The following is a 72,089-nucleotide window of genomic DNA, read 5'->3' on the forward strand; positions in this document are numbered from 1 at the left end:
CTCTTCATAAACTTATCACATAGCAACTGAGAGAGTTAGCCACGTGATGTACAGGTCTTTTGCTTTATAACTTATAAGTTATCACACATATTGCTTATTTGATGTATATCACATCAATCCATTTTTTGTTAGTGATATTAATTTATTGAATAATGTAATAAATTAATTTTTAATTGTGCAAGTTTAGATTATAAAGCCGTCGCAATATTAGTATATTTGCAAGTTTGCTATTGGTAAACTTGGTTTTATTATTCCATGCTTAAGATTTTTTTTTTTTTAGTTAAATTATAATTTTCTATTATGAATTATGTTTTATTTATTTATACGTACTTGCTCATTATAAATGTCCACGTATGAAAAATTAAAAAAAAAAATTGAAAAGGAAATTCAATCTAAAAAAGTATGTATGGATAAATTTATTACTAATATTTAAATTTGAAAAATGCCCTATTTAAAATCATCGCCTCAGGCCATGAAAGCTGATGATCCGGCCCTAAGTGTACAGTAAAAAGTGAAGTCCTGGTTCAAGACCCTAGGTACTTGTGTAACATTTAAATAATAACAATAATAAGGTAAAAAGACAGTAAACTATCTTGAAACAAGAAATATTATCCAGCTCTCTGAATGCCACCATTAGGAGCCTACTACTAATCTACCTCGCAACATTAGGCATTAGCCATCAGATATTTATTACTAAAAACAAAACTGGTAAGCCAATATCAGACATTTTAATATTGGCCTTTCTTCTTCTTAATCAGATCTGCAAATGATGGTGTACAAAAGCCTTGGTTGAAGAAGAGATCAGAGAGGTGTAAATGCATATTTTCAGTCAAGTGGACCCCGTCAAAGTTAATATGGGTGCTGGAGTTCTTGCAATTAGAGGTGCCAAAAGCTCCACAAGGGAGTTTTGGTTGATAGTTGAATGGTCCTCCCCCAGCACCACAACATGCCTTGAAGGGTTCTTCAAACTGGTACTGTGTGTGCTTTTCCAGTATTGTTTTGAATGCATTGTAGTAATCAATATATAGGATCATAGAATCTTTGTATTGGGTTTGAATTTCAACCAACCTCTTCTGGAGAAGATTGTTGTGACCCTTTATTACCAAGTTGGCACTCGCTGAACACCCATTTTGATCACGATCATTTGAGGGAGATGTTGCTAATTGCAATGGAAGGCACCCTATTGGTGGTAGCCCTTGAACCACAAGGAACTTTGCACCCTTGTCCAATAGCCCCTATCAAAAGAAAGCAAGCTTAATATGACCATTCCAACATTAACTTCACCATAACATTCATCCTTTCTCATATATGCAATGCACCATTTTGTGAAAAGAGTCTTGATCAAATGTTTAGATTGGAAGAACTCATTGAGACGTTTTTTTTCTCCCTTCTAACAAGCTAAGGCTATATGCTACATTCTTTCTTTTTTTGTAATATTATGCTTGTTGGAATAACAGTTAAATGATTAAATTCATCAATTTTTTTAATCAATTTAAGCTTTTGATATAAATGGTAGTTTATCAATGCTTACCAATGCAAGTGTGCAGATGTGATTAACAGCTTGCTCAGTGAATTGCTTATTGGCAATAGCAAGGCCAATGGAAGAGGCAAAAAGACGAGCATAGTCATTGCCACCAATCTGACCTATCCAAAAGAGAGCATTCCCAAGCTCTGATTTGCATGCAGCCTCATCTTTTCCCTGGCATTCTCTCTCCCCAACAAAGTTATGGAACCAATCAATTTGAGTTAAGATACTCTCTGGATTTGGTTTCCACATAAGGGGATTACTGAAATTGAAATGACTGAAGAGATTACTTGAAAGAGCCGTTGATCCGGCTACTGCAAAGTTTGCACCACCTGAGAAGTTTGCGGAAGAGCCTTTATAGGCTGACAAGTGGGGTATGTTGAGAGCTTCACATAGGAAATCAATGACTAAGCGGCCATTAGATAGTCGATAACCAGATAACTTTGAATTCTCTGATGAGCAATATGGGGACCAAGCGTGAGAGAATAAAGTGCTAATGAAGGATTTGAGATCACCCAAGTTGTGAGCATTTCCAGTGTCTGTGTCTGAATCGCCGAAAGCATAAACCTTATTGAAGCAACCTTTGAAATCAACTTTTGCTTGGGAAACAGCAGGAGGTGGCGTGCTTTCATGGCTCTTGTTGTGAGCATATGAAGGAGACAAGGATAACAAGAGGATGAAGCATGCAATTTGAAGAAACAAGTACTTGGAGTTTTCCATTTTGTGACTCAACAAAGGATCTTGTTTGTTTGTTTGATTGTAGGAACTAAATGGTAGAGCAAATGAGGTATTTATACTTGGCACCTCTCCCTTGTGGGATGGTAGCTCATTGAGGCATTGTATGAACCTCCCAACCTTTAGGAGAGCAAAGATGATCTTTGTTTTACTTGGTCATTATCCAATGTCACAAAACTTACAGTTTTGAGTCTTGTGGTGTAAATTTGATTCCCTATAAGCCTAACAATGGTTGGGAACTCAGCTGAAATGTTGTTTGCGGAACCGATCTCTCCTAGCCACGTTGTTGGAGATTTAGATCCTGATTTTTAGAAATTAACCAATTTTAAACCAACAAATTAGTTAACCAAATATTTTGCGAAGTTCAATTTATGGTTAACTAGCTCGTAACCTCATACATATGCATAAGATACATTTACAAATAAGCATAATTAAATGAGTATTAAAATTTTACCAAATGTATATAATATATATATATATATATATATATGTATATAATGTTTGTATATTTGAAAATATAAAATAGCTATTAGTAAAATAATTACAATTTGGTTTGAATTAGACGTAAAAAATCATTGAAATTGTTTTCCATGAAATTCTCAACTTTAATTTGTCTAACCACTATTTAATTTGTATAATAATAATAATTAATCAACGATGGTATTTTTTATGGTTTTTTAATTTTGATTCTATGGTTTTCTCATTTGATAACTCATTTAGCACAAAAAATTAAGAAAATTAAATTAGACTTGATTTTTGTAGTGTAGTAAATAGTTGCACCAAAATTAAGAAAATTGAATGGAACACATGACATAAAATTAGACTACTATTTGAGATCTAATTAGATTTATCTTAGCATTGATAAGTACAGACCAATATTGGTAAACAAATATAAGCAAAAAGTAAAAAAAATAAGCAAAATGGTTATGGAAAGAAAAGTTCAACATGGAAAAAACTCTTTAAAGGTTTACCACCAACCTCCAAGGAAACAGATCCACTAAATAGAATCAAATTTCTATAGTAGAATCATCCTTAATTCTATAGTTCCCCCCAATATCACATACAATTTTACCACATGGAACTCAAAAGCCACATACTTGTTTCTTGTAAACTCTATATAAACGAGTGATTCATCAAGAAGGGCATAAAATTTTAGAGATTGGATGAATTGATAGACCCAAATTGGATTTCTTTTAATCCATGATTCTTGATCGAACAATAGGTATCAAGACATGCGTTGTACTTATCCCAATCAAAAGATATGTATATTGAGATTTAAAAAACTTCTTTCTTCTTGAACTATGTATTGAGATTTCAAAAACAATTTTCTTCTTGTGTTGTTCTACGCATAAGTCTTGGATTTCAAAAACTCTCTAAAAAGTAAAACACACTTAATACCAACTTTATCTCATGGTTTGCTCACCTACAATCTATTGACCTAACACATGTTTCTACTCATGTAACAACTTTCACCAAACCTTTTTTTGTGGTGATAGAATATGAGATCTTTTTTTTTTTTTTTTTCAATCAAATTATCATTAATCTATGTTTATTTCCCCTTGTTTTTTCCACACACACACACACACACACACACATATATATATATATATATATATATATATATATATCTAAAAATAGAAGAGTAGCATTTGTTGTTGCTGAACACCATTTGCACCACCTCATCATCACATTAATCCCCACCAATTATTTTTTTTCTTATTTTTTTATTCCTACTTTTATGATATATATATATATATATATATATATATAAAGATTATTGACTTTACACATTCATCATGACCGGTTTTAACATTACACTAAATTTTGCCTTTACATATTCATCTACTTTAATTTTAAAATTATTTTTTATTCTTACACATTTCATATTACACCACATGGACTACTATAAAAGATATATGTGCCTTAAAAATCAATTGATTAAACTACTGGCACAACATTCTAACTCCTAGGTAGTTAAAATTTTTTTCTCCATTTATATTCCTTCTAAAAAAAAAAACTAAAAGGAAAAAAAAAAATCTATGCTCTTCTCTCTTTGTAATTTATTTCCCTCACAACTTTGAAACTGATGCCACTTCGTTTTAGAGGAGCAGAAGGAGAAGTAGAAGAAGAAGGAAGATGAGAGGATTGTGTTAAAGACATATTTTATGTAATTGGCTAATCCTTTGTCAAAATGCACTCCATTTGTAATTAGGTAGATCTAGGATGGGTCTAGGACTTCAAGAAACATGTTGTTCAAGTCAAATGTTAAAAATATTTAGATCTGACCAAGAAAAAAGTGAAGAAAAGCCGTTCAATAAATCTCGACAGCAATCTTGACAAAAAAACTCCTATCGAGGTTTATAGTCAAAACTCGACACAAGCTGTTTCTGTTGAGACTTACGAAATCAAAACTTCCAAATCTGATTTGCGGCCTAACTTGAAATATTTGTATAGGGTTTCTTTTCTCACAACCCTGGACATATATAAGGCTTATTTTAAAAGGCCGTCGTAGATACAGAAAGTGCCCTAGTTCATTATTCTTTTTGAAGAAGCTACTGCGTCTTTACACCAAAGGTTTTGTGACCAAGTAGCTTCCTGATCTTCATCGTTATTGAACTGAAGAACTTTGCAGCCAACAACCTCTTCAAGTTACTGGAGTTAGTCATGTACTGGGATTCGTGCATCAAGGGAAAGATTGTTGCTACAATACAAGTCTAATTGGGTATTGGGGTTTTGCCTTGGTGGTTTTCTCCATTCATAAACAAATTACTTGTGTCAAATTTATTTTTTGCTACATTTAGATAATTTGGTGATTTGTTTGTGCTACCATGCTATTGCACGAAATTTGATCTAATTAATTAATTTGGGTAATTAATTAATTAATTAATTAATTGCAAGGGGTCAATTCATTTTAACCCAACAGATTGTCTGTGGTCTTCACCTCGATAGGGCACCTTTTCTTTCTCCCACTATTTTTCCCCCAATTTTAATAGGTTAATTTGATATGCTTTGTTGTTTTTAATCACTTTTTTTTCCTGTTTTTTTTTTTTTTTTTTTTTTTTTTTTTTGGAGACAGTTTTTCAAAGCATAAATGCCCTAGAACCAATGAACCATCCGTAAATGAAAATTTACAATTTGTCTTTTATTTTCTACTTCCAATTTGTTTTGTGTTAGCTTTATTTTAGACGTATATTTCTTTTCGGGTTTTTAGGAAACATAAGTCTCTTCTCACGAAAACTTGCAAGTTGAGTGTCGATAACACTTGGATGCTTTGATGTGCTTCATTAATCTGTCCTGTGTGTGTTGCCTTTGTTGATATACACTTGTGCTTTGATAGATAAATGCTAGGCTTATGGATGATATGCGATGATTGAATGCTTTAGATGCTTGTTAGAGTGTGTGTTAGTTAGAATAACATGTCAAAAGGCCCTTCAATGAGATTAAGATTTGGAACACAATGAGTGGAGGCCGACCCACAGGTTGGGTGGGGTCGTGTGCCTAACACCCTCCCATCCCCATACTTAAATTCCGGACACGTGCTTTGGTAAAGATTAGTCCACCTACAAGGGCGCTATATTTATGGTTCCTAGACCTAATATAGATGGAGACTCTATTTACACCCTCCTCCATGATCCACCATAGGCCAAGGCATACTTTCCATGGTTTTTGGGGAAACACAAAAGCTTGTCATGGGGGCTTGCGTCCACAGTCATGAATTTTTTAGGGGGGAGGGTTTGTTTATGAGATGATTGATAAAATTCCTCAATGAAGGACTGGTACTAGAATATATATATATATATATATATATATATATATGTTAAAAAGGAGATGTAGATGTAGTTTCCTTTTCTTTCCCTCCTTCCTCTTGACTCATTTGTCTATTCATGACCAAAAGGGGGAAAGTATACTAAAGTGTTTCATCATTTCTATAAGACTCATGTGCACATTCTCAGGGGGAGAAATTCTATCTCGTGCACATTTGTACGGGGGGAAAGCCATAGGGGAGATGCATATACTATGGGGGATAAGACATTTTTTTTGAGAAAACCTTGTTTTATTTGTTTTACTTTATGCTTGGTTTCTCGTTGTTTATGGTACTTTGAGTTATGTTTAGTATCTATACTTTGCTGCTCTCATGGCATCATGCTTTTGTGTTGGATATGCATACATCCTTATGCTATTGTGCTTTATTGGTTGCACGTTTGGATGATCATTTTCTTTTTCATATGATCATTGTAGTCATTTCTATGACTGTTTTATGTTTAATCAAGTTGCTCATAGTTTTCACATCATGTTTACTTGATCGATATTTACTTGTTACATTATACTTGTCATTTTATCACTTGATTTACCTTAAGGGTCTAATGTGTTTTTTCCAAGTGTTTCAGGTTACAAGTATATAGTTCTAAGTTCATCATAGCTTCTAGATTTAGGTGTGAGTGAGTTTTGTCGTTGTTCCCTGAAAGCTCGAAAATGTGTTAAAAAACACAAGAGCTGTTTAGACCCCTAATTAAAAATTACAGCTAGATTGCTTTTACTTTAACTCATTTAAGTGTGGAAGCAAGAGTAAATAAAGCTCAATCAACCGATACTATTCTAGTGCATAAACATGAACAACAAACATAAAAGTAAAGCACAAGAGTAAGGGAAGAGAGAATGCAAATACAAAATAACACGCTGATGTGTTACTGAAGAGGAAACCGAAGTACTCGGCGTAAAACCTCTCTATCGCCCTCCAAGCGGTAATCAATCCACTAGACAATTAGTTGGGATACATGAGTTAGCAAGAGACCCTCCAACCGTAATCTACCCGCACATAAGCCTTCCAAGCTCCTACTCCAACAAGGCTTTTTGGAACCGTGTCCTGTCTAGCTTTCCGGATCCCGCAATACGCCCGATTGCATCTGCCAAACCTCACCTGCTTCTTTTGGCAATTCCCCAAAGCTTCCCAAGCTCTAAAACACTTTCTACACTCTGGTTAGGTGTGGATTGTGTTTGATTACAAATCTCCTCTCAAAGTATGACAATGGGAAAGGGAAGGAGAAGAGGCTACAATGATTTCTCACTAAGGATGGGTAGCTCTTTCTTTCTAAAAGATGGGTGTGTGTATTGTAGAAAACCTATCTAGGGTTTTCTATCTAAATGACCTCCTTTACATTTGTGGGAAATGAGGGTATATATAGTATGGGTGAAGGGTAAGAAAGTCACACATAAAAATCCTCTAGGCAGAATGTTTCGCGACCACCTCGTGAGAAGGCCTTACCCATGAGACACTCGCGAAAATGACAGTTTAGCACGACTCTTCAGCTTCCGGTCATATACTCTTCACATGCCCTTTTCGCAGGAACATGTTATGTGTGCTACAAAGCATGATGGAACATGATATGGACCAAGGTGTGGCATAGACACAAGAACATATTACGTGTGCTAAAAGGTCTAAAAAGACTTAACTAGCATGCGTGAATGTAAAAACATGTCGAGTGATCAAGTGTGTGCAGCAAAGGTGCATCTAGTGTGCATGTAAGTTGCATGACTAATGCAAGAGCAAGCACTCATGGGGCAAAGTATATAAAACACACAACCAATGATCAAAACATGATAAACATGAATAATTATGGTGATCTCCAAAATATGGTACTCATTGGAATCCAAAACAACAAGAAAATGCCATTTGGGCATTTTATCAAACACTTAGAGTGCACACACTACACATGTATGTTAAACAATGCATGAAAAGATGAAAATCTTGCCTAAATACATGTTATTTTTGCCACAAGGGGCCAACATCCAAAGCAAATTGTCATTTAAAACAAAGCCCAATAAAAAAGATTGACAAAAAATAAGTTTTCCAACTCCTATTTGAGAAAATCCCAATTATGAACATAAAACCCCCCCAAAAACATAATCTAAGGATTAAAATTAATGAAAAGAGTTAAAGATTACCTTATAGATGTTAATGGGATGAAAAACACTTGAATTTAGTTGGGTTTTGATGTAGAAACATTAAACAGGGGTTTGGGAGAGGATGGGAGATGTTTAAAACAAATGACCTACGAAATGCCCTTTAAAAGCTGATCCGAAAATTTTCGCTAGTTAGCTTCCTGCAAAAATTTTGCTGGTTTTTCGCTGGTAAGCCTTACTCACGAAACAGTCGCGAAACTCTCTGTCCAAAGTTGAAAAACTTGAGAATTGGACCATTTAACTCCCAGTTGAGCCTACACATGAAATAGGTTACGAAAACACCCAGAAAACATGTTTTTCACACAAAAACCAATTTGAAAAACTTTGAAAAACATGCGTGATACAAATCACTTCCAAAAACAAACAAAATGAACAAAAATCTTTTTGGTTTGATCCACATATGGTTGAGCACACACACATCACATTTGAACATGTACAATCACACAAATGAAATAGATATTCATTGAACAATAGACTTATGTATTATGTGTGTGTATCACGTGTGGAATAGTCCTTAGTCTAGAGTGAAACTTCAATGATCAATTAAATCAAGTCATACATGATTAGTACTAAGTCAAGTGAACTATCTCAATTATAGAAATGAGCATATATAACCTCCTACAAGAAAATGATTACAAATCTTAGAAGTTTTTCATTTGTGATAAGTCAAAAACGAATTGACCCCTTGTGATAGATTAATTAATTAATTAATTAGCCAAGTTTATTAATTAATCAAATTAACATGCAAACGTGTGGTAGCATAAACAAATCACCAATTAAACTAAGCATGCAGCGGAAAATAAATTGACACGGTGATTTGTTTACGAATAAGGAAAACTAACATGGGAAAAACCCTACTGGGTGATTTTAAGATCACCACTCTCGAAATTCCACTATTATCACAACAAGTGGTTACAAGTAAAGGAAACCCAGCACCTTATACCAACCTACAGTTGAACCCTTACCCCAATACCCAATTGGACATGTTCTATAGTGAAAATTTCTCCTTTTGATGCATGGCTCCCAGTACGTGACTAACTAATTGCACGGATCCCGGTACGTAACTTCAATCGCCAACTAAATAGGGTTGTTAGTTGCAAAGTTCTTCAGTTCATCCTAACGATGAAGATCAAGAAGATACTTGGTCACAAAACCCTATGGTGCACAAACACATCAACTTTTTCACAAGAATGATGAACTAGGGCAAATTTTGTGTCTCCGGTCACAAATTGTTTGAACAAATTTTGCTCAACACTTCTGCAACTTGTGAACACTTTGACGGCCCTTAAAATAATCCTTTTATATGTCTAAGATTGCGAGAAAAGAAAGCCCAAACACATAAACATAAATTGAAGTCAAAACAAAACTAAAATTATGTTTTTCATGAACCTCGACAGATACCCTGTCTGTCGAGACGCTATCGAGCCACGAGGCTAAACAGCTCTTTTAAGCTTGATAGATGGCTAGCTGTCGAGCTTTAATGGTAGGCACTTTTCAGCTTGAATCTTGGACAGACTTGTATGGCTTCAACACTTAATCTTGAAACAAAGTTTCTTGAAGTATTAAACACATCCTAGTTCTACACAAATACAAGTAAAGTGCGTTTTGTCAAAGAATTAGCCAATTACATAAAATAGTGACATATGTTCCTAATAAGTGAATCACATATGTCCTAACAATCTCCCCCTTTAGCAATCCGTGACAAAACAACAACAAACAAATGAACATATAAGAGAAGTCATAAATCACTTAACTCATATTCACTTGGTGAATACAATAAAATCTATCTTAACACAAACTCTTGAAAAACTTTGCAAGAAGAGAGTTTATGGCAAGTAGACTTTGACAACTTATATTTCTGAAACACTTTAAACAAAGCTCATTAAGGCATCTTTGTGTGAAACAGAAATAATAGATTGCATACAAGCAATAAGAACCATGTGTATAAAGAAAGAAAAGAAACAACATATGCAAGGATAGGTAAAACAACGTACATCAATATATAAAGAATATAAGTACAATGTATGTTAATAATGGTCACAAGGCCTAAGGTACAAGAATAAATGTATCTAAACCAGAGAAAAGAAAAATATACAAGTAATCCTCACTACACCCTCAATATGCACTCTCCCCCTAACAAAAATTTCCTATGCTAACCCTCCCCCTAAGTATGGCTACTCTCATAACCAAAACTACTCCCCCTTTTTGTCACGAGTGACAAATGGTAAGAGTGTCAAGTAGACATCTCGTCATCGCTGGGTGAGCTAGCATTGCCATCATCCTCATCATCAGAATCAGCATCATCATCATCATTAGCATCATCAGCATCACTCTTATCCGCAGGGGCCACAAGAGTGGAAGGCATGGTATAACCACCCATCTTAGCCTGGCGTCGAGCAATGCGTCCAACACTAGTGTTCACCTAACACAACTCATCACTGAGAGTGTCGAGGTGAGCATCCATGTGCTGAAGTTATGTTATGATGTCCTCTAGAGTCACTCCACTCATAGAAGAGGAGGGAGTGGATGTGGATGGAGCAGAAGGAGTGGGAGGAGCTGCCATACTAGACCGCCTTGATCGAAACTATGCCTCGCTCTATTTAACGATAGCGTAGTCAATGGCACACATAACAAGGAAGTGGTTGGAAGAGGGAAAAGGAACAGAAAAATGGCATAAAATCTACGTGATAGCCAAAGGGAAAATGAGCTTATCATAGGTAGCCGTATCCCTATACACATCTATAAGAGAAATAACGAAATGTGTTGGAAAATCTATAGTAAGGTGCTCTAACAAAGAAAGCAAAAATCGAGCATGAGGCTCTGTGATAGAGTTATAGTGAGAGAGTGGGTGCAAAACAAAACTCATCACCATGTTTATGAATCTAGGACCTTTAGCAAAGGCCTTACATGGTGTAAACTGATGATCACCCTAATCAGAAGGGCACTCACAGAAAGTGGAAATCATCTCATCTTTGGACACAGTCCTCAGACGCTCACAACCGGGGTAATCAAGATGCTCTACCCTCGAAACACGGACCACCTCGGATACCAACTCTGGCGTGACAACAATGTGCGTACCTCGAATGCGAGTATGAAAGAGAGGTATTGAAGAATCAATTCCATGTATGTTGGAGTAAAATTCCTGGATCAGCACTGAAGGACATGTGATCGGAACGTCACACAGTGACTCCCAATCCCGACTGTGAATGACATTGGGTAGATCAGTGTCAACGAAGTCTGCTAAAATGACATGGCATTCCGAATGAACATCTCGTCGAGAAAAGTTCTCCGAGAAGTCCTTTCGGGCATCCTCATCATGGAATCGAATAGAAAAGGGGTAGGATAAGAAGATGAAGTGGAGGCCCCAGAACGCATAGGGTTCTAGGACAAAGCAGACTTACGTTTTGGTGCCATTGATGCACTAACGTAAACAAGAGAGAGAGGGGAAAGAAAGAGACAATTAGAAAAAGCTCCAAATAGTTCAAATATATAGAAATATATTGAATGTAAGGTATGTATGCATGAAAATGCATGAGCATGTGACGTGCAAAGTAAAAAGCATCATGGGCTTAGCCCAATCCAAACCTACCAGCACACAATCAGTTTAACATATATAACACGCATCTAAATGCATGAAAATATAGTTATAATGCATGTGTGATGCAATGCATGAGGTTAAAAGATCATTTAAACAAAAACCCATCCCAAAATTTCAATAAAAACTTAACAATTTTGAAAAACCCCAAAACCTAGGACTAAATGCATGAAATGCATGAATAATGAGAGAAAAAGAGATCATACCAAGTGATTTGAAGTAAGGAAAGGCTGAAAATCACATGGGTTGAAGGTTTTGAGAGAAAAGAGAGTGTTTGGGAGGTGAATAGGCGTAGATAGATTGAGAGAGATTGAGAAAATGAGGATCGGATCGCACCGAAACCTATTTATAGATGTTCAGTAATTATCGACAAATAGAGGTGTCGAGAGGTATCGAGACAGGTGTCGAGAAGTATCGAGACAAGTGTCGAGATAGGTGTCGAGGAAACAAGGCGTAGACAGATGAAGCTATCGAGGAGCTATCGAGGGACAATTCAACAAAAGCTAAAAAAAAGCTAGATCGATCCACCAACTGTCGAGATAGCTATCAAGATTGCGATAAGAAATAGCTTAAGATCTCAACAGATAGGCCAGGTGTTGAGGAGGTGTCGAGGTTGCTTAAAAACAACTTTTCAAGAAGCGAAAAACACAGATATGAATGCAATCAAGCATGCAACTCAACCAATGATCCAATCAACATTTTAAACTCTCAAAAACATTTCTCAACAAAAATTTTAAGCACAGAGATCCCAAAACACACATACACACTAAACAAGTCTAACCAATTTTATATTTCAAAAACAAGTTAGGACAGTTTAGTGAGCATACATAAACACATGTGAACCTTGTGATGGTCAAATCACATTGTACCTGCACATATATCAAGAGTAGCAAAGATTATTGCGTGTTGTGTGTGAAAAATATCGCAAGATTGCATAAGTGTATACATGTTATGAAGATTTGAGATATGAGAAAATCACTTTTAACTCACACAGAATCATAACTATTTGATGGGGACTATCACCTTCGAGGTACATCCTATAACTCCCACATCTCCTAGAATACACACTTGCAATCATATTTAAAGCATTTTGATTTTTTTGCTTTTTATTTTTCTTTGCATATTTTTCTTTTTAAGCAAATCATGCATGGGCATATAAGAGAGAGAAAAGAAATACCCAATGATGTTAAGCATTTGACATTCCAATTCTGCTATGCCGAAGCACACAAATGTCATTTCATGATTGGCAGGCAATAGTGGTGTGATGGCTATTTATGCCTTTCTCTTAGGATTTTCTAGTCCTTCCGTCAAAAAGAGTGATATGAGTGTTAAGTACAAGAGATCACTTAACCTTACTCAACACAAACACGAGCCACAAAGCTCACTTGCTTAGTTGTGCATAGAGATGCTTATCTAAGCTACAAAATATACAAAGTTTAGAAAACTTTGTTTCAATGGCCATCCAAGGTACATAAGTACCAATGTACACATAACACACACTGATTTTATAGTTTTCTGATTTTTCAATTTTTTATTTTTATTTATATATGAAAAAAAAAATAAACAAAATTGAAAACAAACAAAAAAATGTTAAAAAAAGCAAAGCATAAAACTAGACCGACTCAAAATTTGAAAGCAAAAACACAAGTAATGCAGACATAAAAACAAGAAGGGAGAAAGAGAAAAGTGATAGAATTAATTAATTTTTCCTGAAAAATCCTGAATTATCCAGAAAAGAGATAAAAATCATAGACTAAGGATGGAAACACGTCTAGATGCAAGGATCGGATAAAAAAACCCTAGAAGGAGAGTCCAAAACGCACTTGAACACGAAAGTGTGTTCAGCATCCAAATGCACCATTCAGCACTTTTGGAGTGCTGAATGACACTTTAAATGGGCCGAATTTCCTCCTTTTGGGCTTTGGCCCAACGGCCTTCGGCTGACGATAAGGCACACATTTTTCGATCTTTTCGCATAAGGATGAGTCACGATTCGCATTCTACACTTCGAGGCTATTTTTTAGAGTTTTCTAGCCCCCAATAAATAGATGCTGGATCTCATAACTCAACACCTTTTTTTCTACACTCTGAGAGGCATACATTTTGAGGCACTCAAATTGCGGATATTTGTTGATCCTCTCTAATATTTGTTGATCCTCTATATTTTCTCTTACGTTAAAGACGTTCTAGACGCTCTAGCATTAAGAATTTTTTTTTTTTTTTTTTTTTTTTTTTTTTTTTTTTTTTTTTTAAGTAGGGTATTTTAGGTTTCAAAGATAATTGAACAAATTTCTTTGAACCCTAAAATATTCCCTCAAGAAGAGGAGAACGTCAGTGCAAGAGGTGGTTCTTTCTTTACCTTTTTTTTCTATTTCTTTTATTTTGATGAAGCATGTGTAAATCTTCTTTTAGTTTAATTTTTAAATGCTCTTACCATGTATTGTCAATATATTTTTGTTGAAACATGTTCTTGATGTTTTTATTGTCACGATCTTCTTTTTTTTTTTTTTCAATAATCTGCTTGTCATTATATCTTTTTCAAAATCAAAAATTGGTTTGCATCTTCATTTGTTGTGAACCTGAAAAAAAAAATAAAAAAAATTGATTTGCATCTTCATTAGATGTGAATTTGAATTTTTTTTTCTAATAAAAACTTATTTGCATCTTCCTTAGATGCAAATCTAAATTTTTTCAAGATAAAAACTGATTTACATCTTCCTTAGATGTAGATATTAGTTTTTCAAAAATAAAACTTATTTGCATCTTCCTTAGATGCAGATTTGAATTTTTTCAAAACAAAAACTGATTTGCATCTTCCTTAGATGCAGACTTCCTTTTTTTATTTCAAAATCTGCTATGTTTAAAAAAGTTCAGATTTGTATCGAAGGAAGATACAAATCAATTTTAATGTAAAAAAAATTCAAATTTGCATCTAAGGAAGATGTAGATCTTAATTTTTCAAAACAAAAACTTATTTGCATCTTCCTTAGATGCAAATTTGAATTTTTTTTTTTACATTAAAACTAATTTGTATCTTCCTTAGATACAAATTTGAACTTTTTTAAACATAGTAGATTTTGAAATAAAAAAAGGAAGTCATAAGTAGTGATGTTTTGTTTGTTTGATTCATAAGTAATGTTGTTCTGATTATTTTGTTTAATGCATGTAGAGTAGATTTATTTCATGAGTGTAGTCTTCTTCTAAAAAGATTTTTATTTTTTATTTTTCAGATCTGATTTTTTAAAGGTTTTCTACAAATCCAAAATTTTTATTCCAAACATATCTGATTTTTTTTCATACAAACCAAAAACCAATTTTTTTAGTTCTCAAAAATAGATATGATATTTTTAAACCAAAAGGCTTTGTTTTATTTAATAAACTCAGATCTGACTTCTTCACCAAAAACTTTTTTTTTTACATATACATAAACAGATCTAATTTTTTTTTTTTTTTTTTTTTTTTTTTTTTTTTTTTTTTTTTTATGACAAGGCAGATCTGAATTTTCTCAAAAGAAAAGGATGCATTCATAAATAGACTTATGTGACTTAGTTTAGTTATATGTCTCATGTATGGAACATATCATTCATATCATGCATAAAGGGTTACATTGGTCATGAGAGTCTAGAAGGCTAGACTCTGTCTGGGTGGAATGGGTGTCTAACACATTCTCATTTTGTAACCTAACCTCCGAATTTAGTGTCTTTGGATAGGTAGACCTAGGCTTTATCTTTGTTTTTTGTTTTTTGTTTTTGTTTTTTTTTTTGGGTAGATTGTAACTAGGACCCAAAACCATGTAATACTCAATTTATTAAGTTTGTATTTTTATTCAATCAATGAGTATAGAACAATTCAGTCATATAATTTGTATTTAATTTTTTCTTATTTTTTTGTATAAAAAATAAGTGGCGACTCCACACCACTTACTCAAAAAGAGAGGTGTCTTGAAAAAGCACCCAAAATCTCTTTTTGAGAACACCCAAATTTCCCCGGTCTCTCACATACCCCTTGGCTTCTCCCAATCAAGAAGCGAAAGTTTATTCATAGCAAATTGGAAGATGATGGAGATAATTATTATAAGAGTAGTGCAATTGAAACACATGGCAACTTCGTTGACAGCATGTGCATGGATAACATTGAAGTACTTGATCAATGCTAGCAACAGATTTGCATGGCCCTTGGTCCATATATTTGCAAAGTTTGCACTATGGACTTCCTAACCCAGGATGATGCCCGTGCTCGCATATGTGATATACACCATGTTCGCAGCAGCAATCATCATGTGATTGAATCTATGCTTCCCATTGCCTCCGCTACTGAGAATTGCAAAAAATTAGAGTTCAATTTGAATGAATTACCTGTGGAGGAGGTTGAGTGGGATATCTAATTCTGGTGTTGTTTGATCATTCATAGTTTCCCAAAGATGATTCTTTTAGTTAGTTATTAAACATTAGTATGTAGTGCCATTCACAAGTACTCTTTTGTTAGTTTGGTAACTAACAAAAGACTTGTTAATGATAATAGTAATATTTCAGTCAATAGATTTTTGTTTTGTTGCATGATGCAGGGAGAGGAGTAATTGTTCATGTTAATGATAACAAGCCCAATTCTAATCAATGCTGAATCCTACTTGGTGTACAAGCATAGTAATCCTCATTTTACTTGTACAACATATCATGTAACCATGGTTTAATTTGTTGTATTCAAGGTTAGTCTAGATTTTATTCTCTTATAAATATCTTACATTGGTTTCATTTTAATAAAACAATTGTAATACAATATTACTTGGACGTTTGAGGTTTTTTTTTTTTTTTTTTTTTTGGGGGGGGGGGGGGGGGGGTGGGGTGGGGGGGACAAATTAATCCTAAGAATTCCCACCATCATCAAGGATTTTTCATAACAATTTCATTAAACGTACTCCCAAATTAATTTTAAGCTCTACAGATAATTACAAGAACCACTGGCCACAAAAATAATTACATGTAAATAACTTTTCCCAATAGAGATAAATGTTATCACCACTATTAGATTCAAAAGAGTGAGTCAAGTCTCCTCTAGGATGTACAACACCTAAGGATCACTATCTCAAAAGTCTAACCTCCATCAATAGTTGTCAACTATTTCTAGCAACAAAAACATGTCTAAAAATAATTGTTGCCCACTCTAAAAAAGGTTGGTAAAAGAATGGGATAAGATAGAGCTAGTAAGTCGCATAATTAATGAGTGTAAACATCCCATTTCATTTCGACCTTTTACCAAAGGTCCTTGACTCCAATGACGAGAAATTAGGTCGCTACCAACATGATTAGAGCCATGTGTGGAACTTAAGGAACCAAGCCTAAACCCAAGTGTGGCACAAAAACAAAGCCAAAAAGCCTATTTTTGGCCTAGTCTCCTCGAGGCTTACAAAATGTGTGTAGGTGGGGTTTAAGATGCGAAGTACGCACCCTATTTTTGGTGTACACATCTTCTAGATAGAAGCCTCAAATCAGTACATTTTCCTTTTTGGTGAGATCCTAGGTAAGCTTGCTTGATCAACTAGCTAACTAAACATCCCACCAAAACCTAGACCCCCGTACCCCTACAAATACACCCATTTTCATCATCCAAAGAGTCAAGAGATTTTTTTTTGCTTATTGAAACTCTGTCAAAATACCATTAGAAAATTAAGTTCTTGATTTTAATGTTAGAAGGGCAGAATTAGTGAGTTACGGTTGATCTTCTAAACATTCAATTGTTAGAAGGTAATCTCTCACTCACTAGGATTCCAACTTTCAATTGAGTCACATCTAAGTTGTTGTCTTAGCCATCTTTAGGGTTCATCCAAAACACCCTAAGTCGAGTCATTCCAAGTCTTTGATCCGCATACAAAGCTATGGTAGTTGATTTTAGTTGAGGGGCCGGTCATCAACATCACTGCAAGTGTTGTAAGGTGGAGATATGGATCTTTTCCATGATCCATATTTGCCCCCTTGATTTTGTTTATATTTATGTTGTTTCTTTTGTGTTTTAATTCATTAACATCATGATGTTTGAAGTACAATAGCATGTTGTATGATCTTTGCTTATTTTGTTTTTTGCAATTTTGTTTAGAATTTGGAATTTGTTTGAGGGTGCATACACATGAAATGATTGGCATATGCATCCTTATCCCTGTGTACGTAGGTTTTAGGTGGCTAGGGTTCTTGTTTTGGTTCTTTAGCTAGGAATCCATTTGAAGCTTAGGTGTGTGCGCTTGTAGAATGATGAGTACACATCTTTCTTACAACATATGCAAGCCTGGGCAGAACGTAGATTTTCTTTCATTTTTTTTTTTTTTGGTTTTATTTGTAATTAATGTTGCAAGTTTATTTTCTTTCCTTATTAATTTTGTCTGTTTTTAATTGCATATTGTCTTCCTTGTCTCTTATCTATCCTTTCTTTCTTCAACTCATGCAATAAAACCCAAAAAATACTTTTAAGACTTTTCTTTTCGTTCCTTTATTAATTAAGCTTTAAAATATTTATTTGCCTTTCTCATCTCTCTTTAATTCTAGAATTTAACTTCATAAGGCAATTAAAAGAGTCAAAGATAAATCATGGAAGACATCTAATCATAAATGGTAAAGAAATTTCCTAAAAGCTTCAAGTCAATAATTATTTAAAATTCAAATCTTTTTGGAAATCAATCAATTGTTCAAGATAAGGAATGTCTTCACCAAATAAAAAAGTAGAAAAAGGTATTGAAGAGCAAAAACAGTAGTTTTTGTGCAACATGCAATACGGGACATGCGATACTAAAAACCTAATACCAAGACACAAACCTCAACAGCAAGAGTTAAACATGTGAATAAAAACTCAAAACTCCAAAAAAATTTCAAACATCAAAAGTTGAACATTATGTTAGAACCTGTTGAGTATATTGTCAATGCCTCGCGGCAGTTGACCACCCTACGCGGCGATGCTCGTGCCCCTATGCCGGAGGGTTGAGCTTGGTTGCTGTGAAAGGAGGGTAAAAACCTCTAGTGTGTGACTAAATTGAGTAAATTTTAACCTATTATTACCAAAGGTAAGTGAAGTCATCACCAATTATTGGGTTTTTTCTAAGGTGTGATTGGTCACCATACTCTATTTGATTTTATTACAAATCCCAAGCTAAGAAAAATGCCATTTTTCCTAATCTAATATAGATGGATAGAAAATCTTGATTTTTGAGTTTGGAAGTCTGGTAACGTGTAGAGAAGGTGTTAGGCATTCCATAACATCTATCCTGAGACAATCCTTTATTTTGGTAAAATCTTTAGTTTTAGACATAGGCAGTTAAAAGCAGACTATTGGCCTTAGCTCTCGGAGCTTTAAAAGAATTGGGTTTTAAGGTTTGATTTTGGAAAGGGGTGTGACCTTTGTCAATGCTTTGCTAGTACATTTGGAATTGATGCCAAAATTTCATGACGAAAATCTGGCGACATTTTGCCTTAGGTGCATCATAACACACAAAACACTATTCTCTCCAAGCTTTCGCTGTGAGAGTATGGCAAGAAAGATGGCCCATTTTTACAATGAAATTTCGGCAAAGTTTCGCGTTTGGTGCGCTATGGCGCAATGGCAGGGTTTCGTACCTGTGTATACAGTTTGCATTAGTATGTTCATACTATGGCTGTAGACACCACATTTTGTACCCCTTACGACTCGCACCCCCATTCCCCAATGATGGTAAAATTCTAAAGCCCAAGGTTGGTTGAGGGCCCAATCAGACTTAAATTGACTTAAGGAAGGCTTTTATGGAAACTATAACTCTTTTTATGAGCTAAATAATCTATTTTTGGAAAATAAAGGCCATGGAAACCGTAGGGCATGTGTATGCGGACACGCGTATGCGTATGCATGCTCCAAACCTATGTATGCAAGCTTCATGCATGCGTACACATACATGAGCATGCATACGCAAGCTAAGATTCCAGAAACTATGAAAGGCAAGTTTTTCTGCATTAAAGCTGAGATTTTGAATGAATCCCACATCGTATGGGAGTCATTCCAAACCCCATTTTCTCAATATAAAAAGCTATACATGGCGACTTTTCAAAACACATAGAAAATTCTAAGGGAAAACCTAAAATTCACTAGAAATAGTGAATCAAAGAGGGACTTTTTCACAAAACATCCTCAAATCAATTTTCTTCTGATTGATACATTTTCTAGTCTTGATTTTCAAGTTTTGAAATTTATTAATCAATTTTGTTTGATTGTGAATAGATTTGACTAAGGGGAGTGGTCAAAATCATGCCAAACAGCTTTTGTTTTTGAAGCACTAAGCTTTCTTTTTCATTTCTTTGCTTTTTCTTCATTTAATCTTTTTGTTTTCCTTATTTTTCTTGTTTATTTATGTTTTAATATGTCTACTTAGCTTAGGTTTTCTTTGTTTTATCGTTTAAAGAAAGTTAGGTGATTTGTTGACAAATGGTGAAACCCTTTCGCAAGACAAAAAGCCCATCGGGTGATTTTCAGGTCACCACTTCCAAGAATCTTACCACCACCCTAGACTATCCAAAAATACCAATCTACAGTTGAACTTTTACTCCAATACCCAATTGGACTTAATCATGTAAAGACATCTTCCCTTTTTTCATGAATCCTAGTATGTGACTCACTTCTTTGCACGAATGCGACAACTTCACATAAAAACACCAATAACATCTTCAATGTTTGGTGCAAGAGATTTTGCTTGGTTACAAAACCCAAAGGCGCACAATAGACGTAACAAGATCTCCTTCTTCCATAGGAGGAGTTTGGGGTTTCTATAAGAAAACCTTATGGAGATTTCTAGGATTAAGGTTTTCTTTCTCCCTACCTCCCTATTTATATAGGAGCTTAATGGGCCTTTTAATGAGTTCTCCTATTTCTGTTAGGTTTACACAAACTTTGGGCCCCCATAATCCTATTAGGATTATACAAACCCATAAACAAATAGACTTTTAGAATAAAACGTTGCTTGCTATATCCTGAAATCCATTAGCTAGATAGATCGAGACGTATCGAGTTTCATTAAATCTCGATAGATTGACAGATATTGCAAAGGTATTGGGACCTACAAATTCAATATTTCTTGAGTAGTTCCTGAGCAATCTTTGTCTTCAATGAAACCACTTGTCACGATAATCTTGAACTCACTTAGATCTACCCAATTACAAGTAATGTGCGTTTTGTCATAGGATATGCCAATACATAAAAAAAAAAAAAAAAAAAAAAAAAAAAAAAAAAAAGACCCTAACAAATTTTATCTCTAACCATTGATATTGAACCCTTCTTTTACATAGTTATTTTTTTGTGAAATTTTAATATGTAGAACAAGCTACTTTTTTGGGGGGGGGGGGGGGGGGGGGGGGGGGGGGGGCGGCGCACATTATCCCATTAGATTATAAAATCTACCAAATTTGAAACTATCTATGATTGGTGTAGATTTTGGAGCCTAGATATGTCTTCTCCAGCTATCACTTCAACCCAAAGATGTTTGCAAAAGCTTTGCAAGAGATTCATTATGTTGTCTTGCTCTGAGTTCCCCACCCTCAGTTCGTCATCTCCTCCCTTCAATTGTAACATTCTCTGGATGCTTTTTTTTTTTTTTTAATAACATATTGGTAAGTAATCTCAGTAAGTACAAAAGAAATTACAGTCTCCTGTCTAGAACCGACTCTACCCAATTAGTATCAGATGCAATTGCCTAAGGGCCCCATATGGAACAAGTCCCCAAATTTGAACCAATAAGTATATTTTCTTCTCAATAAGAATATTAATTAAGGCCAAAAAATAAATCAATGCATCAAATTATATTTCTTATTAAAAATAAAAAATAAAAGCCTTTCGTGGGAGTAGAATTGGTTATCTCTCATATATATCAAAGAAAAAACAAGGGGAAAAAAACTCTTGGTGATTAGTGCTCTTGAAATTTCAATCTTTATGTGGGAGTTTAAGAGTGTATCACTTAAGTCTCTCATATTGCACAAACAAAAAAAATCTCTCTCTCTCAATAACTAAACAAAGCAAAACTAAAGACTAAAATAAAAAAGGCCCAAACAAATCAAACTTAAACCTTAGAGTTTTATACTCATTGCTAGAAACTTTGTCATTCTCTCCATTAAAATTCTTTGCAGTGGCTTGAAATTTGCTGTGCTTCAAATCTTTTCTCCCTTCAAGTTTAACTTTAAGCTCTCGCTCCATTTCTTTTTTCTCGTTGAGCTATTAAAATTTTGTTTTATCATGGAAGTGGAAAGAGACAAAGAAGAGACAGAGCATAACACTGCCACCCACTCACCCTTTTATTTCTAGTCTTTTATTATTATTTCTATTGTCTTCATAAACTTATCACATAGCAACTGAGAAAGTTAGCCACATGATGTACAGGTCTTTTGCTTTATAACTTATAAGTTATCACACATATTGCTAATTTGATGTATATCACATCAATCCATTTTTTGTTAGTGATATTAATTTATTGAATAATGTAATAAATTAATTTTTAATTGTGCAAGTTTAGATTATAAAGCAGTCGCAATATTAGTATATTTGCAAGTTTGCTATTGGTAAACTTGGTTTTATTATTCCATGCTTAAGATTTTTTTTTTTAGTTAAATTATAATTTTCTATTATGAATTATGTTTTATTTATTTATAAGTACTTGCTCATTATAAATGTCCACATATGAAAAATTTTTAAAAAAATTGAAAAAGAAATCCAATCTAAAAAAGTATGTATGGATAAATTTGTTACTAATATTTAGATATGAAAAATGCCCTATTTAAAATCATCGCCTCAGGCCATGAAAGCTGATGATCCGGCCCTAAGTGTACAGTAAAAAGTGAAGTTCTGGTTCAAGACTCTAGGTACTTGTGTAACATTTAAATATAACAATAATAAGGTAAAAAGACAGTAAACTATCTTGAAACAAGAAATATTATCCGGCTCTCTGAATGCCACCATTAGGAGCCTACTACTAATCTACCTCGCAACATTAGGCATCAGCCATCAGATATTTATTACTAAAAACAAAACTGGTAAGCCAATATTAGACATTTTAATATTGGCCTTTCTTCTTCTTAATTAGATCTGCAAATGATGGTGTACAAAAGCCTTGGTTGAAGAAGAGATCAGAGAGGTGTAAATGCATATTTTCAGTCAAGTGGACCCCGTCAAAGTTAATATGGGTGCTGGAGTTCTTGCAATTAGAGGTGCCAAAAGCTCCACAAGGGAGTTTTGGTTGATAGTTGAATGGTCCTCCCCCAGATCCACAACATGCCTTGAAGGGTTCGTCAAACTGGTACTGCATGTGCTTTTCCAATATTGTTTTGAATGCATTGTAGTAATCAATATATAGGATCATAGAATCTTTGTATTGGGTTTGAATTTCAACCAACCTCTTCTGGAGAAGATTGTTGTGACCCTTTATTACCAAGTTGGCACTCGCTGAACACCCATTTTGATCACGATCATTTGAGGGAGATGTTGCTAATTGCAATGGAAGGCACCCTATTGGTGGTAGCCCTTGAACCACAAGGAACTTTGCACCCTTGTCCAATAGCCCCTATCAAAAGAAAGCAAGCTCAATATGACCATTCCAACATTAACTTCACCATAACATTCATCCTTTCTCATATATGCAATGCACTATTTTGTGAAAAGAGTCTTGATCAAATGTTTAGATTGGAAGAACTCATTGAGACGTTTTTTTTTTCCCCTTCTAACAAGCTAAGGCTATATGCTACATTCTTTCTTTTTTTGTAATATTATGCTTGTTGGAATAACAGTTAAATGATTAAATTCATCAATTTTTTTAATCAATTTAAGCTTTTGATATAAATGGTAGTTTATCAATGCTTACCAATGCAAGTGTGCAGATGTGATTAACAGCTTGCTCAGTGAATTGCTTATTGGCAATAGCAAGGCCAATGGAAGAGGCAAAAAGACGAGCATAGTCATTGCCACCAATCTGACCTATCCAAAAGAGAGCATTCCCAAGCTCTGATTTGCATGTAGCCTCATCTTTTCCCTGGCATTCTCTCTCCCCAACAAAGTTATGGAACCAATCAATTTGAGTTAAGATACTCTCTGGATTTGGTTTCCACATAAGGGGATTACTGAAATTGAAATGACTGAAGAGATTACTTGAAAGAGCCGTTGATCCGGCTACTGCAAAGTTTGCACCACCTGAGAAGTTTGCGGAAGAGCCTTTATAGGCTGACAAGTGGGGTATGTTGAGAGCTTCACATAGGAAGTCAATGACTAAGCGGCCATTAGATAGTCGATAACCAGATAACTTTGAATTCTCTGATGAGCAATATGGGGACCAAGCATGAGAGAATAAAGTGCCAATGAAGGATTTGAGATCACCCAAGTTGTGAGCATTTCCAGTGTCTGTGTCTGAATCGCCGAAAGCATAAACCTTATTGAAGCAACCTTTGAAATCAACTTTTGCTTGGGAACCAGTAGGAGGTGGCGTGCTTTCATGGCTCTTGTTGTGAGCATATGAAGGAGACAAGGATAACAAGAGGATGAAGCATGCAATTTGAAGAAACAAGTACTTGGAGTTTTCCATTTTGTGACTCAACAAAGGATCTTGTTTGTTTGTTTGATTGTAGGAACTAAATGGTAGAGCAAATGAGGTATTTATACTTGGCACCTCTCCCTTGTGGGATGGTAGCTCATTGAGGCATTGTATGAACCTCCCAACCTTTAGGAGAGCAAAGATGATCTTTGTTTTACTTGGTCATTATCCAATGTCACAAAACTTACAGTTTTGAGTCTTGTGGTGTAAATTTGATTCCCTATGAGCCTAACAATGCTTGGGAACTCAGCTGAATTGTTGTTTGCGGAACCGATCTCTCCTAGCCACGTTGTTGGAGATTTAGATCCTGATTTTTAGAAATTAACCAATTTTAAACCAACAAATTAGTTAACCAAATATTTTGCGAAGTTCAATTTATGGTTAACTATCTCGTAACCTCATACATATGCATAAGATACATTTACAAATAAGCATAATTAAATGAGTATTAAAATTTTACCAAATGTATATAATATATATATATATATATGTATATAATGTTTGTATATTTGAAAATATAAAATAGCTATTAGTAAAATAATTACAATTTTGTTTGAATTAGACGTAAAAAATCATTGAAATTGTTATCCATGAAATTCTCAACTTTAATTTGTCTAACCACCATTTAATTTGTATAATAATAATAATTAATCAACGATGGTATTTTTTATGGTTTTTTAATTTTGATTCTATGGTTTTCTCATTTGATAACTCATTTAGCACAAAAAATTAAGAAAATTAAATTAGACTTGATTTTTGTAGTGTAGTAAATAGTTGCACCAAAATTAAGAAAATTGAATGGAACACATGACATAAAATTAGACTACTATTTGAGATCTAATTAGATTTATCTTAGCTTTGATAAGTACGAACCAATATTGGTAAACAAATATATGCAAAAAGTAAAAAAAAAATAAGCAAAATGGATATGGAAAGAAAAGTTCAACATGGAAAAAACTCTTTAAAGGTTTACCACCAACCTCCAAGGAAACAGATCCACTAAATAGAATCAAAGTTCTATAGTAGAGTCATCCTTAATTCTATAGTTCCCCCCAATACCACATACAATTTTACAACATGGAACTCAAAAGCCAAAGACTTGTTTCTTGTAAACTCTATATAAACGAGTGATTCATCAAGTAGGACATAAAATTTTAGAGATTGGATGAATTGATAGACCCGAATTGGATTTCTTTTTATCCATGATTCTTGATCAAACAATAGGTATCAAGACATGCATTGTACTTATCCCAATCAAAAGATATGTATATTGAGATTTAAAAAAACTTCTTTCTTCTTGAACTATGTATTGAGATTTCAAAAACAATTTTCTTCTTGTGTTGTTCTAGGCATAAGTCTTGGATTTCAAAAAATCTCTAAAAAGTAAAACACACTTAATACCAACTTTATCTCATGGTTTGCTCGCCTACAATCTATTGACCTAACACATGTTTCTACTCATGTAACAACTTTCACCAAACCTTTTTTTGTGGTGATAGAATATGAGATCTATTTTTTTTTTCCAATCAAATTATCATTAAGCTATGTTTATTTCCCCCTGTTTTTTCCACACACACACACACCCAGATATATATATATATATATCTAAAAATAGAAGAGTAGCATTTGTTGTTGCTGAACTCCATTTGCACCACCTCATCATCGCATTAATCACCACCAATTATTTATTTTCTTATTTTTTTTATTCCTACTTTTATGATATATATATATATAAAGATTATTGACTTTACACATTCATCATGGCCGGTTTTAACATTACACTAAATTTTGCCTTACATATTCATCTACTTTAATTTTAAAATTATTTTTTATTCTTAAACATTTCATATTACACCACATGGACTACTATAAAAGATATATGTGCCTTAAAAATCAATTGATTAAACTACTGGCACAATGTTCTAACTCCTAGGTAGTTGAAAATTTTTTCTCCATTTATATTCCTTCTAAAAAAAAAACTAAAAGGAAAAAAAAAAATTATGCTCTTCGTTTTATTTCCCTCACAACTTTGAAACTGATGCCACTTCGTTTTAGAGGAGTAGAAGGAGAAGTAGAAGAAGAAGGAAGATGAGAGGATTGTGTTAGAGACATATTTTATGTAATTGGCTAATCTTTTGTCAAAATGCACTCCACTTGTAATTAGGTAGATCTAGGATGGGTCTAGGACTTCAAGAAAAATGTTGTTTAAGTCAAGTGTTAAAAATATGAAGATCTGACCAAGAAAAAAGTGAAGAAAAGTCGTTCATTAAATCTTGACAGCAATCTTGGCAAAAAAACTCCTATTGAGGTTTATAGTCAAAACTCGACACAAGCTGTTACTGTCGAGACTTACGAAATCAAAACTTCTAGATCTGATTTTCGGCCTAACTTGAAGTATTTTATAGGGTTTCTTTTCTCACAACGCTAGACATATATAAGGTTTATTTTAAAAGGCCGTCGTACATACAGAAAGTGCCCTAGTTCATTATTCTTTTTGAAGAAGCTACTGCGTCTTTACACCAAAGGTTTTGTGACCAAGGAGCTTCCTGATCTTCATCGTTATTGAACTGAAGAACTTTGCAGCCAACAACCTCTTCAAGTTGCTGGAGTTAGTCATGTACTAGGATTCGTGCATCAAGGAAAAGATTGCCGCTACAATACAAGTCCAATTAGGTATTGGGGTAAAGGTTCAAATGTTGGTTGGTATTTCGAGATAGGCCAAAGGGTTTGGTAAGATTCCTTATACTTGTAACCACTTATGATTGATAATAATGGATTCTTAGGAGTGGTGACCTTAAAATCACCCAGTGGGGTTTTGCCTTGGTGGTTTTCCTCATTCATAAACAAATTACTTGTGTCAGATTTATTTTTTGCTACATTTAGATAATTTGGTGATTTGTTTGTGCTACTATGCTATTCCACAAAATTTGATCTAATTAATTAACTTAGGTAATTAATTAATTAATTAATTGCAAGGGGTCAATTCATTTTAACCCAACAGATTGTCTGTGGTCTTCACCTCGATAGGGCACCTTTTCTTTCTCCCACTATTTTTTCCCCAATTTTAATAGGTTAATTTGGTATGCTTTGTTTTTTTTAATCACTATTTTTTCCATTTTTTTTTTTTTTTTTTGGTTTTTGGAGACAGAACTTCAAAGCATAAATGCCCTAGAACCAATGAACCATCCGTAAATGAAAATCTACAATTTGTCTTTTATTTTCTACTTCCAATTTGTTTTGTGTTTGTTTTATTTTAGACATATATTTCTTTTCGGGTTTTTAGGAAACATAAGTCTCTTCTCACGAAAAATTGCAATTTGATTATCAATAACGCTTGGATGCTTTGATGTGCTTGATTAATCTGTCTTGTGTGTGTTGCCTTTGTTGATATACACTTGTGCTTTGATAGATGAATGCTAGGCTTATGGATGATATGCGATGATTGAATGCTTTAGATGCATGTTAAAGTGTGTGTTAGTTAGAATAACATGTAAGGTTGAATTTAATCAACCATGTGTTGGCTTTATTCCATGACAAATTTGTTTGTAATATAGCACTTAGAAACCTTGTATTTAGGTGGGAATCATGTAAGGGTAGTGTGTGAGAGAGTGTGAAGAAATGCTCAAGACAGTACAGTGAAGCAGAGACTCGCGGCTAGGACTCGCGGGTGGCTCGCGGCTTGCAAGCCGCCAAAAGTTGCTCACGTGCAGAGCATGCAGGGGAGCTGAACAGTCACGCCACCTGGAGCACTACACGACAAAAATCCAGACTGGCCATTAAGTTAGCTCGCGACTTGAACTCGCGACTCAGTCAAGTCGCGAGGTCAAGTCGCCAACCAGCCCTGTTTTTGGAAAAACTGACTCTTCGCATTCCATTCTCACACCAGTATAAATACCCCTCATTCCCACAAAATATGGGTGGCTATTTAGAAAGAAAAACCCTAAGAGAGGTTTCTTCAAAACACCCACCCAATTAGAGAGAGCTACTCATTCCTAGAGAAATCTTTGTAGTCTCTTCTCATTCCCTCTCTCATTGTCATACCTATTGAGAGGAGATTTCTATCCAAACACTACCCACACCCATTCAGAGTGTTGAGTGTTTTTGGAGCTTTGGGAAGCATTGGAAGATGCCAAGGATGGCGGATGCTACGGTCTAGTAGCGGAATCCGGTAAGCTAGAAAAGAAAAAGGTTCGGCGCAACCTCGTTGGAGCAAGAAGCTTGGAGGGCTTAGGTACATCGGGTAGATTAGGCTTGGAGGGTCTATTGCTGTTCATGTATCCCAACTACATTTTCTAGTGGATTATTGACCGCTTGGAGGGCGGCGGAGAGGTTTTACGCCGAGGGCTTCGGTTTCCTCTTCGATAACACATCGTGTGTTGTCCTTGTGTTTGCATCTCTCTTCCCTTTATCTTTGCCTTTTATTTTCTGCTGTGGATGTGATTTATAATTGGCTTGGATAGTTTTTACCAATTCCATATTATAGCTTATGTTCATTTTCCGCACACTAGTTGTTTGACATAAAGCTTGAATTGGTTAAGTTGTAATTTGGGGGTCTAAACGTTCAAAGGTGTTTATACACGTTTTTGAACTTTCATAACATGTCAAAAGGCCCTTCAATGAGATTAAGATTTGGAACACAATGAGTGGAGGCCGACCCACAGGCTGGGTGGGGTCATGTGCCTAACACCCTCCCATCCCCATACTTAAATTTCGGACATGTGCTTTGGTAAAGATTAGTCCACCCACAAGGGCGCTATATTTATGGTTCCTAGACCTAATCTAGATGGAGACTCTATTTACACCCTCCTCCATGATCCACCATAGGCCAAGGCATACTTCCCATGGTTTTTGGGGAAACCCAAAAGCTTGTCACAGGGGCTTGCGTCCACAGTCATGAATTTTTTAGGGGGAGGGTTTGTTTATGAGATGATTGATAAAATTCCTCAATGAAGGACTGGTACTAGAATATATATATATATATATATATATATATATATGTTAAAATGGAGATGTAGATGTAGTTTCCTTTTCTTTCCCTCCTTCCACTTGACTCATTTGTCTATTCATGACAAAAAGGGGGAGAGTATACTAGAGTGTTTCATCATTTCTGTAAGACTCATGTGCACATTCTCAGGGGGAGAAATTCTATCTCGTGCACATTTGTAAGGGGGGAAAGCCATAGGAGAGATGCATATGCTAAGGGGGATAAGACATTTTTTATGAGAAAACCCTGTTTTATTTGTTTTACTTTATGCTTGGTTTCTCGTTGTTTATGGTGCTTTGAGTTATGTTTAGTATCTATGCTTTGCTGTTCTCATGGCATTATGCTTTTGTGTTGGACATGCATACATCCTTATGCTATTGTGCTTTATTGGTTGCACGTTTGGATGATCATTTTCTTTTTCATATGATCATTGTAGTCATTTCCATATGACTGTTTTGTGTTTAATCAAGTTGCTCACAGTTTTCACATCATGTTTACTTGATTGATATTTACTTGTTACATTATACTTGTCCTTTTATCACTTGATTTACCTTAAGGGTCTAATGTGTTTTTTCCAAGTGTTTCAGGTTACAGGTGTATAGTTCTAAGTTCATCATAGCCTCTAGATTTAGGTGTGAATGAGTTTTGTCGTTGTTCCCTAAAAGCTTGAAAATGTGTTAAAAAACACAAGAGCAGTTTAGACCCCCAATTAAAAATTACGGCTAGATTGCTTTTACTCACTCATCTAAGTGTGGAAGCAAGAGTAAATGAAGCTCAATCAAACGATACTACTCTAGTGCCTAAACATGAACAACAAACATAAAAGTAAAGCATAAGAGTAAGGGAAGAGAGAATGCAAACACAAAATAACACGCCGATATGTTATTGAAGAGGAAACCGAAGTACTCGGCGTAAAACATCTCCATCGCCCTCCAAGCGGTAATCAATCCACTAGACAATCAGTTGGGATACATGGGTTAGCAAGAGACCCTCCAAGCCTAATCTACCTGCACATAAGCCTTCCAAGCTCCTACTCCAACAAGGTTTTTTGGAACCGTGTCCTGTCTAGCTTTCCGGATCCCGCAATAAGCCCGATTGCATCTGCCAAACCTCACCGGCTTCTTTTGGCAATTCCCCAAAGCTTCCCAAACTCTAAAACACTTTCTACACTCTGGTTAGGTGTGGATTGTGTTTGGTTATAAATCTCCTCTCAAGGTATGACAATGGGAGAGGGAAGGAGAAGAGGCTACAATGATTTCTCACTGAGGATGGGTAGCTCTCTCTTTCTAAAAGATGGGTGTGTGTATTGTAGAAAACCTATCTAGGGTTTTTCTGTCTAAATGACATCCTCTACATTTGTGGGAAATGAGGGTATATATAGTATGGGTGAAGGGTAAGAAAGTCACACATAAAAATCCTCCAGGCAGAATGTTTCGTGATTACCTCGTGGGAAGGCCTTACCCATGAGACACTCGCGAAAATGATAGTTTAACACGACTCTTCAGCTTCCAGTCATATGCTCTTCACATGCCCTTTTCATGGGAACATGTTATGTGTGCTACAAAGCATGATGGAACATGATATGGACCAAGGCATGACATAGACACAAGAACATGTTATGTGTGCTAAAAGGTCTAAAAAGACTTAACTAGCATGAGTGAATGTAAAAACATGTTGAGTGATCAAGTGTATGTAGCAAAGGTGCATCTAGTGTGCATGTGAGTTGCATGACTAATGCAAGAGCAAGCACTCACGGGGCAAAGTGTATAAAACGCACAACCAATGATCAAAACATGATAAACATGAATAATTATGGTGATCCCCAAAATATGGTACTCATTGGAGTTCAAAACAACAAGAAAATGCCATTTGGGCATTTTATCAAACACTTAGAGTGCACACACTACACATGTATGTTAAACAATGCATGAAAAGATGAAAATATTGCCTAAATACATGTTATTTTTGCCACAAGGGGCCAACATCCAAAGCAAATTGTCATTTAAAACAAAGCTCAATCAAAAAGATTGACAAAAAATAAGTTTTCCAACTCCCATTTGGGAAAATCCCAATTATGAACATAAACCCCCCTCCCCCCCCCCCCCCCCAAAAAAAAACATAATCTAAGGATTAAAATCAATGAAAAGAGTTAAAGATTACCTTAGAGATGTTAATGGGATGAAAACACTTGAATTTAGTTGGGTTTTGATGTAGAAACATTAAACAGGGGTTTGGGAGAGGATGGAAGACGTTTAAAACAAATGACCTACGAAATGCCCTTTAAAAGCTGATCTGAAAATTTTCGCTAGTTAGCTTCCTGCAAAAATTTTGTTGGTATTTCACTGGTAAGCCTTACTCAAGAAACAGTCGCGAGACAGTCGCAAAACTCTCTGTCCAAAGTTGAAAAACTTGAGAATTGGACCATTTAACTCCTAGTTGAGCTTACGCGTGAAATAGGTTACGAAATCACCCAAAAAACATGTTTTTCACACAAAAACCAATTTGAAAAACTTTGAAAAACATGCGTGATACAAATCACTTTCAAAAACAAACAAAAAGAACAAAAATATTTTTGGTTTGATCCACATATGGTTGAGCACACACGCATCACATTTGAACATGTACAATCACACAAATGAAATAGATATTCATTGAACAATAGGCTTATGTATTATGTGTGTGTATCACATGTGGAATAGTCCTTAGTCTAGAGTGAAACTTCAATGATCAATTAAATCAAGTCATACATGATTAGTACTAAGTCAAGTAGACTATCTCAATTATAGAAATGAGCATATATAACCTCCTACAAGAAAATGATTACAAATCTTAGAAGCTTTTCATTTGTGATAAGCCAAAAACGAATTGACCCCTTGTGATAGATTAATTGATTAATTAGCCAAGTTTATTAATTAATCAAATTAACATGCAAACGTGCGGTAGCACAAACAAATCACCGATTAAACTAAGTATGCAGTGGAAAATAAATTGACACGGTGATTTGTTTACGAATAGGAAAAACCAACATGGGAAAAACCCTATTGGGTGATTTTAAGATCACCACTCTCAAAATTCCACTATTATCACAACAAGTGATTACAAGTAAAGGAAACCCAGCACCTTATACCAACCTACAGTTGAACCCTTACCCCAATACCCAATTGGACTTGTTCTGTAGTGAAAATTTCTCCTTTTGTTGCATGGCTCCCAGTACGTGACTAACCAATTGTGCGGATCCCAGTACGTAACTTCAATCACCAACTAAAAAAGGTTGTTGGCTGCAAAGTTCTTCAGTTCATCCCAACAATGAAGATCAAGAAGATACTTGGTCACAAAACCCTATGGTGCACAAACACATCAACTTTTTCACAAGAATGATGAACTAGGGAAAATTTTGTGTCTCCGGTCACAAATTGCTTGAACAAATTTTGATCAACACTTCTGTAACTTGTGAACACTTTGACGGCCCTTAAAATAATCCTTTTATATGTCTAAGGTTGTGAGAAAAGAAAGCCTAAACACATAAATATGGATTGGAGTCAAAACAAAACTAAAATTATGTTTTTCATGAACCTCGACAGATACCTTTGTTTGTCGAGATGCTATTGAGCCACGAGGCTAAACAGCTCTTTTAAGCTTGATAGATGGGTAGCTATCGAGCTTTAATGGCAGGCACTTTTCAGCTTGGACAGACTTGCATGGCTTCAACACCTGATCTTGAAACAAAGTTTCTTGAAGTATTGAACACATCCTAGTTCTACACAAATACAAGTAAAGTGAGTTTTGTCAAAGAATTAGCCAATTACATTAAATAGTGACATATGTTCCTAATAAGTGAATCACATATGTCCTAACAATCTCTCGCTTTAGCAATCCGTGACAAAACAACAACAAACAAATGAACATATGAGAGAAGTCATAAATCACTTAACTCATATTCACTTGGTGAATACAATAAAATCTATCCTAACACAAACTCTTGAAAAACTTTGCAAGAAGAGAGTTTATGGCAAGTAGACTTTGACAACTTATATTTCTGAAACACTTTAAACAAAGCTCATTAAGGCATCTTTGTGTGAAACAGAAATAATAGATTGCATACAAGTAATAAGAACCATGTGTATAAAGAAAGAAAAGAAACAACACATGCAAGGATAGGTGAAGCAACATACATCAATATATAAATAATATAAGTACAATGTATGTCAATAATGGTCACAAGGCCTAAGGTACAAGAATAAATGTATCTTAAGCAGAGAAAAGAAAAAGATACAAGTAATCCTCACTACACCCTCAATATGCACTCTCCCCCTAACAAAAATTTCCTATGCTAACCCTCCCTCTAAGTATGACTACTCTCATAACCAAAACTACTCCCCCTTTTTGTCACGAGTGACAAAGGGTAAGAGTGTCAAGTAGACATCTCGTCATCGCTGGGTGAGCAAGCATCGCCATCATCCTCATCATCAGAATCAGCATCATCATCATCATTAGCATCATCAGCATCACTCTTATCCGCAGGGGCCATAAGAGGGGAAGGCATGGTATAACCACCCATCTCAGCCTGGTGTTGAGCAATGCGTCCAACAAGGGTGTTCACCTAACACAACTCATCACTGAGAGTGTCGAGGCGAGCATCCATGTGCTGAAGTTATGTTATGATGTCCTCTAGAGTCACTCCACTCATAGAAGAGGAGAGAGTGGATGTGGATGGAGCAGGAGTGGGAGGAGCTGCCATACTGGATCGCCTCGATCGAAACTATGCCTCGCTCCGATTAACGGTAGCGTAGTCAACGGCACACATAATGGGGAAGTGGTCGGAAGAGGGAAAAGGAACAAAAAAATGGCATAAAATCCACGTGATAGCCGAAGGAAAAATGAGCTTATCATAGGTAGCCGTATCCCTCTACACATCTATAAGAGAAAGAACGAAATGTGTAGGAAAATCTATAGTAAGGTGCTCTAACAAAGAAAGAAAAAAGCGAGCATGAGGCTCTGTGATAGAGTTATAATGAGAGAGTGGGTGCAAAACAAAAGTCATCACCATGTTTATGAATCTAGGGCCTTTAGCAAAGGCCTTACATGGTGTAAACTAATGATCACCCCAATCAGAAGGGAACTCACAGAAAGTGGAAATCATCTCATCTTTGGACACAGTCCTCAGACACTCACAACCGGGGTAATCAAGATGCTCCACCCTCGGAACACAGAGCACATCGGATACCAACTCCGGTGTGACAACAATGTGCGTACCTCGAATGCGAGTATGAAAGAGAGGTACTGAAGAATCAATTCCATGCATGTTGGAATAAAATTCCTAGATCAACAATGAAGGACATGTGATCGGGATGTCACACAGTGACTCCCAACCCCGACTGTAAATAACATCGGGTAGATCAGTGTCAACGAAGTCCGCTAAAATGACTCGGCGTTTCGAATGAACACCTCGTCGAGAAAAGTTCTCCGAGAAGTCCTTTCGGGCATCCTTATCATGGAATCGAATAGAAAAGGGGTAGGATAAGAAGATGAAGTGGAGGCCCTAGAACGCAAAGGGTTCTGGGACGAAGCAGACTTACGTTTTGGTGCCATTGACGCACTAACGTAAACAAGAGAGAGAGGGGGAAGAAAAAGACAATTAGAAAAAGCTCCAAACAGTCAAATATATAGAAATATATTGAATGTAAGGTATGTATGCATGAAAATGCATGAGCATGTGATGTGCAAAGTAAAAAGCATCATGGGCTTAGCCCAATCCAAACCTACCAGCACACAATCAGTTTAACATATATAACACACATCTAAATGCATGAAAGTATAGTTATAATGCATGTGTGATGCAATGCATGAGGTTAAAGGATCATCTAAACAAAAACCCATCCCAAAATTTCAATAAACACTAAACAATTTTGAAAAACCCCAAAATCTAGGACCAAATGCATGAATAATGAGAGAAAAAGAGATCATACCAAGTGATTTGAAGTAAGGAAAGGCTGAAAATCACGTGGGTTGAAGGTTTTGAGAGAAAAGAGAGTGTTTGGGAGGTGAATAGGCGTAGATAGATCGAGAGAGATTGAGAAAATGAGGATCGGATCGCACTGAATCCTATTTATAGATGTTCAGTAATTCTTGACAAATAGAGGTGTCAAGAGGTATCAAGACATGTGTCGAGATAGGTGTCGAGGAAACAAGGCGTAGACAGATGAAGCTATCGAGGAGCTGTCGAGGGACAATTCAACAAAAGCTAAAAAGAAGCTCGATTGATCCACCAACTGTCGAGATAGCTATCGAGATTGCAATAAGAAATAGCTTAAGATCTCAAGAAATAGGCCAGGTGTCGAGGAGGTGTCGAGGTTGCTTAAAAACAATTTTTCAAGAAGCGAAACACACAGATATGAATGCAATCAAGCATGCAACTCAACCAATGATCCAATCAACATTTTAAACTCTCAAAAACATTTCTCAACAAAAATTTTAAGCACAAAGATCCCAAAACACACACACACACTAAATAAGTCTAACCAATTTTATATTTCAAAAACAAGTTAAGACAGTTTTGTGAGCATACATAAACACATGTAAACCTTGTGATGGCCAAATCACATTATACCTGCACATGTATCAAGAGTAGCAAAGAATATTGCGTGTTGTGTGTGAAAAACATCACAAGATTGCATAAGTGTATACATGTTATGAAGATTTGAGATATGAGAAAATCACTTTTAACTCACACAGAATCATAACTATTTGATGGGGACTATCACTTTCGAGGTACATCCTATAACTCCCACGTCTCCTAGAATACATGCGTGCAATCATATTTAAAGCATTTTGATCTTTTCGCTTTTTATTTTTCTTTGCATATTTTTCTTTTTAAGCAAATCATGCATGGGCATATAAGAGAGAGAAAAGAAATACCTAATCATGTTAAGCATTTGACATTCCAATTCTGCTATGCCAAAGCACACAAATGTCATTTCATGATTGGCGGGCAACAATGGTGTGATGGTTATTTATGCCTTTCTCTTAGGATTTTCTAGTCCTTCCGTCAAAAAGAGTGATATGAGTGTTAAGTACAAGAGATCACTTAACCTTACTCAACACAAACATGAGCCACAAAACTCACTTGCTTAGTTGTGCATAGAGATGCTTATCTAAGCTACAAAAGATACAAAGTTTAGAAAACTTTGTTTCAATGGCCATCCAAGGTACACAAGTATCAATGTACACATAACACACACTGATTTTGTATTTTTCTGATTTTTAAATTTTTTATTTTTATTTATATATGAAAAAAAAAATAAACAAAACTAAAAACAAACAAAAACATGTTAAACAAAGCAAAGCATAAAACTAGACCGACTCAATACTTGAAAGCAAAAACACAAGTAATGCACACATAAAAACAAGAAGGGAGAAAGAGAAAAGTGATAGAATTAATTAATTATTCCTGAAAAATCCTGAATTATCCAGAAAAGAGATAAAAATCATAGACTAAGGATGAAAACACGTCTAGATGCGAGGACCGGATAAAAAAACCCTAGAAGGAGAGTCCAAAATGCACCTGAGCACGAAAGTGTGTTCAGCATACAAATGCACCATTCAGCACTTTTGGAGTGCTGAATGACACTTTAAAAGGGCCGAATTTCCTCCTTTTGGGCTTTGGCCCAATGGCCTTCGATTGACGATAAGGCACACCTTTTTCGATCTTTTTGCATAAGGATGAGTCACGATTCACATTCTGCACTTCGAGGCTATTTTTTAGAGTTTTCTAGCCCCCTATAAATAGAGGCTGGGTCTCATAACTCAACACCTTTTTTTCTACACTCTGAGAGGCATACATTTTGAGGCACTCAAATTGCGGATATTTGTTGATCCTCTCTAATATTTGCTTCATAAATTAGGGTTTCTAGGTTTCAAAAATAATTGAATAAATTTCTTTGAACCCTAAAACATCTCTCAAGAACAAGGAGTGCTCATGCAAGAGGTTGTTTTCATTCACCCTATCCTTTTTTATGCTTCTTGTTTATGATGATGTATGTTTTTCTTTATCCATGAATTATTAATCATTGTTTTATTAAAGCATGATCTTGTTTTTTTATATAATTGTTATGATCTTTTTCTTAATTCCAATAATCTGCTTGTGAACAATTCTTTTTCTTAAAATAAAAACAGATCTGTATCTTTCTTAGATGTAGATCTGAATTTTTCTTAATAAAAAACGGATCTGCATCTTTTTTAGATGTAGATCTGAATTTTTCTCAATCAAAAAACAAATTTGTATCTATCTTAGATGCAAATCTAAATTTTTCTCAATCAAAAACTGATTTGTATCTTTCTTAGTTACATATCTGATTTTTTTTAACATATGTAGATTTTGAAACAAAGAAAAAGATTAAACATGATTGTGTTTATGTTTGCTTTATTTGATTCATGTTGCATAAAGTTATATTATAAGTGAAACTCTCTTCATAAAAAAATCTTTTCCATATTTTCAAGCATACAAAAAATAGATCTGATTTATCAGTTATCAAAAAACCATTTTTTTAATCATCACAAAACAGATCTGATCTTTTACAAAGTTAAAACCACTTTTTTCTTCATATTACAAAATAGATTTAGAATTTTTAACAAACCAAAATCAAAATTTTTATCATCACCAAAGCAAATTTGATTATTTTCAAAAGAAGAGACTTCATTCATAAATAAATTTGTGTGATTTAATTTTTGTTTCACATGTTCAATATATCATTCATGACATGCATAAAAAGGTACATAGGTCACAATAGTCTAGAAGACTAGACTTTATCTAGGCGAAATGGATGCCTAACATCTTCCCATTCTGTAACCTAGCCTCCGGATTTAGGTCTTTGGATAAGTAGATCTAGCCTTGTCTTTATTTTATTTTTGGTAAAATGTAACTAGGACAAAAAGCCATGTAATTATTGGGTAGTTTGTAACTAGGACCCAAAGCTATATAATTTTTCAATTATGTAATTTTTTTTTATTAAATCAATGAAAAGAACAATTTAGTCATGTATTTATTTTTTCTTTTTCTTAAAAAAAAAAAAAAAAAAAATTGGCAACTCCACACCACTTACCCAAAAAGAGAGGTGTCATAAAAAGCACTCCAAAATTCTCTCTTTTTTGAGAAGCCTAATTTTTCCTTGGTCTCTCACAAAGGATGAATTAGAATTGTTGTAGGAGGGTACACATGTTGAACTTGAGGCAACACCCGATCACCAAGATACTAGTACCTCCCATGCCCACACTCAAACAACACCTAGTGACCATTCAGTTCCAGAGCCTGTACACATTCAACATACTCCTCACATCCAATCCAAGGATTTAAAGACATCTAAAAATCATAAAGAACCCCAAAATGAGAAGGAGACCAAACCATAATAAACACCAAAGACCCCTCACAAAAAGAGAGAAACTCACATCAACAATAGTCAGATTGTCAATCAACATACGCCAAATTTCCAAAGAATTCCTGGAGGGCGTTGACAAACAGTATTTGGGCAACCAATGGAGAAATCTAGGATAAATACCATCAACCTCCTCCCAAACTTGAGGACCATTACAACCTAGCCAAAGCAATTCTCAAAATAAAATCCACACATAACCAAAAGTTCCAAACCTCATGTGCCAGACAAATGGAGCACCACCCAAGCTTGAGAGGCTACGCCTGGAAAATTGAGTCATGAAGTGCAAAAGGCTAGCATAAGCCATACCACCCCAGTCATAATTCTTGATTTGTTCAATATTTCTCAGCCTCCACAAATAACGCAGGTTCACAGTATTACCTAAGTTTGGACACAAGAAAGTCATAATAAAGAGAAGCATGAACATGCGTGTACCCATTGCCATAGTTTTACAGCCCTTAATATGTTGAAACAGCCACATCAAAGGGACATTTTAACTCTTCATTGTGGAAGGCACTAGGCCTAAAAGTTTCTTAATTTCCTTTGTAGTAAGGAAATCATTGACCCTAATTCTTTCACCACCCAATCTCAAGTTGGTGATGACAGAGAAATCATAAGGTGTCAACATCACTTCACCAATGCCCGGAAAATGGAAAGTGCACATGGTATCCCAAAAACGGTCTGATAAAGTAAGGAGTAACTGGAGATCCTTGAACTCATGAGCTTCCTGATTCAACAAAGCCTCGAAAAAGGTCTGAAAGCTGGCCTCATTGATAATGTTCCTGGTATCTGGAAACAGTACTCCCTATATGCCTTTGGCATTTCAAGGCTACCTTGACTCTTGAGATTCTGCAAAAAAAAACTTTAGCCCATTGTCAAGATGTCAAAAATTCCATCACATACCAAAACCAAAAAAAATAAAAAATAAATAAAAAGAAAAAAATCACACCAAAAAAAATACAAACCCACAACCAACAAAAATTTTCCATGATCGAACATTAATACTTCCATAGCCAAAATCTCATACCCTTAAAATTTTTCCATACCCACAAAATTTTGCCATGCTCATGAAATAAAATTTACACATGCCAACAAAATTTCTTCCATATATCATGAATGTATTCATCAAAATCCACACAACAAATTTTTCACAATTTCAATGCCCCCAAAATCCAAGCCAAAATTCATTCAACAACATCACAAATTACCAACATTGTCCAAGTTACACTGTGACCAAAAAATACAGCAATTCAAAAATGCTCCAAAGCCAAGATTACCCAAGATTACAACATAATCAATCATACAATGCCCCAAATTCCAACAAGAGCACACAATAAAATGACAACATCTCAACATCAAACTTTCAATGAAGCATGGAAATAACATTTTTCCAAACAAAGAAACAAAGAAAAACTCACCTTGAAGTCCATGTGGGAATGTGGAGCATGGGTCTTGGGGTCTTGAAGGAGCCCCTCCTCATCATCCCATTCAAGTGATGGATGATATTTCTTTCCATGAAAGTAAGAAAATAGGGCCCATTGTAGGTGGATGACATTTTATGCAAAAGAAAAGAGGAGTTTGAAAATGGTTTCACAAAAATGGGTATGAAAAAAAATGACCAAAAACACAAGGATCTGAAAAAATATTGAGGGAGATGAGTGAAGGAAGGTTGCAAAGCTTAGGAAAGTGATTTTTTTAGAGAGGAAATGTTGGGGTTAAGAAGAAAAATCAAGTGGAAGAAGAAGGTGAATAGTAACAATGGTGGAAGAAAGGGGGAGGGAGGAGAAAGCAAAAAACAAAAAGGAAAAGACAAGAAAAATAGGGGCCAAAATTCGGCCCCCGACACTTAAAGTAATTGAGTTGCTGAGTCAACTTAGTTTGACTAAGTTGACTTAGTCAACTCCAAAAAAAAAACATTTTTTTTTTCTAAGAAAAATCATGAAGAAGAGAAAGGTTATATCAATTTCCAATAATTTTTTTGGAGTGGATTAAGGATAAAAGATTCAATTTCAAATTCCAAAATTTCAAACCCCAAATCCCCAAATTTTCAATCCAAAATTTTTGTTTCCAAGTTCAAAATTCCACATTCAAAATTTCAAATTCTAAATCTGAAATTCCATGTTCCAAAATTAGAAGTTTCAAATTTTCAAGTTTCAAAATCTCAAATTTCAAAATTTCAAGTTGCAAATTTTCAAAATCTCAAGTTTCAAGTTCCAAAATTCCAATAAGTTTCAAGTTCCAAAATTCCAAATTTTTAAGTTCCAAAGTCTTTAAGTATCGAAATTAAAAACCTCACGTTTCAAATTCCAAGTTTCAAGTCTCAAAATCGCTAGTGGCAAATTTTCAAATTCAAAATTTCTAGTTTCCAATTCCAAGCTTCAAGTTTCAAAAATCAAATCTTTTTCAAAGAACTTCAAAAATCAATCAAAGTTTTCTTGATAAAATTGTAATATCCAAATCAAGAAGGAACAAATGGAAATCACACATATCAAAAAAAGCAGGACCACAAAGCCCTCATCATTTAAAGCCTAATCCCAAATGTTGACTTTTTGTAGTCAACAGCACGGTCAAAGTAGAAATGCCCTTTGATCGACATTTCAACTATTCAGATCGAAGTAGAAAAGCCCTTTGATTGACATTTCAACAGAAAGATCGAAATGGAAAAGCCCTTTGATCAATGTTTCAATAGCTTCGATCAAAGTAGAAATGATCTTTCATCGACATTTCAATAGTTCAGATCAAAGTAGAGCAACCCTTTGATCAACATTTCAACAGTCTGGTTCTGAGGTAGAAAAGCCCTTGGTTACCTTTCTTCAAGATCGAGGTCGAAAAGCCCCTTAATCACCACAACTCCGGTTCCAAGATAGAAAAGCCCCTTGGTTACCTTTCTTCAAGATCTGAGGTTGAAAAGCCCCTTGGTTAATTTCCATTCAAATCCGAGGTAGAAAATCCCTTTGGTCACTATCCACATTTAGTCACCTCAATCATCAAGAATCATTTCAAAATTCATCAACTATCACGTAGGTGAAGTGTTCATAATTTTCATTTTTGTCAAAAGGCAAGGCACTAGTTCTATATTCCAAGATTTAAGGTTTGAGGACTAGGTAATCTTTGAAAATTCAACCTCAATTAAATCATGGCTGCTAAAATTAGTGTCTTTGTTTTACATTGACATTCGCTTTCTAAGCTCGTCAATAAGGGGCATTCTATAGACACTCCATTTTGCACCCATGATTTAATCGAGGAAGATGATTAGAGTGACCATTTATGTACCCAAAAATTATGATTGCATTACATGCATTAAATTTTTTCATTGCATATCATAAAAATGATCTTGAGATTCTAATGGTCATGACAGTATGCCCGGTTTCCAAATCGAACTGTCGGATCGAAAAATATCGTGTGATCAAGTTTGCATGGTCAACATGCATTATGTCTAGGTAGAATCAACCACGCATGATTAATTTAAATTAATTATGATTGGTTAAACCATTAAAATTAATTAAATAATTTGGTGATTGGTTGTTAGTTAGTGTCAAAAATAGGATTGTTTGCATGGGAATAAAGGGGATAGTCAGATAATTACAAAATTGAGGATAATCAAGATTTTTTTAGAGTATTTGTTTACAAGATAATTGTTGTTGAAAAGACCTAAATTATCCAGAAAAGAGTTTAATTTTTAGAATATGGATTAAAACGCATCTAAGTCCAAGTCCCAATTCAAAAAATCTTAAAAAGGAGTCCAAAACAGACTGAAACTCGAAAGCAGGCCTGGCACAAAATCGAACCCCGGCCCTAGGGCATTTGGATTAAGCTGAAACACATCCTTTTCGATTTTTTAGAGATAAGGATGCATCCGAGATTATTCTGATCATCTAGCTATTTTTTCGAGCCTCCCAACCTCTATAAATAGACGCTGGATCTCAAAATTCAGGACACTTTTTCACGCTCTTAGATTTCACCTTTTTTTGAATCACTTTTCTAATATTTTCTCTTACGTTAAAGATGTTCTAAACGCTCTAGCATTAAGAATTTCGTTTTTTTAAGCAAGGTATTTTAGGTTTCAAAGATAATTGAACAAATTTCTTTGAACCCTAAAATATTCCCTCAAGAAGAAGTGAACGTCAGTGCAAGAGGTGGTTCTTTCTTTACCTCTTTTTTCTATTTCTTTTATTTTGATGAAGCATGTGTAAATCTTCTTTTAGTTTAATTTTTAAATGCTCTTACCATGTATTGTCAATATATTTTTGTTGAAACATGTTCTTGATGTTTTTATTGTCATGATCTTTCTTTTTTCTTTTTTTTTTCAATAATCTGCTTGTCATTATATCTTTTTCAAAATCAAAAACTGGTTTACATCTTCATTTATTGTGAACCTGAAAAAAAAATTAAAAAAAAAAATTATTTGCATCTTCATTAGATGTGAATTTGAATTTTTTTTTTTTTTCCTAATAAAAACTTATTTGCATCTTCCTTAGATGCAAATCTAAATTTTTTCAAGATAAAAACTGATTTACATCTTCCTTAGATGTAGATCTTAGTTTTTCAAAAATAAAACTTATTTGCATCTTCCTTAGATGCAGATTTGAATTTTTTAAAAACAAAAACTGATTTGCATCTTCCTTAGATGCAGACTTCCTTTTTTTATTTCAAAATCTGCTATGTTTAAAAAAGTTCAAATTTGTATCTAAGGAAGATACAAATCAATTTTAATGTAAAAAAATTCAAATTTGCATCTAAGGAAGATGCAGATCTGAATTTTTCAAAACAAAAACTTATTTGCATCTTCCTTAGATGCAAATTTGAATTTTTTTTTTTACATTAAAACTGATTTGTATCTTCCTTAGATACAAATTTGAACTTTTTTAAACATAGCATATTTTGAAATAAAAAAAAGGAAGTCATAAGTAGTGATGTTTTGTTTGTTTGATTCATAAGTAATGTTGTTCTGATTATTTTGTTTAATGCAAGTAGAGTAGATTTATTTCATGAGTGTAGTCTTCTTCTAAAAAGATTTTTATTTTTTATTTTTTAGATCTGATTTTTTAAAGGTTTTCTACAAATCCAAAATTTTTATTACAAACATATCTAATTTTTTTTTCATACAAACCAAAAACCAATTTTTTTAGTTCTCAAAAATAGATATGATATTTTTAAACCAAAAGGCTTTGTTTTATTTAATAAACTCAGATCTGACTTTTCTTCACCAAAAACTATTTTTTTTACATATACATAAACAGATCTATTTTTTTTTTTTTTTTATAAACCAAATCAATTTTTTTTTTTTTTTTTTTATCACAAGGCAGATCTGAATTTTCTCAAAAGAAAAGGATGCATTCATAAATAGACTTATGTGACTTAGTTTAGTTATATGTCTCATGTATGGAACATATCATTCATATCATGCATAAAGGGTTACATTGGTCATGAGAGTCTAGAAGGCTAGACTCTGTCTGGTCGGAATGGGTGTCTAACATTTTCTCATTTTGTAACCTAACCTCCGAATTTAGTGTCTTTGGATAGGTAGACCTAGGCTTTATCTTTGTTTTTTGTTTTGTTTTGTTTTTTTTTTTTTTTTTTTGGTAGATTGTAACTAGGACCCAAAACCATGTAATACTCAATTTATTAAGTTTGTATTTTTATTCAATCAATGAGAATAGAACAATTCAATCATATAATTTGTATTTAATTTTTTCTTATTTTTTTGTATAAAAAATAAGTGGCGACTCCACACTACTTACTCAAAAAGAGAGGTGTCTTAAAAAAGCACCCAAAAATCTCTTTTTGAGAACACCCAAATTTCCCCGGTCTCTCACATACCCCTTGGCTTCTCCCAATCAAGAAGCGAAAGTTTATTCATAGCAAATTGGAAGATGATGGAGATAATTATTATAAGAGTAGTGCAATTGAAACACATGGCAACTTCGTTGACAGCATGTGCATGGATAACATTGAAGTACTTGATCAATGCTAGCAACAGATTTGCATGGCCCTTGGTCCATATATTTGCAAAGTTTGCACTATGGACTTCCTAACCCAGGATGATGCCCGTGCTCGCATATGTGATATACACCATGTTCGCAGCAGCAATCATCATGTGATTGAATCTATGCTTCCCATTGCCTCCGCTACTGAGAATTGCAAAAAATTAGAGTTCAATTTGAATGAATTACCTGTGGAGGAGGTTGAGTGGGATATCTAATTCTGGTGTTGTTTGATCATTCATAGTTTCCCAAAGATTATTTTTTTAGTTAGTTATTAAACATTAGTATGTAGTGCCATTCACAAGTACTCTTTTGTTAGTTTGGTAACTAACAAAAGACTTGTTAATGATAATAGTAATATTTCAGTCAATAGATTTTTGTTTTGTTGCATGATGCAGGGAGAGGAGTAATTGTTCATGTTAATGATAAGAAGCCCAATTCTAATCAATGCTGAATCCTACTTGGTGTACAAGCATAGTAATCCTCATTGTACTTGTACAACATATCATGTAACCATGGTTTAATTTGTTGTATTCAAGGTTAGTCTAGATTTTATTCTCTTATAAATATCTTACATTGGTTTCATTTTAATAAAACAATTGTAATACAATATTACTTGGACGTTTGAGGTTTTTTTTTTTTTTTTTTTTTGGGGGGGGGGGGGGGGGACAAATTAATCCTAAGAATTCCCACCATCATCAAGGATTTTTCATAACAATTTCATTAAACATACTCCCAAATTAATTTTAAGCTCTACAGATAATTACAAGAACCACTGGCCACAAAAATAATTACATGTAAATAACTTTTCCCAATAGAGATAAATGTTATCACCACTATTAGATTCAAAAGAGTGAGTCAAGTCTCCTCTAGGATGTACAACACTTAAGGATCACTATCTCAAAAGTCTAACCTCCATCAATAGTTGTCAACTATTTCTAGCAACAAAAACATGTCTAAAAATAATTGTTGCCCACTCTAAAAAAGGTTGGTAAAAGAATGGGATAAGACAGAGCTAGTAAGTCCCATAATTAATGAGTGTAAACATCCCATTTCATTTCGACCTTTTACCAAAGGTCCTTGACTCCAATGACGAGAAATTAAGTCGCTACCAACATGATTAGAGCCATGTGTAGAACCTAAAGAACCAAGCCTAAACCCAAGTGTGGCACAAAAACAAAGCCAAAAAGCCTATTTTTGGCCTAGTCTCCTCGAGGCTTACAAAATGTGTGTAGGTGGGGTTTAAGATGCGAAGTACGCACCCTATTTTTGGTGTACACATCTTCTGGATAGAAGCCTCAAATCAGTACATTTTCCTTTTTGGTGAGATCCTAGGTAAGCTTGCTTGATCAACTAGCTAACTAAACATCCCACCAAACCCGAGACCCCCATACCCCTACAAATACTCCCGTTTTCATCATCCAAAGAGTCTAGAGATTTTTTTTTGCCTATTGAAACTCTATCAAAATACCATTAGAAAATTAATTTCTTGATTTTAAGGTTAGAAGGGTAGAATTAGTGAGTTACGGTTGATCTTCTAAACATTCAATTGTTAGAAGGTAATCTCTCACTCACTAGGATTCCAACTTTCAATTGAGTCACATCTAAGTTGTTGTCTTAACCATCTTTAGGGTTCATCCAAAACACCCTAAGTCGAGTCATTCCAAGTCGTTGATCCACATACAAAGCTATGGTAGTTGATTTTAGTTGAGGGGCCGGTCATCAACATCACTGCAAGTGTTGTAAGGTGGAGATAGTTGAGGGGCCGGTCATCAACATCACTGCAAGTGTTGTAAGGTGGAGATATGGATCTTTTCCATGATCCATATTTGCCCCCTTGATTTTGTTTATATTTATGTTGTTTCTTTTGGGTTTTAATTCATTAACATCATTATGTTTGAAGAACAATAGCATGTTGTATGATCTTTGTTTATTTTGTTTTTTGCAATTTTGTTTAGAATCTGGAATTTGTCTGAGGGTGCATACACATGAAATGATTGGCATATGCATCCTTATCCCTGTGTACGTAGGTTTTAGGTGGCTAGGGTTCTTGTTTTGGTTCTTTAGCTAGGAATCCGTTTGAAGCTTAGGTGTGTGCGCTTGTAGAATGATGAGTACACATCTTTCTTACAACATATGTAAGCTTGGGCAGAATGTAGATTTTCTTTCATTTTTTTTTTTTTTTTTTGGTTTTATTTGTAATTAATGTTGCAAGTTTATTTTCTTTACTTATTAATTTTGCCTGTTTTTAGTTGCATATTGTCTTCCTTGTCTCTTATCTATCCTTTCTTTCTTCAACTCATGCAATAAACCCCAAAAAATACTTTTAAGACTTTTCTTTTCGTTCCTTTATTAATTAAGCTTTAAAATATTTATTTGCCTTTCTCATCTCTCTTTAATTCTAGAATTTAACTTCATAAGGCAATTAAAAGAGTCAAAGATAAATCATGGAAGACATCTAATCATAAATGGTAAAGAAATTTCCTAAAAGCTTCAAGTCAATAATTATTTAAAATTCAAATCGTTTTGGAAATCAATCAATTGTTCAAGATAAGGAAAGTCTTCACCAAATAAAAAAGTAGAAAAAGGTATTGAAGAGCAAAAAAAGTAGTTTTTGTGCAACATGCAATATGGGACATGCGATACTAAAAACCTAATACCAAGACACAAACCTCAACAGCAAGAGTTAAACATGTGAATAAAAACTCAAAACTCCAAAAAAATTTCAAACATCAAAAGTTGAACATTATGTTAGAACCTATTGAGTATATTGTCAATGCCTCGCGGCAGTTGACCACCCTACGCGACGATGCTCGTGCCCCTATGCCGGAGGGTTGAGCTTGGTTGCTGTGAAAGGAGGGTAAAAACCTCTAGTGTGTAACTAAATTGAGTAAATTTTAACCTATTATTACCAAAGGTAAGTGAAGTCGGCACCAATTATTGGGTTTTTTCTAAAGTGTGATTGGTCACCATACTCTATTTGATTTTATTACAAATCCCAAGCTAAGAAAAATGCCATTTTTCCTAATCTAATATAGATGGATAGAAAATCTTGATTTTTGAGTTTGGAAGTCTGGTAACGTGTAGAGAAGGTGTTAGGCATTCCATAACATCTATCCTGAGACAGTCCTTTATTTTGGTAAAATCTTTAGTTTTAGACATAGGCAGTTAAAAGCAGACTATTGGCCTTAGCTCTCGGAGCTTTAAAAGAATTGGGTTTTAAGGTTTGATTTTGGAAAGGGGTGTGACCTTTATCAATGCTTTGCTAGTACATTTGGAATTGATGCCAAATTTTCATGATGAAAATCTGGCGACATTTTGCCTTAGGTGCATCATAGCACACAAAACACTATTCTCTCCAAGTTTTCGTTGTGAGAGTATGGCAAGAAAGATGGCCCATTTTTACAATGAAATTTCGGCAAAGTTTCGCATTTGGTGCGCTATGGCACATTGGCAGGGTTTCGTACCTGTGTATACAGTTTGCATTAGTATGTTCATACTATGGCTGTAGACACCACATTTTGTACCCCTTATGACTCGCACCCCCATTCCCCAATGATGGTAAAATTCTAAAGCCCAAGGTTAGTTGAGGGCCCGATCAGACTTAAATTGACTTAAGGAAGGCTTTTATGGAAAATATAACTCTTTTTATGAGCTAAATAATCTATTTTTGGAAAATAAAGGCCATGGAAACCATAGGGCATGTGTATGCGGACACGCATGTGCGTACGCATGCTCCAAACCTACGTATGCAAGCTTCATGCATGCGTACACATACATGAGCATGCATACGCAAGCTAAGATTCCAGAAACTATGAAAGGCAAGTTTTTCTGCATTAAAGCTGAGATTTTGAACGAATCTCACATTGTATGGGAGTCATTCCAAACCCCTATTTTCTCAATATAAAAAGCTATACATGGTGACTTTTCAAAACACATAGAAAACTCTAAGGGAAAACCTAAAATTCACTAGAAATAGTGAATCAAAGAGGGACTTTTTCACAAAACATCCTCAAGTCAATTTTCTTCTGATTGATACATTTTCTAGTCTTGATTTTCAAGTTTTGAAATTTATTAATCAATTTTGTTTGATTGTGAATAGATTTGACTAAGGGGAGTGGTCAAAATCATGCCAAAGAGCTTTTGTTTTTGAAGTACTAAGCTTTCTTTTTCATTTCTTTGCTTTTTCTTGTTTTAATCTTTCTGTTTTGCTTATTTTTCTTGTTTATTTATGTTTTAATATGTCTGCTTAGCTTAGGTTTTCTTTGTTTTATCGTTTAAAGAAAGTTAGGTTGTTAAATTTTTTGTTTTAAGTTTCTGCTCTGTTCTTTGTTCTTGCTATTTTTGGGTTAGGGTTTTTAGGCCTACATGAGTACGCGTGCTTCCTGCATGTGTACGCATACTTGAAGTATGCATACGCATACAGCTGGGCTGCGTACGTAGACCCTATGTATGTGTACGTGTACTTAAGCCTAGAAACCCTAATTTGACCTTTTCTGCTTCTATTCCTTCATTTTATTTGACCAATTTGTCTTTGTTCTAACTTATTTTCACATATATATATGTTCTCGCTTCTTTCTTTATTTGTTTGTTTGCCTTTAACACGTTAGATTAGGGTTTCCCTCTTTATGTTTTCCTTGTTTTGCCATTAACATGCATAAGATATGACAATGCATTAATGCATAGGTAAGTTAGGTAAATCATGCATTCACATGAACATGCATTTGTTTGAGATATGATCTTGATCTTGCCTTGGTGAACATGAATGATATTTGTGAATGCTTTGCTTTGGATGTGATAAATTGTTTGTTTGACCTTAACATGCCTATGTTTTTGCTTTGGATATTGACATATTTATTTGGTTGCTACCTTGGATATGATGCTTTGAGTTGCATGATAGATGTATGCTAGGGTATTTTTGGGATGATTGATTCCATGTTGATTGCTAGATGTATACTAGTGTATGTGTGAGTATAGAATGCAATATTAAACATGCCTTTAATGAGATTAAGACGTAAGACACAATGAGTGGAAGCCGACCCACAGGTCGATTAGGGTTGGGTGCCTAACATCTTCCTATCTCCATACCTAAACTCTGAATCCATACTCTGGTAGTAAGATTAGTCATTCCATGTAAGGGCGTTATATATATGGTTACTAGACCTAAACTAGGTGGCGACTCTTTTTCTTTTCTCTACCCAGGTCCACTCGACCAAGGCGTATTCCCCCACACCAAAGGCGCGTTGCGCCCATAATGGCAACTCCACTAGGGATAGAAAGTTTGATTCCAATGTGTCCTATTTCTTAATCTTAATAAAGGCTTGTTCAATACTTGTTGCACGCATTTCACTTGGTTCTTTTGTCCCTTTTACCTCGATTGGTGAAGAGTGGAAAGATGAGTATGCTCCATTTGGGCCAAAGTCTTTTGATGTTCATCCCACAAACTCATAATCTACGCCATTGCCTATAATGGGCTTTGAGTACGTTAACAGTTTGCCACCAATCCACAAAGTTCCACATAGGCTCTCGATTGGAATCATGGCCCACTTAGTTGTAAGTGACCTACTAATCTATCATTTTAACTCTAGGGAGCCTACCCACACTTAGAGAGATCCTAGATCCTATCCATGAAAGAGTACCCTTTTATATCTCTTGTTTGTTCAGCCATATATCTTGTATTTACTTAATTCTAAAGGACAAATAAAAGATGTAAAAATTTTGAGGATAACCCAAAAGTTATGGCATGCCCTAAGATATTAGGATAAAAGAAAAGAAGTTTTCACATATAAGAGCTTATCCCGAAATCCAAAGGTATATCTTAAATAGAAAGGTTTAAAAGACCATAGCCTAATTGCTACCATAAGCCCAAATCAAAAGGCCTCTTGAAAAAGAACCTTGGGCCTAGGGTAATAAATATGCTATGGACTTAGCATCCAATAAACTACAAAGCCAAAATGAAATTCCCTAATCTTAGGCCTCCTTGTTGCATGCCTAGGCCGAAAATGATGAGAAATTCATGGTGTAGATACTCGATTTTGCACTCATAATTTAATTTTGGAAGATGACTGAAATGACCATTTTTAATACCCAAAAAATTGTAGTTGCATTCCATGCATTAAATCATTCATCACATATCATAAAAATGATCTTGAGATTCTAATGGTTGCGACAATGTGCTCAATTCCCAAATTGGACCGTCGAATTGAAAGATATCACAAGATCAAGTTTTCACGGTTTGGATGCACTGAATATGGGTGAGGCTGATTACGTGTGATTAATTGAAATTAATTCTGATTGGTCAACAATTAAAATTAATTGAATAATTTATGTAATTGGCTGTTGGATTTTATCAAAATTAAGCTTGGCTGCATAGGAATAGAATGGATAATCAAATAACAAGCGAATTCATTCTGTTTGATTTGAATTTTTTAATCAAAAAATTCATTTTGCTTGATTTGAAACTTCTCTTAAAAATCTTTTTCCCTTAAGTAAAATTCAGATGTGATTTCTCATTGCATAAATGCTATAGATCTAAGATTTGCATATTAACCAACTTTAGATCTAGGAATATTGACACAAAAATTTGCATGTCACTTTTTAATAGGTATTTAAAAGGTCATTTAAAGTCTAGAAGACTAGAATCTGTCTGGGCAGGGTAGGTGCCTAACACCTTCCTATCCTGTAACCTAGCCCCCGAACATTAGAATCTTAGGTTGGTAGATTTAGTGTCTTATTTTATTTTGGGTAGATTGTAACTAGGAAACAAGGCCTTGTATTTCTTGCTAGATTGCAACTAGGAATCAAAGCAATGTAAAGTTCTTTCTACCAAGATATGATTGTTTCCAATTAATGAGAATGTGTATTATTCAAGACATGTTGTAATTTGTATAATTTTCTTATTTTACTTATAAAATAAGTGGCAACTCCATATGATCCTATAAAGGGAAGGTGCCGATGCCTACACTCTTTTTTGAGAGTACCCTATAGGTTTTACCCCGGTCTCTCACACATGGACTTTGAAAGGAAGGCTACAATATATTCTAGTTAGAAAGTTACTTAAAAAAAAAAAAAAAAAAAAAAAAAAAAAAAATATTAAAATGAATGGAAAGACGGAGAGCCCAAAGGTGATGAATGCATTGTAAGCCCATATTTGAGGCAAAGAGTTGAAAATCTCTAAGCACATTCTAATGAAAGCTCATGAGAGTTTTATTGTAAATGGGCTAAAGCCCAATAAAACAAGGAGCAAGGTTCATGAGAATATGGGTGAAGGGTATAAGAGTCACACTCAAAATTTTAGCTGTCGGTGCATTTCGTGGGTCATCTCGTGAGTTGGCCAAATCGCGAGATGAGTCACAAAACACATTGACTCTTCAACTTCCGACATATGCTCCTCATGTGACCTTCGCAGGTTGCACTACTCGCGAGCCAAGTCGCGAGATCAACTTTTTAAGTAATTTTTACCACTTAAGACTAAACTCATTACAATTAAATTCCACAAAATACAAGAAAATAAATTAATGAAATTACAATACTTTTTGTCATGAAATAAAGCCAACATAAATGTTATGTGAAAAACCATAACTTAACACTTTTAAACCTCACCTTAATTAGTGGCTTGTTATTATAAAACTTTTGAAGCTCTCTTAATTAACTTGCAAATGGCCAATGCTGTGGTCTTAGCATTCTACATCACAGTGTGCTTTGTTGTTTTTGTTATATCAAAAATCATTATTTCAGTTCTCCTCTATAGGCGATGGAAAAGAAACCAAATGGTTTGCAAAGATGGCTTCTCAGGTATGGTACTCATTCTGGAATTCAACCTCTTCAAACTAAAGAAAGTTATGTGCCAAAGTGATGTGGTGGTTATACACAGGTGGGAAGACGGTGATGTTCAGGTCTCCAATGATGCAATCACTACCATCCGATGCATTCTTAAAGAAGACACTAAAATTGAGCAACAAAGACATCATTGGCTCTGGAGGCTATGGCACAGTTTACAGACTGACTATAAATGAATCCACAGCCTTTGCTGTTAAAACTTAATAAGGGAACTGCAAATAGAGATCGAGGTTTTGAGAGAGAGCCGGAAGCAATGGGAGACATAAAGCACCGCAATATTGCAACTCTTCATGGATATTACACTGCCTCTCACTATAATCTTCTCATCTATGAGCGCTGATGCCTAATGGAAGCCTAGATACCTTTCTGCATATTATGCTTCTCTAGCTTCAAACCCTTCTTTCTTTCTTTGTGAGTGGATCAATAATCAAATAAATGGTTTATATGTTGTTCATTAACAATGTTTGATTGGCATCAAAGTTAACATATTATTCTGACATTCTTATATACTCTACAGTGCCTACATAAACAACAAAATTTTATCATTTATTGAGGTGACAAATTGGTATTAGTGTAACATCACTCTCATTAAAATCACCATTGATATCACTTTTATTTTACCATTTATTGAGGTGATAAATTGGTATTAGTGTAACATCACTTTCATTAAAATCACCATTGATATCACTTTTATTTTACATCAATTACAGTCACTTTAGTAATTGTGAAAAATGTTGTGAAATTTCTTGTTTCATTAGACTTATTGAAGTTCAAAGTAATGTTATAGCTAAATTCTTTAAAACTTCAGTTTTCTTGGAGATCCAAATCATGGCATAGAAGTTCACAATCACAAGCTTGATTCTTCTCTATATCTTTGGTTTGTTTTCTATTTTCTCTTTTCCCCTATCAAAAAGTAGATTTTGGTTCAGGAGGAGCAATGAACAAGAAGCATTTGGACTGGCCATCCAGAGAGAAGATAGCAGTAGGTGCTGCAAGAGGATTGTCGTACCTTCATCATGATTGCATCCCTCATATTATTCACAGAGATATCAAGTCAAGCAATATATTGTTGGATCAGAACATGGAGGCTCGAGTGTCTGATTTTGGACTGGCCACATTGATGGAACCAGATAAGACTCATGTTTCAACATTTGTTGCTGGAACTTTTGGATACCTTGCTCCTGGTATGAACCACTAAACCATTAGAGTCACTCTCTCCTGATCTTAGCTCTTGTACTTAGTTATATTAAGTACTCGGTTAAGTTCTGCAGAATATTTTGATACAGGAAGAGCAACCGCTAAAGGGGATGTTTATAGTTATGGAGTTCTTTTACTGGAGCTTTTAACAGGGGAAAAACCAGATGATGAAGTATTTATAGAAGAGGGAAGTAAGCTTGTATCATGGGTAAGTTAAAAATTCTATTAACATTACATAGATTCTATTTTTGAATACTAGCAGATTGATATTGGTTGGAAGCATTGGGGTCAAAAATGCCCATTTAGTCAACGACATTACTAAAAATTTTCTTACTAATAACATTGCATCATGAAGTTTGTTTCAATCTATATGAAGTAAGTCTCTACCAATCAATTAATTTTATGATGACCAAAATAATACATCATAAGTAAAACCAAAAAGAAAGCAGTATAACAAACGTAAAACATTGAACTACTCATTGGTCCAATTCCCAAAAAAAAAAAAAAAAAAAAAAAAACGAGGCAATTCATTCCACATAAAGTTAATTAAAAGGAATCCGTTATTCAATAAATTAAGTGTAAAATACCACAATATGGGATTTTTCAATCTTATTTCGGTGTGCTTATAAATGTCATGATAGATTTCAAGGACAAGGTGCTGAATGTTTAAAATGATTTTAAATGCCATTACAAGGTTTGAAGTTATGAAAAAATTCAAAGAGAAGATATGAAGTACCTCATGCCATTTTGGTATTCGAAATTGAACATCACATGTTCTTTTTAAGATCTTAGATAAACCACACTATTTAAGTATTTTAATTGGACTGCATCTGTAGCTAATTTCTCATATTTCCTTTGGAACCTTGCTCCTTAGTGGGGTTTGCTCTAATCCCACATTTCCGTGGAAAAGTACTGTGGAAGTCTTTTCAAGTGGAACAACTTTAAAAACTTGATAAAGATGTCAACTAATCCTCACAAATTTATGCAATTTCTTTGAGGGCAATTGCCCTTGCTCACTTGAACGTGTCTATATGCCCATCAGAAAATTATATGCTTACACTCATTTTAACAAAGGTACTAAAACAGAATAAAACCAACACTGATATATAAGAATTAGTCGGAAATGATTTGAAACTTTTAAACTATAGCCAAATATATTGCTTTTAATTGTGACAGTGGCAGACCCAGAAATTTATGATGCAAGCCCTTTTCAACAAGTCTTGAGGGTCTAACAAAAGGCTATTTGGCATTGGATGACTGCTTGTCTTGGATCAATCCAGAATTTTTTATCCCTTAGACAGGACTTTCTGAAATATCTATCTAATATTTTTTTAGTCTACTTTTCATTTCTATTATTGAGTATTAACTCACTGCCCAGGCAGGTAAATTGGAAGTGTTCTTTATCTAGAAGTGCTTAAATATGCTTAATGTTGCATCTATCTAGGGATAGATAAACTGATTTTTTATTGAAAATTTTCTGTTGGTGCTGGAGCAGGTAAAGGCAGTTGTTCAAGAGGAGGTATATGTACTGGATGGTAGATTAGAAAACTGTCCAGAGGATGACATTGACAATGTATTCAGTATAGCATTAATGTGTCTCAAACCAGAGCCCTCCAAGAGGCCTACCATAGCTGAGGTTGTCAAGATGCTTGAGAAAATAAGATCAGACAAAGTTTTAACAGATTAATAATATTTTCTTAGACATAGGTTCTATTTCTACAAGCAGAGCAATTTATTTTTATGTATCTGTCATGATTTATGGTCTTTTGGCCATAACCAGCTTGTGTTATTCTATCCCATTCTCACACATGTTACAGGAAACAAATGGCCTAAATTATTTTCATGTTTGTTGAAGTTCAATATGACACAAGGACAAAAGGCTTAAGACAGTAAAAAAGGAAGAAAAAAGATGTACAAGCAAATTTTTCCTAGCACAAACAAATTTGCAGCAAATGATTCATTATATAACTGCCATTGTAGAGCAAATATCAAAGTAAAAGATATAAGCACCTTGAGAGAGTCTTCCTGCTTTTGCCAAGTGAGTGGAGTCCTAGACCTTCCAAACCCAGCTAATGGGCCTACTGGGCACCACTCTTGGCAATGGGACTTTCAGTAGTTCATATTCATATACCTTGGCCTCTCTGTAAACCTTGTCTCATTACCTAGTGAAGCCATAGACCAACAAAACAGCCATTATAGTGAAGTACATAGTGATATTGCATTTCAGCAACTGAATTAAGTTATTCAGACATCATTAGTTTTTCTCATGAGCAATCCAGGTAGAACCAGAAAACTGGAAAAGGAAAGGTCAATATAGAAAACCATGCAGCTTTGTCAACTGGGAATGAAATTTCTGCTCAAGTTCCTACATGGATTTAGTATAATTCAAAATGGGAAAATTTTGCCTGCAAAAGCATGAGGAAAGGTGTGAGGAGTAAACTTCATCAAGAATACCATAATCCAACTCTGGTGAGCATCTCCTGACAGTTGAGAAATGTGCATTTTCCTTTACACGACAACAATATCCAGCCAGGTTACATATGCTGATAAGATTGACAGCGGCTCAAGTGATAAAGCAATTACATACAACATTTCTCAAAAGAAAGTGTACAAAATAAATTTGAAGAAACTAACACATAGCATCTACTTGAGGATTGTTGCCAACCCCTTGGCAACTGAATCTTTTAAGGAGGGAGAAACAGGTCCATTTCCAAAAAATACATCGAAAAGAGCAAGAGTCACACTTCCTGACTCAATTGTAGCTTCCACATTAGATGGAAGCCCATCCAATGAGACACATACCTGAAAATCACAATAAATACATATGGATTAGTTCATATGAGAGAAAATTAAAAACTAAAATGGTCAAGAACATGAGAAATAATTTTTATTCATATTATGCTTTAAGAAACACAATAAAACCATGTGAATAGTGTACAGAGATGAGGAAGAGGGTGGGGGGGGGAGGGGGAGGAAATAGGAAGATAAAAAATTGCTCCAAGTCCACAAACATCCATGTAGAATGCCTATAGCAAGGATGTTGTCTGTATAAATTCAGGCTTACAAGCATTTTGGATGGTTCTAGCCAAGTCAAAAATATGAAAGTTCCTTTCTTAAGGGGTCGTCCCTGGAAGATACAACGGAATGTGGACAAAGCGGATTCATCAATGGAAGTGGGTGCTTTGATTCTTGGGGAGATGGCATCATCAAAGGCATCCCAGAAAGTTTTACCATCAACATCTCTAACCAGAACAATCTTTAATGATTTCTCCAAAGGAGCTGCAATTAAGAAAAGTTATGTTAGTAACTTTCAGAACTTATTTTAGCAACCTCTCTCTCCCTCTCTCCACAGCAAGAAAGAAACTGTGAATTTTTTTTGGGTCCTTACATTGAAAAATTGAGTTGAATAGGGAAGGAATCTCTTGAATTTTAGTTGTTGATTGCCCTTTCCAAGCATTCAATTCACTTAGAATAGATGGGTTTACATATAGCCCTGCAGCATAGACTTTAACACCAATGATTGCAAAACTTTTCTCCCTGTATCCTGAAATTATTCCAGAGCCAGACCATCAAAATGAATGCTAATTTGGAGGGGGGAAAAAAGGCTACTATTATATTAGAACTCCTCTAGACAACAATAGAGTTATTCAATTTGAAATAATCATTTGGAGAAAAGGGTAGTAAAATCTAAAGACTTCATGCACTTGCACCGTAGGTATTTGAGGTATTTGAGGTGAAATAAAACATGAACACAGCCATGAAGAGAACCAGTGTCATACTTAGTAGTCATTTTCATGATGAAAGCAATTGGGGAAAAAATTTGTAACAGGCTAAGAATAGCATTGCCACAATTCATAAAGAAGTTTTCATGAAATCAAAACTCAAATTATGTGGACCAAAATGTTTCATTACATTTGCATCCCCAATTGCCATTGACTTTCCCAATGTAATTAGAAAGCCACTGACACATCAGCTGATGCAGTGGTTGTCATAAGTTTTCTGGAGAATGGCATTTTCGAAAAAGAAAAATTTACAACCACCCCGTCCCCCTACGAAGGGGAGGTATATATCACAATGAAAAAGAATAATATGACACCATATATCAACATCTATCTCCTAATACAGATTCCATCAAAAGTTTCAGTGGTATCCTACATTTTGGAGAGCCAAAAAATGTCTCAAATAAAGTATTTATAACCCTACACCCATAGACAACAGCAGTAAGAGAACTCTAACTTCTTCACCATTTTATTTTTCCTAAATTTCTCTTCAAAGCTATTGCAGGTATGTACAAACAGCAACAATATTAGCCAATATTCTAACTGTACTTTTCTTTCATAGACTCTATGCATGCCTATCTTCATTTTTCTTTTAGAATGCTGAAAGATAGTAGGGCAACTAACCAGTTCCAAGCAAAGACAATGAACCCGAGCAACCTGGCAAACTAAGAGACCTTTGAAATTTCACAGTGGTTGCTGGTTCCTCTGTGTATTCTGCACTCACAACTGCAGCCATGAATTTAAAGGGAAAATGTCACATTTCAGTTCTGAATACAACTGAGGGAGAGAATGTGATAGCTTATGCTTTTGCTCTCTCCCAAACTTCCAATCTTTTTATCTAAATAACATCCACCTGTACTTGATTAACATGGCAAGGGTAACAATATGAATCCATTCCCTTATATTTGATTCTTCCTTACTTCCAGTTTTATTAAAGTGTTTGACCATTCTTCTACGAAGGGAAAAGAAAAAGAAAGCAGAAATTACTCAAGTTCTCATGCAACCAGATATGCAGCTTAATAATCAATCAAATGCTATACAATAAAAAGTAAATAAATGAAATATGGAAAATATTTCTCATTTATCAAACGTGATATTTTCACAGAAATCAAGGTTTTTTTTTTCCTGGCTGAATAATCAAAACTTGCTTGCTAGTACAAGAAAGTGCCTAAATTCATCTCAATTACCAAACAAATAATCTCTTCTTTTTAGTGGAAACATACATTCAGGTTTCTTTTATGGATCTGGCCAAACAAGAAAACAATCTAGTGTATGCATGTACTTTCTTTTACGTAAATTTTATATATTCTATAAAAGTAATTAAAGCTTCACCTGATTGACTTAAGTATGATCAACCACACTACTTTATAACATATGCATGTACCCACTGCTAGTCTTACTAATTACTGAAGATATTCAATGAGACATAGAAAATGTGATGGAAAAAACATCATTTTGAAAGCCAAAGTGAAATAAAAATTAATATACCAAATTTTCGTATAATTCTTCTAATGACAGTTGGTCTCTGTATTGCTACACAATTTGCTTAAATGAGCTTGGAATCAAAATAAATTTCATGAAAACAGTTCAGGTAATAGAAGAAACAGTCCAACCTTCTTTCTAGTGTTATTGTTAACAAAACTATTAGTGCCTACTTTATCAGAACCAAGAGTTACAAAGTTAAATCGCATGATCAATAGAAATGTGTTTTTGAAAAGTAGAGTTCAATAAGAGCACGCCTGGTAAGATGATAGAGAGAAATTGTTGGATGCCAAATTTCATTCATGACTAGCTGAAAGACTTTGTAATGTACTTCCTAGAGACAAAACTTCTACAAATAATAATCCTCACTTTAAATGGTTCTTATCCTCAATTAAATTGGGCACTCTATCACAAAATTCAACCAACATTTACATAATTTTTACTCTGAACTCTTTGAAACAGCCCCACACTTTCATTTTTTTTTTTTTTTATATGTATATAGTAGAGATATTAGCCCCACACTTTAATAGTAATCTAACCTCAATAAGTAAAATGTTAGACATTACTACTTCCTTCAACAAACTGTGTTCTTATATGATTACATTTCCGGTATTACAAGTTGATAATCCATATCAGTTATTTCTTTTACATGGCAACTAAATTTCAATGAAAAAAAAAAAAAAAAAAAAACTTTTTCCACATTGAAAAGAACAATGAAATAGCCTATGCAACTGAAGAAGTTAGTGGAATATACCTGAAGATGAAGACGAAGCATTTGGAGAGAAATGGGTCTGTGTTCTACGATGCTTGTGGGGAGAAAAATGAAGAGGAAATGTAACTAAGAGAGAGAAATAGTGGGTTTGGCACAATGACAGTGTGGGATTTGAAATTCTTCTCAGAGAAGAAATTCTGGGAATGGGTGTTGAGAGTGAGAGTGGAGTGGGAATTGGAATTGCTGATGCTCCAACCATTTTTCTGAATTGTCGAGTTCTTCGTTTTTTTTTTTTTTTTGGATGTTGTTGAAGTTAAAAATGGAGTCAGGTACTTCAATTAGAATCATCGAGATTGCAATCACACACCTACGACAAATCTCTCTCTCTCTCTCTCTCTCTCTCTCTCTCTCTCTCTCTCTCTCTCTCTCTCTCTCTCTCTCTCTCTCTCTCTCTCTCTCTCTCTCTCTCTCTCTCTCTCTCTCTCTCTCTCTCTCTCTCTCTCTCTCTCCAAATCTGGCCATTAACCCCAATTGTCCAACTATATAGTTAGTAGATACTGTTTTGAAACTATATTTTTTATTAACATCTTGAGTATCAAAAACTCGATTTAGGGCTTATAAATCGAGTCTCAGAAACTCGATTTTGATGTTCTGATCAAGTCTGATGTGGTCCACCTGGAAATCGAATCTCAGAAACTCAATTTATATCTCGACAGTTAGAAGCTCGATTTATCCTACAAGCCACAAACAGACTTATACAAAAAATAAAAATAAAAAAATAAAAAATAAAAAAACAGCTGAGTTCTTGTTCTTCTTCTTTCTAAGTCTCTCCCAGCCTCCTCTCCATGCTTTTTGACAAAAGCACAAAATGGGATCGCTTCATATATGGAACTGTCTCTAAATTCCCAAAATACACAGTGATGAAAACCCCAGAACCCATAAGAACTTAAAAAAAAAACGAAGTTACAAAGAACTAATCCACCAAGAAAACCCATTCTACTCAGCTTTTTCAACCCACGGCGACCCACGACGATCTAAACCCGACCCACAGCTAGCCACGAGCACCAACGGCCACCCACTCCCTACGACCACACACGGCCCACGCCAACTTGAAACCCACCCACCCATGGACCCACTCCGATCTCGGTCTTCGACTAACTACAACCCATGTCTCTGTTACTAGTCTCTCTCTCTCTCTCTTTGATGAGATGAGAAGGTGTAAAGGGTGTGCATTATACTTGTTTTGTAAAGGGCTTATAAATCGAGTCTTAGAGACTCGATTTCCAGGTGGACGCCACGTGAAAAAAATGCCACATCAAATGTAATCAGACCATGAAAACCAAGTCTTTGAGACTCGATTTAGAGCCCAAAATCGAGTCTTTAAGATTCGAGATGTTAGTAAAATATATACTTTTGAAACCATGCCTATTAGTTATATAGCTAGGAAAATGGGTTTAATTCCCAATTTTGGCCCATGGAACTTCTTATACTTGAATACTTTTCTATGAATATTTTATAGCTCTTATTATACATATATACTTTTATATTTAATATAATTGGGTAGAGAGATTTGAATTCTAATGCCTTCATTGGAAATTCTAAGAGGTACCAATTGAGTTACCAAATTCTAGAATATGAATATCTTACAGTTAAATAGTTAAGGTTTTTTTTTTTTTTTTGGATAAAATTAAATAGTTAAGTTTTAGAAATAAAAGAATGTACATGATGTCACGGGATTGAATATAAAAAAAAAAAAAAAAAAAAAGGCAAAAATGCACTTTTAGTCTTTACATTTTGGGCTGACTCTTGATTTGGTTTCTAAATTGATTTTGCTCTTAAGCCAGTCTCTGATTTCAGAAAATCAATTCTGTTTTGGTCTTTGCCGTCAACCTAGTAACAGAAAAATTAGACGTGGCAAACGGAGCGCATTATTGGCATGTTAGATGCTGACGTGGATAATAAAATGTTTTATTTGACATTTTTTAAATGCCACATCAACATTTTCCGAATTAAAAAAAAAAAGAAAAAGAAAAAAAAAGCCATATCAGTATTTTCTAAATTAAAAAATAAAAATAATTTTTATTTTTCAATTCTAGTTTAATTAAAAATAAATAAAAAATGAAAATAAAATATTATTTTTCAGTTTTAAAGATTGAGGAAAAAAATTATAGCAGCTTTCTCAAATATCGTTGAACTTTCTTGACAAACAAACACATCACAAAATTTGAATATATCAGTTTTTAGACACAAAATTAAAATTTCAAAAAAAAAAAAAAAAAACATTTGAAAACCCCCCACAGACCTAAAAGAAAAAAATCCAAAGATTCATAACTCTATCAAGCTCTCTCTCTCTCTCTCTCTTCGAAAGCAAGTTTAGATCTCTCTCTCTAACTCACCCTCTTTCTTTTCCTCTCTTACTAGTGGTGGTGGTGGTGGAGTCATCCCACGATGAGGAGAGGAATGAGTAGCGGGGGACGGACCGAGTTGTAGTCGATGGACTAGACCTTAGTCTGCATTGAAAGGAGCCGATTGGGTTGGAGGTTGGGGGAAGAGAGAGATAGTAGATCTAGGTTTGCTTACCCAAAAGAAAATCTCTGAAGCTCTCTTTCTTAGATCAAAATCTCCCTCTCTCTTTCATCTTTATAAAGCTCTAAAGTCTCTGTCTCAGATCGTGGATCTGGGAAAATCTCTAAAGCTCTCTCTGGGATCAATGGTTGGGAAGTGGTGGGTGGGGGTGGATCGTTGGATGGGTTTGTTGTTGGTGTGGGTTGTAGTGGCTTGATGGACTAATTGGTGATAGTGGCGGTGACTGGTGATCTAATCTATTTATGTGGGTTTCAGATTGCAGGATTAGTTTGTTGGTTAGTCAGATCGGTGATCTTTGGTTGGGTTTGTTGTTGGTTTGGGCTTTGAATTGCAAGGTATTTTCTGGGTTTCGATGAGGCAATTGACCAAAAATGCTGAGCACAACAATATGGGTTGGGGCTGGGTTTCGAGTTGTTGCTAGGTTTATTTTAAATTTCTGGGTTTTTTATTTTATTTTATTTCATGTGGATTTGATTATTTTTCTGGGTTTATGGGTTTGATTTGTTGGAGGTTTCGGTGAAGGATGGGGATTTTGAATGAATCTTTGCATGTCTATTTGCTAAGAAAATGTAATAAAAGAAAAGAAAATATTGATCATTTTAATTTTCTGGGCAATCTTCATGTTCTTTCTCGAAGAACATGAAGAGCACATTACTTTGTTCTTCCAAAAATAATGAAAAGAAAAAAAAAATTAATTACTCTTTTTAACTAGATTGTATTTTTTTTTTTTTTTTACAATTAAAATTAAAATTGAGAAATTAAAAATTTTTTTTCTTTTATTTTTAATTAATTTATTTGCTGATGTGGCATTTTAGAATATTTTTTTAATGACCACGTCAGCATTATAATTAGCCACGTTAGCATTTAACTTGCCAACAATGCGCTCCGTCTGCTACGTTTGATTTTTCTGTTACTTGGTTGATGGAAGAGATCAAAATAGAATCGATTTTCTAAAATCATGGACTGACCTAAGAGCAAAATCAATTTAGAGACCAGATCGAGAATCGGCCCAAAATGTAGGAACCAAAAGTGCATTCTTACCTTTATAAATAAAAAAATAAAAAAAGAAGATGCCACAAGATTTAAATTCTATTCTATAAATAAATGAATAAAATTGTGGCATACTAACATTATATAGCCTTCTATATTTTCAAAAATTAAATCTTGATAATGAAAACAAACTGAGCACTCTTTTTTTGAAAAAAAAAATGAAAATATATAGAGATAAATTATACTTTTCCACCCTAAATTTCATTCTGATTATAATTTCCCTCTAAGCAATCGAAAACACACGAAGCCCAAAGTTATAACTCCATTTCAATTCTCCTTACCGTTCTTTTAGTATTAAGTTTAAGGGAGCAAAACAATCACTTGATAAATATAGTTGACTATGACAAGCCACTGTTCTCTGTTTTCTCTTTACTTCAAAGTTGTGAATGGGACTAATTGTATTGTTCAAAGTTGTATTAATTTACTACACAATATTATATATTGTAGGCTGATGATGCTGTAAAATCACCAGTGAGCTACACGATCCTCCATTTCTAACATGACAATATAGCATTCCCGTGCTGCTATTTGATTTCCTCACAGTTCTCCCACCCTATACACCGTCGAGAATTTAATCATCAGGTGGTATGTTGAAGTCACTGCCTTCCAGGAATTGAGAGTGGGCCGCCTGAGGATGGCATTGTAGGCGGATGAGCAGTCGACTACGATAAAAGTTACCTCCTTAGTGATCTGCTAAGGATAGTCACCTGCCATCACAGATAGTGTTATTGCACCTAAGGGGAACACCTTCGTTCCCCCAAATCCCACAAGTGGGGCATTCGTTGGGGTTAACCGTTCCCTGTCAATTCTCATTTGCTGGAATGCCGGGTAGTACAGGATGTCCGCTGAGCTGCTGTTGTCGACGAGGGCCCGATGCATGTTATAATCCCCTATTTGCAAGCTGACCACAAGTGCGTCGTCATGAGGATGGTGAAGTCTCCGAGCATCATCCTCTGAAAATCCGATAACGGGGTATCTATTCGCAGCATCTTGGGTACGGATCCTGTAAGTTGGATGCTATGGACCATTCTGAGGTAGGTTTTGCAGGCTTTTTTGGAAGATCTGGCTGCGGTTATGTCCCTTAGGATCATTCTTATGTCCCCTATAGGTGGTCTAGGGCACTCGTTCTCCCGTCATGGGGCCTGTTCCTAGGGCGGATCGGTTCTTTCCTTGCTGACGAATCTCTATAGCTTCCCTTGTCTAATAAGGGCCTCAATCTGCTGTTTCAGATCATAGCAGTTGGCTGTGTCGTGCCCGTGGTCCCGGTGAAAGTGACCATACTTGTCCCTTGGCCTTTTATTGGGATCTCCCTTTAGTTTACCAGGGAACGTCAGTGCTCCTTCATCTTTGATCTGCATCAAGACTTGATTTATCGGGGCGGTTAATGGGGTGAAATTGGTGAACTTTCCAGTGGGGGGTCTAGGGCGCCTTTCATCTCGTTGATCTCCGATTCTAGCAACCTTTCGCCCTCTATCCTGTCGTGTGTCCTCCTGTCTCTCCCTCTTCTTGGGCTTCTCTTCGCGGGCTAGCAATGCATCTTCTGCATTCATGTATTTGATGGCTCTGTAGAGTACGTCCATCATGGTCTTTGGGTCATTCTTGTATAAAGAAAACAAAAGCTTACCCTTCCGCAGCCCGTTAGTGAATGTAGCTACGAGTATCTTATCGTCAGCTTCGTCAATTGAAAGGGCCTCCTTGTTGAAACGAGTTATGTAGGACCACAGCATCTCGTCTTCTCGCTGCTTGATGCTCATTAAGCACACGGTGGACCTTTTGTACCTATGTCTCCCTATGAAGTGCGAGGTGAACTGGGCGCTCAACTCCTTGAAAGTATTGATGGAGCTTGGTGTCAATCTACTGAACCAAACCCTCACAGGGCCCATCAGCATCGTTGGGAAGGCCTTACACATGATCTCGTCTGGTACCCTTTGAAGGTGTATTAGGGTCTTGAAAGTCTCTAGATGATCGAGGGGGTCTTTGACCCCGTCGTAGCTTTCAATCTGGGGCATGCAGAATTTCTGTGGCAGGGGGAATGAGTTGACGAAGGTAGTGAATGGTGAGTCAGTTCTGTTTACCAGGTCATCAAAATCATTGGACACTCGTCCCTTGAGGGCATTCATCATGACCTCCATCTGCTCCTTAATCGCCTGCATCTCTGCGATAATAGGCAGAGGGGCCGAATCCATGAGAGATGAAAGGATCATGTTTTGCTGCTCTGGTCTGCTTGGGGTGTTGCAACCCTCTAGCTTCTCTTGGTCCCTTCGTTCGGCACTAGTACCTTCTTGGTTTTCCTCCTGAATGTTATGTCCTGCATTCCTTTGGCGTAGCTGCTCCTCCAGATCATGGTTCTATTTTGTGAGTCATTCTACTGCTGCAATAAGAGTTTGGACCTGCCTCTCTAATGCAGTAGATCTTGGCGGCTCGTCTCCTTGAACGTTGTTGGTGGTAGCCATTGAACGAGTGAGTACCATGCAACTCTTATGTCCAGGAGGCGATAGTCTGGCTAAACTCTTCGTCTTCCCATAGATGGCGTCAACTGATGATGCCGTAAAATCACTAGTGAGCTACACGATCCTCCCATGCTTGAACTAACAACCTACAAGAAGAAAGAAGTGATCTAACAGAGGGCACTGGTGTGGTGCCAGCCAAATACCTTCCGAAGGTCAAGTTAGAACTATTCTCAACTCTAGAGTGCTAGAGAAGGGAAAATTATGCACACCTTGATTTGTGAGGGTATTGGGGCTTTTATAGTAGTAAAAGGTTGGCCTTTCTTCCTTGATGTAGAAGTCTTTTCCTTATAGGACTCTACTTGAGTAATCCCAAACGTGATGGACAAGACATTTCCTTGTAGAGAGGGTCTTTCATTAACACGCGTATCTTCTGGAATTCTCCTTGCACTAGGATTCTGATTTCCTTTGGGATTCTACCGGATTTCAAACGTGTGTAACAAGTATTTTAAGTCATGCCAGGCCCTGGGCTCTCACCTATTGCCGACCCATGGGCTAGGATCCGTCAGGCCCAACGTGGTGAAGGTTCGTCATGCTAATTTTTACCCCTTTAGCTGCCCCCTTCACCCTATGGTCCGTCATGATTTAGGTTTTGTCGTCAATTGTAGGCAATGTCTAGTGCGTCAAGTAATCAGTCAGTAGTTCGTGACGGGGCGGAATACAAGGAAGTATACCCATTCGGTCATAAAGACCCAGAAAGTCCCAGCGAAGAGAGGAGTTCGTCCGCCTCTTCCTCGTCCTCAATAAATGAGGATATGGAGATGGTTGAGCTAGAAGATACGTCTGATGACAGCGAGGATCAACCATTGGGATCCGTCATCGGTGCTGATGGACTTAGGGAGTTCATCATGCTGCCAGAGTGGACGGTGCATAAATTCACATTCGTCATCAAGGAGAAACATTTCAGCACTTTTAGGACTAACTTTCAAATTTCAGACTACATTCCAATCCGTCTACCCTACGTATCAGAGAAATGTTATTACGAGGGGGTAGAAGGTGTCGGAATGTACGAGCAGATGCTAAAGGCGAGACTTAGGTTTCCACTAAGTACCCTACATAGAGAACTTTTAAAATATTTGGGTTTGGCCGTCACCCAGATATCCCCAAACACCTGGAGGGTCTTCATAGCAATGGAGATTCTCTATGGTGCTATGACAAACGGTGCTAGGAGGTTGACGGTGCGTGAATTCCTTCATTGCTACCGTCCAGATGAAATTGACAGGTCAAGGGGAATGTATAGTTTTGCCAGTAGGAGCCCATTGTTGAAGGTCATTTTTGAAACACTCGACTCAAATAGAGACTAGAAGAGTCGTTACTTCTTCCTAGAGGGTGATGAGTGGATGAGCCATCCAGGAGAGATGGAGTATATGCCCGTCGACACAACTTGGGGAGTATTACATTCATCTCGTATGCATCCATCCTAATTTTCAAATTCTTTTTATATTCGTCAGTTATGATTCTTTCTTCTAACCGTCCATTTCCTCTGCAGGTAGACAACGCCCATAAGTTAGTATTGAGGAGTTTAGTTTCCTCGAGAAGATTTTTCAAAAGACCAAGCCAGAAGAAAGGACTTGGGCGAAGTTGGTAAATCCAAACACCATTCACTGGTATTGTGACGGTCCTGAACCCACTCCTGAAGCCATCAGATATAACGAAAGAATTCACAGACGTAAGTCCGTCAACCTTCATTTTGTATAAACGGCTTCAACTTAGTTAATAACTTTATCTGTCCTTCTTTGCAGAGATGGACGATGCTAAGAGGAGGGCTCTGATAAAGGCACAGGCTGCCAAAAGAAAAGAGTCTGGCGAGGTGGTTCCTAAGGGGACGGCTCCGTCGATAAAAAGAAAGCTTCCGTCCAAATCTAACCGTCCACTTAAGCAGCAGAAAGTCTCTCTGTAACCCATTGTCGGGTTAATGGCTAAGGGTTCGAAGACCGTCACCCCATTAAAGCATGGGTCAGGCAAAGGTTTGATGAAGGCCCCGTCCACAAGCCAAAAGAAGCCTCCTCCTCTCCTTTGTGACGACTCCAAATTCGCCCTGGAGAAGCTTTCTTCTATAATCTCGTTTGAGGATTACGAGGATTTGGGTAATCACTCGACGGAGGCAATGGGGGAGACGGGTCTCTTTACTGTTGCACAGGTAATGTTTGTCTGTCGGTTTACGCCTGTCCACTTTACTTTGTTTTTGTCTAACACTCTTAACTTGTTTGTTCCAGTCCTTGGTCATGATGAAGGGCCTAATGGATCGGTGCCTTAACCGTGAGGCGGCCCTGGAACGTGTGCGAGCAAAGGCAGAGCAGACGGAGGGTGAGTTGAGTCAACTTAACAAGTAGAAGTCCTCTATGGAGAAGAAGTTTGACCTTTCAGAACAGGTAAGGAAAGAGCTTGAGCAAAATATGGATGAGGCGAGGAAGGCCCTGGAGGTCAAAGAAAAGGAAATCCAAGACTTGAAGGAAAAGCTCCGTCAAGCTAAGGAGGTAGTCGTCCGAGAATACCGTGATTTCGACGCTTTATTGGGCGAGCTAAGGGGCTCATTCCTTCAAGGTTTTGATGACGCGCTCCGTCAAGTTAAGAAAGCCTACCCTGAACTGGATGTGTCAATGATAAAGGTTAACGACTAAGGTCAGACGTTTGCTTTGCCCGTCGCCTCAGAGAACACAGACAACCTCTTTGCTGAGGAGGCAGTTCAAGGCAACGGAGAATCAGCTCCAGCAAAAAATGTTCAAGATGCCGACCCGAAAATGTAGATTGTTTTTTTTTTTTTTTGAGAATGATCCGTTCTTAATTTTGTGTATTAAACAATTACCCTCTGAGGGTTTTATTCGTCATTATTGCATTATTTTACAATTTATGCTTGCTATATGAATCTTTATTATTTGAATGATGCATAATATCCGTCCTCTTCAAGTTGTTCATTATACGGAGAACTGGCCATTTTTATGGACTTGTATAGTTTTTGTTTTTGGACGATCCATCCTACTTGAATATTTAGGTAACCTATCCAGTCCTTTATTGTGGACTTGGAAATTTTCACCTAACGGGGTGATCTATGCAGTTGATAGGCTTGTGTCCGTCCACTTTGTGGACTTTATAACTATTTTCACCTTATCGATGATCCGTCCACTTTGTGAACTTTGTAAATATTTTCACCTTATGGGTGATCCGTCCACTTTGTGGACTTTATGAATATTTTCACCTTATGGGTGATCCGTCCACTTTGTGGACTTTATAACTATTTTCATCCTATTGGTGATCCTTCCATTTTGTGAATTTTGTAAATATTTTCACCTTATGGGTGATCAGTCCACATTGTGGACTTTGTAGATATTCTCACCCTATAGGTGATCCGTCCACTTTGTGGACTTTGGTAGTCATCTGCACCCACGGTTATCCGTCCTTTTTTTTTAGAATTTAAGTAGAAAAACACAGTAGTGTCTGAATAATTCCTCTTTAAAAAGAAAATGCGTTTGTACGAAAAGTACCTACCCCCTTGGGCTTAAAAAGGCACAAAATATTGTAGCAAAAATTATTAAAGGAAAACTAGTAATTGTAGCTAAAATTAAATAAACTGGGAAATTAGGGATCATCGCTGTCTTTCATATTATCTCTACTGATAGTATTTCTGTAGATGCTCCGTGTTCAATGGGTGCTGCAGCTTTTGTCCGTCCATTGTCTCGAGGTGGTAGGTCCCCTTCCTCTGCCATGATGCGATCCTGTAGGGTCCTTCCCAGTTGGGGCCGAGCTTTCCTTGCGAAGGATCTCTAGCGGCACCCATTACTTTCTGTAGTACAAGATCACCGGCCTGAAAGTCCCTATGCCTCACTTTGGTGTTGTGGTGTTTTGCCATGAGATTCTGATAACGCGCCAACCTCTACTCTGCTGCTGCTCTGACTTCATCCACTAGGCCGAGCTGGAGGCGCATAGTCTCTTTGTTCTTGTCTTCGTTGTAGCTCTCCACTCGGTAGCTCGTGAGCCCCACTTCTATGGGAATGACAGCTTCAGTTCCATATGCAAGTCGAAATGGTGTTTCTCTAGTGGGTGTTCTTGCCGTGGTTCAGTATGCCCATAGGACGCTCGGTAATTCGTCTGGCCAGATACCCTTTGCCCCCTCGAGCCGGGTCTTGATTATCTTGAGTAAGGACCGGTTCGTGACTTCGACTTGCCCATTTGCCTGTGGGTGTGTGGGCAACAAGTAGTGATTCTTGATCCCTAGCTCTGAGCAGAAGTCTCTGAATGCGCTGTTGTCGAATTGCTTACCATTGTGAGAGACCAGTACTCTGGGTATCCCGTACCTGCATATGATATTCCTCCAAACAAAACATCAGATGTTCTTCTTCGTGATGGTGGCTAAGGCTTTCGCTTCTACCCACTTAGTGAAGTAGTCTATGCCAAGAACCAGGAATTTTAGCTACCGGATCGCCGTCGGGAATGGACCCATGATATCAAGTCCCCATTGTGCGAACAGCTAGGGTGCCGTCATAGGGGTCAGTTCTTCGGACGGCTGTCTAATGAAATTGTTGAACCTCTGGCACTTGTCACAGGACTAGACATAAGCTTGCGCGTCCTTCAGCATTGTAGGCCAGTAGTATCCTGCTCGAATCAACTTGTGTACTAATGATCGCGTGCCTGAATGGTTTCAGCAAATACCCTCGTGTACTTCTCTCATTACGTAATTTGCTTCCTCTTGGCTTAAACACCTCAGGTACGATCGAGAGAACCCTCTTTTATATAAGACGTTCTTCATCTGCACAAACCGTGATGCTTGGACCTTCAACTTTCTTGCGGCGCCCTTCTCGTCTGGTAACACGCCAGTTTTAGGTAGGATATCAATGGCGTAGTCCAATTGCATTCAAAGTCTACTTCCTGCATACTTATTCCGTTATCGATAAGTGAGGAGAGTTGAACGAATGATAATACCTGTTCGGGGACAAGCATAAACTCGGCTGATGCAACTTTTGCTAAATGGTCGGCACATTCGTTTTCTTCCCTTGGGATCTGAATGAATTTGACTTTGAGGTCACTGATTCGGTATTTTACTTCTTCTAAATACCTCTTCATTCTATCGTTCTTGCACTCATAGTCGCCATTGATCTGACTCGTTACCACTTGTGAATCGCAGTGTACGACTATGCTTTCTGCACCTGCAGCCTTTGCGAGGTTTAGCCCTGCCACCAAGGCTTCATACTCTGCCTCGTTGTTAGTTGTGGGGAAATCCAGTTGGATCATACATTGGATCTTGTCTCCCTTCGAAGTTTGGATCACTACGCCAGCTCCTCCGGCTCGTCTATTCAAAGATCTGTCTGTATAGATATTCCATTGTCCTTTCTCTTCTGCCACCTGGTCGTCTCCGAGAATGAACTCGACGATGAAGTTAGCTACTACTTGCCCTTTTACGGCCGTCTGCGGGCGATATTGGATGTCAAACTCGCTCAGCTCTATTGCCTACAAAGCCATTCTTCCTGCTGCTTCTGGGCTACTCATGGCTTTTGTCCGTTAAGACAACGATGATATGCGCTTGGAAGTATGGCTTAAGTCTTCGCGCCGCGATTATCAACGCAAAAGCCAACTTCTCCATCTGGGGGTACCTCTCTTTTACCCCTCAAAGTTCTCGGCTAGTAAAGTAGACTGGTTTTTGGGATCCATCCTCCTCTCTTACCAAAGCTGCGTTTACAGCAGCTTTTGAAATAGCTAAATATAGGTAAAGCTCTTCTCCCAGCATGGATGGACTGAGCAACAGTGGAGATGAGAGATATGCCTTTAAGTCGTTGAATGTCGTCTGGCATTCATCCGTCCACTCGAATGATTTCCTTAGAGTGCGGAAGAATGGTAGACACCTGTCCGTCGCCCTTAAGACGAACCTGTTTAGGGCTACAATCTTTCCGTTTAAACTTTGGACCTCCTTAACCATCCTTGGTGGCTCCAACTCCATTATGGCCCGCACCTTCTCTGGGTTGACCTCTATTCCTCTTTAGGACACCATGAAGCCCAAGAATTTCCCGGCTGTCACTTCAAACGCGCACTTGTTTGGATTCAGCTTCATGTTGAATGATCGGAGTGCGTCAAATGTCTCCCTGAGGTCGTCTAGGTGATCAACTTCATGCAGGATTTTTACCAACATGTCGTCAACATAAACCTGTATGTTCCTGCCGATTTGATG

General features: G+C 35.9%; 4 protein-coding genes and 1 pseudogene across 7 annotated transcripts; 1 reads left to right on the plus strand and 4 right to left on the minus strand.

The window, feature by feature from the left end:
* Positions 1–728: 728 nt before the first annotated feature.
* On the minus strand, positions 729–2,245 carry LOC126696133 (GDSL esterase/lipase At3g48460-like). Its single transcript, XM_050392918.1, has 2 exons — positions 1,532–2,245; positions 729–1,235 (listed from the first exon to the last, which is right to left on the minus strand). Exons 1-2 carry the CDS (start codon positions 2,243–2,245, stop codon positions 729–731), a joined length of 1,221 nt encoding a protein of 406 aa, XP_050248875.1.
* Positions 2,246–10,454: 8,209 nt separating this feature from the next.
* LOC126696134 (GDSL esterase/lipase At3g48460-like) lies at positions 10,455–24,378 on the minus strand. The gene is made up of 3 exons (XM_050392919.1): positions 23,665–24,378; positions 23,236–23,367; positions 10,455–10,643 (listed from the first exon to the last, which is right to left on the minus strand). The coding sequence occupies exons 1-3, from the start codon at positions 24,376–24,378 to the stop codon at positions 10,455–10,457; spliced, it is 1,035 nt and encodes a 344-aa protein (XP_050248876.1).
* A 28,060-nt stretch (positions 24,379–52,438) lies between these two features.
* On the plus strand, positions 52,439–55,503 carry LOC126696135 (receptor-like serine/threonine-protein kinase At1g78530; annotated as a pseudogene).
* Positions 53,428–60,185, minus strand: LOC126695178 (fatty-acid-binding protein 3, chloroplastic). Of its 4 annotated transcripts, XR_007645992.1 has the most exons (7): positions 59,832–60,182; positions 58,220–58,321; positions 57,205–57,360; positions 56,881–57,095; positions 56,451–56,618; positions 55,827–55,978; positions 53,428–53,800 (listed from the first exon to the last, which is right to left on the minus strand). XR_007645992.1 is itself a non-coding variant. In XM_050391836.1 (6 exons), exons 1-5 carry the CDS (start codon positions 60,046–60,048, stop codon positions 56,460–56,462), a joined length of 849 nt encoding a protein of 282 aa, XP_050247793.1. In that variant the 5' UTR covers positions 60,049–60,182; the 3' UTR covers positions 56,131–56,359; positions 56,451–56,459. The 4 variants fall into 4 exon arrangements, 3 of the variants coding, with proteins under 3 accessions (XP_050247793.1, XP_050247792.1, XP_050247794.1); XM_050391836.1 differs by lacking the exons at positions 53,428–53,800; positions 55,827–55,978 and adding an exon at positions 56,131–56,359; XM_050391835.1 differs by lacking the exons at positions 53,428–53,800; positions 55,827–55,978 and having other exon boundaries at positions 56,131–56,618; positions 59,832–60,181.
* Positions 60,186–64,609: 4,424 nt separating this feature from the next.
* LOC126696136 (uncharacterized) lies at positions 64,610–65,629 on the minus strand. The gene has a single exon (XM_050392921.1). The coding sequence runs from the start codon at positions 65,627–65,629 to the stop codon at positions 64,610–64,612; it is 1,020 nt and encodes a 339-aa protein (XP_050248878.1).
* Between the last annotated feature and the right edge of the window lie 6,460 nt (positions 65,630–72,089).

This window comes from Quercus robur, chromosome 8 (genome assembly GCF_932294415.1).
Source record: "Quercus robur chromosome 8, dhQueRobu3.1, whole genome shotgun sequence".
Classification (NCBI taxonomy): Eukaryota; Viridiplantae; Streptophyta; class Magnoliopsida; order Fagales; family Fagaceae; genus Quercus; species Quercus robur.

What these genes read in the sequence shown, in the direction of transcription:
- LOC126696134 (XM_050392919.1), bottom strand. Translation starts at nt 24,378, where the DNA reads ATGGAAAACTCCAAGTACTTGTTTCTTCAAATTGCATGCTTCATCCTC. An exon ending in ACATCTGCACACTTGCATTG is followed by an intron (nt 23,368 to 23,664) that starts GTAAGCATTGAT and finishes TTCTTTTGATAG; the next exon opens with GGGCTATTGGACAAGGGTGC. An exon ending in GTTCAGCGAGTGCCAACTTG is followed by an intron (nt 10,644 to 23,235) that starts GTAATAAAGGGT and finishes GAGTTGTGTTAG; the next exon opens with GTGAACACTAGTGTTGGACG.
- LOC126696136 (XM_050392921.1), bottom strand. Translation starts at nt 65,629, where the DNA reads ATGATCCTTTCATCTCTCATGGATTCGGCCCCTCTGCCTATTATCGCA.
- LOC126695178 (XM_050391836.1), bottom strand. Translation starts at nt 60,048, where the DNA reads ATGGTTGGAGCATCAGCAATTCCAATTCCCACTCCACTCTCACTCTCA. An exon ending in ATTCAACTCAATTTTTCAAT is followed by an intron (nt 57,096 to 57,204) that starts GTAAGGACCCAA and finishes TCTTAATTGCAG; the next exon opens with CTCCTTTGGAGAAATCATTA. An exon ending in TAGAACCATCCAAAATGCTT is followed by an intron (nt 56,619 to 56,880) that starts GTAAGCCTGAAT and finishes TGTGATTTTCAG; the next exon opens with GTATGTGTCTCATTGGATGG.
- LOC126696133 (XM_050392918.1), bottom strand. Translation starts at nt 2,245, where the DNA reads ATGGAAAACTCCAAGTACTTGTTTCTTCAAATTGCATGCTTCATCCTC. An exon ending in ACATCTGCACACTTGCATTG is followed by an intron (nt 1,236 to 1,531) that starts GTAAGCATTGAT and finishes TTCTTTTGATAG; the next exon opens with GGGCTATTGGACAAGGGTGC.